General features: G+C 46.4%; 1 protein-coding gene, 1 non-coding gene and 1 pseudogene across 2 annotated transcripts; 2 read left to right on the forward strand and 1 right to left on the reverse strand.

Moving 5' to 3' along the window:
* The first annotated feature begins 20,829 nt into the window (after positions 1-20,829).
* On the forward strand, positions 20,830-58,080 carry LOC8025846 (disintegrin and metalloproteinase domain-containing protein 10). Its single transcript, XM_042291733.1, has 7 exons — positions 20,830-20,854; positions 21,784-22,058; positions 25,226-25,579; positions 27,391-27,583; positions 32,847-33,037; positions 39,916-40,144; positions 58,034-58,080. Exons 1-7 carry the CDS (start codon positions 20,830-20,832, stop codon positions 58,078-58,080), a joined length of 1,314 nt encoding a protein of 437 aa, XP_042147667.1.
* Trnag-gcc lies at positions 39,108-39,178 on the reverse strand. The gene has a single exon. It is a non-coding gene; the product is annotated as a tRNA-Gly (tRNA).
* Positions 58,081-58,802: 722 nt separating the features above from the next.
* LOC121836707 lies at positions 58,803-59,736 on the forward strand (annotated as a pseudogene).
* The last annotated feature ends 1,212 nt before the right edge of the window (positions 59,737-60,948 follow it).

The raw sequence follows: 60,948 nt of genomic DNA on the forward strand, positions 1-60,948 counted from the left end.
GGCCGGGTCGCTACTCAACGCGGTTACTCCCTGCAGATGAGTCTTGGAACGTGTAATTTTTGGCTTCTGCCCTGCCTGTCGCACAAGTGTTTGAGTTTGTTGTGCTGAAGCGTGTGTGGCTGTGTGGTGCGTGGTGTCGACCTCATCAAGCCTCTAATTGGACCGCTGGACTTCGAGACGCCGTTCTTCGGCCGACAACTCCAGACTACGGACTGCTCTGGACTCGGCACCTACCGGAAAGCTAAGCCTGGTTTTCTAGGACTTGTCTACAGCATTCTCTGGCTCTGAAGTACGAATTGTTGAATGTTGGGAAGATTTTTACACAGTGCTACTTTCTGTCGCGACTGCTTTGGGGGATTATCCCATGTGTGTAGCGGTAACGTTCGAGCTCCATCTCGATTTGCTCTCGTTGTTAGTGTAGGGTTTTCGTCACTGTTTTGTTGGCTTACTCCGGTTTTATGAGCGTCGAGTCTTTTTAGTATTAGTTTCTGGCTCGCAGGGCTCCATAGCTTTGAGCTGGAGTGTGGTTTGTGTTGAGTGCTCTATTGCCGTGTACAGCTTAGTTTTTCACTTTATTAAATCTAATCTTTTGTTTGCTTATCCTCCCTGTGTCATCATCTTTCTCTACTGATTATACACCAGGCGTGGACCTAGCGCTAGTCAATGGTCGAACTTAGCTCTCTTGTTCTTTTCCCGTAATTTCTCGTTTATTCTCAGAGTGGATCATTGAATTATTTTTATTAATTTGAACCCCACTCCGTGACACCGAAACAGATGGGAAAGCACCACAACGTATTAAACTCGTCGAACATTAAATGTTCTTGAATTATACCTCACCCATGCTTGCTATGTGATGAAGCCCAAAGGTTAGTTCAATGCCAATCAATATTAAATGTCTTTAGATGGGCACCTGCTGCCCGATCATGGCCTTTATTGCAAAGCACTGTTCACAGATTTGCGAGTCCTGCAGTGCCTTGTGGTACGGTGGGCGATACTTGCCGTTCCGCAAGGCACAGCAAGACAGATCAGGCTCAACTTTTGAATGTCGACGTGCTTACGGAATGCTGCAGCAAACCAATCATTCGCCGAGAAAAAAGAAAGGAAGCTGCATGCCTCCGTGTGCTCATTGCCAGTGTTTTCTGCTCTGCTATGTACCCTGCTTGTGTGCTGTGATTTGCAAGCCAGCGCGGGATATATTTCCTTGATTTGTTTGTCTGTTCAGCTGTGCGAGGTTGTGATTGAAACAACCAAGAAGTATAGACCGCCATTCTTTTCATCAAGCTAAGGCTTCGCTCATCCGAACCGGGGACGATGACTGCTGTTGTTTACACGATTTTCGACAGCTATGTGGAGTGGCTTTGTGTTTAAAATTGCAATCCTAAGTGCAAAAAGAAGTTACCGCAGACTATATTGTTAAAGGTTGATTTCAACTGGCAGGCTCTGGCTACAACCACCTTAATATTCATTCAACATTGTTTGCATTTCTACTTACCCGTGATCGCTTCATTTGCCAAACACGTTAGTGGCCGGTCACCTTACCAATGAAACTAATGTGCTGGTGTCTCCGGCGAAGAATTCCCTCAGGGCTACATGCAATGCACAACCCAGTTTGTAGCCCGTTGTGACTGAAAGCTTTCACACTGGGGAAACGTTGTTGTCACAAACGCAGTCAAAGAATGCGATAGGATTGAGTGAACAGGGGGATTGTCCAAGTTGACTGACTGCATGAGCATATGTTTCTATCGCCACCGTGTTCCCTCCACGCAGGCGACGGAGCAAACCTCGCGCTTGCCAATGCCAAGTTTCTCTAAAACGTCGAAATACGAGACACCCAGCAGCGAAGTGTCGATATTGCCGGAGAGAGCGGCGGGACAACGATCAGCGCAGGATCGCGGCTTCGCCACTCTTATGCGACGGTGTCTTCGGTTTCCGCTCTCTGCAGCTTCCACCGGGACGCTAGCCGTGCCTAATTGTGCTAGCTTTGAGCACCACAGTTCATAGGGTTCACAGCGCCCGAGCGAAAGCTCGCGCAAAAGAACCGGCGAGCAGTCGAGTCGTTTCCAATCGACGGGTGGCTAAACGCCGGTTGTGTGAATCGGGCTTAACGCCTGAGCCGGCTTGCTCAAAGCAAATCTAACGTTCTTGAATGTCATGTAATAAAAATCTGAGACGTGCTACATTCTATACAAACTTGATAAAAAAAATCAAACACTCACCTTCGGCTGCTACGTCCGCCGTACCGCTTCAAGGCAGAAGCAACATGGCGCTCGACGTTTTGGGTTTTGGGGTTTTGGGCTGGGGTGTTTTCAGTGTTGCTTACACGCCTAGTCGTGTAAACCGAAACCGAAACACCAATTTTTACTACCCTAAGTAATTTTTTGACGATTTATCACTAGCAGAGCGTGTAAAAATATGCTAACGAGTGAAAATGGGGTGTAAACAGGCGAAATATTACATTTTCGCTAACAGTGCATGATAAGACGCAGTTCGCGTGTTGTTTATAAGTAAGGTGGGAACTGGACGTACGGGACGTACAGTCAGAGGAGTGCAACTTCCTATACCGCCCATGGAACGCAAATTGGGAAACCCTGGGAGGCCGCAGCGCCATTTGAATCCCCTGGTATCTGGTGGCTGTACTAAAATCAACATGGCGGCACAGCGAAACCAAAACCGAAACTGCACGGCAGCGCCATTGTGTTTGGATGGATGGGTGGTAGCTTGCGCCACCTAGTGTTAAAAGTATATATATTGTAGCTTTTTTTTTTTTTTTTTTTTTTGCCCCGTTTGCGCGTTGCTTTGCTAGGCTTCTGCTGCTTTGCGGCTGGTTTTCGCATTTCAATGCTGGTTAATGTGCGTTGAAACGCACACAAGCCAGCACTGAAAAGCGAGACCAGCAGCAAAGCAGCAGAAACCTAGCAAAGCAACGAAAGTGACACATACACAAAAAATATGCAATGCTTGTCCTTTTGCGTTCATTTTTATTCAACAGACAGTAGAAAATACAGACGAAATTTCTCACTGTTTTGCACACGAGAAACAAAGAAATGAACAACAAAACAGGATAAAACGTTAAGGTTATGTGCGACGAAGGTGATGATATGCGTCCTTGCAAATTTTATTATATAAGTAAGCATATAAGTAAAGACCGACGACGGTGTCTTAATTGCAATTAAAGGAAACTAAGCAATGAGTACCAAGAAAAACAGCTCAGCTCTTTGGTATTGAGTCTTCATCGAGAACCTGGCCATTCGTTTTTAATATTATCACTTAAATTTAGGAGTGAGTCACTGCTAAACGAAACGGGAAACCAGAGCGGATCGCTCTATCGCTCATCCTCAGTTAATCGAAAAATATTTAGGCTCATATTTTCACTCCTCGCGAACAGACGCGTGAATCGCTGACAACAGTGCCAAATAAACAGCTCACAGCAAAAAGTTTGCCATCTTTTAAAGCGAGCATATGTGCTCGATCTTGATATGAAAACGTCTACACAGAAGTCTCCAGTAATTTGACAATGACATATTTCTCGCGGCGAGTGAAGAGCAATCCTGAACAATAATAGGATTTGGTTTTGTGATTGGAAACCATTGTAGCTATTGCCAAAATCAAACAATTAATACTCACTACCACTGCGACAGTTAGGTTTTGTTGCAAACATCCAATCAGAAACTTAAGCAAGAGAAGACCAAAAGAGCGTACCGCACGTCCATTCGAACTCGAAACCATTGATATCCCGGCTTTCGGCAGTCATTGTTTCCCCACTTGGCACATCAGGTGGTGTGTTGATGACGAAAATCCATGCTTGACCACATTACACCAACAACAAGTTCCCACGAAAAAGAAAAGATAGCCGCGCGCGCACGAACGCGGGACGAATCTCGCGCCGCGACGCATTCCCAGAAGCGAAACAACTCGCCGGCTCGCGTCCCTCGCGCGTTCTAACGGTCCACCGACTTCCCGGCGCCAGCGGCCAGCGCATCTCGAGGCGAGAAGCGCGGGTTCGGAGAGAGAGAAAGCGCGCCCAGACACGTTGAAAGAGTGAAAGAGAAAGTTACAATAACAAGCTTCAAAGCCATTCACACCTTCAAAACAACTTCACCTTTATTTCGCTTCATTAAATATATGAATCAATTTTATTTAAAATGAAATAACAAGTGCCAACAGCCGCTGGGAGCGCGGCAATCGGAAGCAGTTCGCCGGACCGGACAAACGTCATAAGTATACGCGGCGGGACGGAAGTAGCCGAGAGCTTCACCCCACTGGTACAGTCGGCAGGGCAAAAGTTTGTGGGGCACGGGAGTGCCAGCCGAAAACACTGACTGCGCTTTCTCACGCGTCGCGCTGCCACTCTCAAGACTCGCGCTTTGCGCATGCGCTTCCTTCCTTTTTCCTGGTCATGTTTTTTCGCTCGCTTCCGTTAAGCGTGTTTCACATGCAGCGATTTTGGCCCTAAAGCGGCGCGATTTCTGCCGTCGCGGCGCTCGTGCCGCTCAACCGCTAGTGCTGGCCAGAGCGGCGCGAAATCGCGCCGCTCTAGGGCCAAAACCGCTGCATGTGAACCAGGCTGAAAGCGGCGCGATTTCTGCCGTCGCGGCGCTCGTGCCGCTCAACCGCTGGTGCTGGCCAGAGCGGCGCGAAATCGCGCCGCTCTAGGGCCAAAACCGCTGCATGTGAACCAGGCTGAAAGCGGCGCGATTTCTGCCGTCGCGGCGCTCGTGCCGCTCAACCGCTAATGCTGGCCAGAGCGGCGCGAAATCGCGCCGCTCTAGGGCCAAAACCGCTGCATGTGAACCAGGCTGAAAGCGGCGCGATTTCTGCCGTCGCGGCGCTCGTGCCGCTCAACCGCTGGTGCTGGCCAGAGCGGCGCGAAATCGCGCCGCTCTAGGGCCAAAACCGCTGCATGTGAACCAGGCTGAAAGCGGCGCGATTTCTGCCGTCGCGGCGCTCGTGCCGCTCAACCGCTGGTGCTGGCCAGAGCGGCGCGAAATCTAGGGCCAAAACCGCTGCATGTGAACCAGGCTGAAAGCGGCGCGATTTCTGCCGTCGCGGCGCTCGTGCCGCTCAACCGCTGGTGCTGGCCAGAGCGGCGCGAAATCGCGCCGCTCTAGGGCCAAAACCGCTGCATGTGAACCAGGCTGAAAGCGGCGCGATTTCTGCCGTCGCGGCGCTCGTGCCGCTCAACCGCTGGTGCTGGCCAGAGCGCCATGACGGCAGAAATCGCGCCGCTCTAGGGCCAAAACCGCTGCATATGAACTAGGCTTTAGACGCTTACGAGATAACAGGGACTGGTGCAAGGGGCCGCCAAATGTTATCTGTAGCATGCGCGAGCTCCGTCACTCATCACGAAGGCTGAGGCACACGCGCGGCATGATGGCTGATAAAGGTGCATCTTCGCCGGTCCCGGTTATCTCGCGCACGTCGGGCAAAAGCGAGTCAAAAAGACATGACTGCTACAATGATTTTTTAACACAAAATGTCTTTAGGGGCTAAATTTTTATATGAAAATAGCGTAACAAAAAGGCGTTACACGCAGGTCAAGATAACACAAATGTTGCATAGCTCATATATATCAAGCAGTACACAAGCAAGCACATAGAGGAACACTTTCTCATAGTTAGTTATACTTATTCATTATTAACCAGATTCGAAGAGCTTTAGGAAAACAAGGGGTTCTTTTTTTCATTTTTCCTTCGATATAAAAAGCGAAAAGAACACCGAAACGTAATTTATTTTAAGTATTAACGTGCCCACGAGGCAAACTCTTCCGCCTACGGTAAAATTCAGGTTAATCACTACTCCCAAAACGATAAATAAACATATCGCACGTCAGTCGGTCAACAGCGCAGGTGAATGATCAAACACAATATACAATCTTATGTTTGTTAGTTCATAAAAGGGAAAAAAAATATTAGCAGTCCCATGTTAATCCAGAGTCACAGCCATAGCCGTGGCTAGTAACGGCGAAAGTGTTGGGCATCGTCGTCGTGTTCACGCACCGTGGGGAGCGTGAACAAAATCGTTCGGAACGAAATAGGCATGTCATCATTTAGTTCCAAACACTTTTTTTTTTCTTCTGTTGTTTCGGAGCGCGTGAAAGCGCGTCTCCCGGCACGAGCTCTTGACATTGACAGTACTACAACGATGTTTTGTTATTCGCTATTCTTTTTCCTAGAAAGCATGCACGTGCAGTGGTTCTCGGGTACTACAAAAAACCCAACTACAGTACATATCATTTGAATATTTACAACTCCTCAGCCCAGCGTGCGATCTCCTCAGGCTAGCACGCGCATGTTCGTCGCTTCGGAATGGGAGCGAATCGCGCGCCATACGCACGAACGCGCTGAAAACGAAACCGGCCAGGAGCCATTTTTTCAGAGCCGTAGAGAGTTTGGTCCATTCATAGGGAAGTATAGGAGACAAATGAGGAGGCCCCATTGACCGAAAGCGGGTTGGGCGTGTCCAAGGGTGTTTTAACAAAATCTAATGTGGTCAACCAGGAGCCGGAAATACAGTGAAACCCGTTTAGAACGAAACCAAGTACAACGAATTATTGTCGATATCGAACTCATGAAAAATTTAAATAAAAAGGCATGTAAAAAGTATTTTTTTATAACGAACAACATATTGGCTATATCGAACTTTTTCCTGCCGGGAAGGCTTCCAAAAACGCGCAAACAAACGTCTTCTTCACGATAAGGAAAGAGGTATCGTGAATTAATAACCAACACGCTCAACCATCTACAAACGTCTTCTAGCCTGTCCTTCCCCTCCCTCCCCCCTCCCCCCCCCCCTCCCAAAAAAAAAAGTAGGAAAGAAAAATTCCAAAAGCTCAAGCCGCGAACCAAATTGAGTGAAGATAAGAAGTTTAGAAGGGGAGAAAGCTTTAAAAAAAAATGGACGCATCTGCACGTGGTGAATGATGTTGAATGGGGCGAAGCTCTGGTGGGGTGCTGATGATACTGATTTTATTGTTCATAGGTAGTGCTGATAGCGCTGATTTTCGTTTTTATTGCTCATAGGTAGTGCTGAGTTCCGGGTTGCGTTTCGACTTCATTATTACTTACTGCTTTATGGTCGGTGAAACGCAGAGGCAGTGGTTCTTCTAGCGGATCAGCTTGGATCCGCTAGAAGCCGTGGAACGCGTCTCCACCACTTAAGTCAACGGTTCATGTCAGAAAGAGAATGTGTGGTATGGATCGGGGTTATATACGCAGTTGAGCATTTGACCGCAGCGCCCTCTCGTCTACGAAACGTTGAGCCAATGCTTGCAAAGTTTAACGCAATTATATACGCATTTGACCGCAGCGCCCTCTCCTGTATAGACGTAGAGAGGGCTACATGCAACGTTGGAGTGTAGCGTAGTGGTTTGGATATGTGCTGCTTGAGGGGGTAAGGATATGGCATATGTAAACTGTAAAACTAAACTAGTCATTAATAAAACAGTTAGTGCGGGGATTAACGTCTGCTCTTCAGTGCGGCAGGGATGTCCTTATCATCCTTGCGTTTAGCAATCTACCTAGAGCCCCTTTGCCGCTGTGTCATTCAATCTCAAAATATTAGGGGTTTTACACTACAGGAATGTGACATTAAAATATGGGCATACGCAGACGATGTTGCCATTTTTTGTTCGGACCCTCAAAGTGTGTTAGAAGCTGTTGAATTGACCAAAAGGTTTTGTGAGGTCACTGCCTGCGCGGTGAGTTGGTCAAGGTGCATAGGGTTATGGCATGGTGAGTGGACGACTGCTCCAGTTGTTTTTTGGGAATGTTCAATGGTCACAAACGCCATCAAAGTACCTAGGTGTTCCTCTGCAACATTACCGTGAGCCCACAGATTACTGGCGAGAAGAAATAGCGAAACTTAAGGCCACTGCTGAGGGGTACGTAGGTACGGAGAGATTGTCCCATTTTCGCGAGAGCGACTCTGTGCATTGTGTTTCTTCTGTCCAAATTGTGGTATGTCCTCCAAATGCTTCAGTGTTCGAGAATCAACGTTCAGCGGATTCACCGTGTATTTGCAGTGTTTATTTGAACCTCCAAATGAGAGCGAACTCGCCGTACCAACCTTTTTTTTAAGCCCAAAGCAGGGGGTGTCGGACTGTGCCACGTATTTGTTCAACAACTCGTCTCACGCTTTATGTTTATCCGTGACCAGCGTTATCCCTTTCTTCAAACCGTTATTCAGACAAGGCTGTGTGACGTTTTACCGGGATTTGTTGTTTCGTCCTGCCGGGCACGGTGCGGACCGCTGTCGGGTTTTTTGCGTAAAGTTGTATCTGCCTGCCGTTTCCTCTTCGTTCGTTTTTCCAGGAACTATTTGTCTGGTGTATCACGTAAAAATTTGACGTGTGACCTAGTGGCTATGTGTTTGCCCATACCAACGCATAGGTCCATAGGCCCCCGGGAGATGATGTGTTACAGCGAGTCAAGAACGCCATGGTACCAGTGGCGGTTAAAACTTTCTTTTTTTTTAAATTACACAGCAAAACGTTGCCAGTAAAGACTTTTCTGGGGGCAAAAGGCATGAACCTCTACTGGTCGGTGAATTGTATTTTGTGCAAACGACCGGAGAGCATTGAGCGTGTCTTTTTGGGCTGCTGGGATGCTCTTCTTTTATGGGGCGTGGTTCAGCGCACCATAAAGAAAGAGCTCCCGCTGTCACCTCAAGGAATCCGGTTCTTAACAATAGAGCGGGAACCTGCGCCCCACGACATGATCACGCTCCTGGGGCTCCACGGCATATGGAAGAGCAGAATGTCGGTGCGGCATGCTGATGTTGACGCACGCAACCCCCGAGAGTGCTTCATTGAAACTATAAAATGGTTACCAGTTCTGGATGAGTTGGCCGCGCTCAAAACCTTTTAAATTAACCATCGCAACGACTTTCAGCCAAGCCTGGCTGATAGGCTTTTAACCCCTCGATGTTAAGCAATTTCTGAAAGTTGCAGATTTCGGGCACCTTATATTTATCAATATGTGTATCACATGTAACCTGACAATAAAAAAATAAAAAAAGAGTGTAGCGTAGTGGTTAAGACGTCTGCCTCGGAAGCAAGCAATCCTAAATTCAAACTTTCTTTTTTTTTTTTTTTTTTTTTTTAAGTGGGCCGATTTTGGAGGCAGTGCAATCGATGTGAGCACGGACGCCGGACAAGACCCCAAGGAGCTTCGCCCCTAAAAACACTCTGCACGCATGCACAGAAAACGAAATTCCTCTCAAAGCGGTAGCCCACGAAGAGAAGCTATTCAAAAGAGGAGATAACCTAAAAAACAAACTGCGCGCACGCAAAAAAAAAAAATCATAAAAAGAATTTTGCGCGGGGTTACAAGGCACAAGCGAAGAGATGGAAAAAAAAGAGAAGCTCTCACCTTACAACGAACGAATCGTGAAAGTTCGTTGTAATGGTTTTTGCTATATCGAACAATTTGCTATATCGAACTGATCGTGGCGTTTCCTGTTATTCGTTATAAATGGGTTCGACTGTAATACCCTGGCGGTGGTGGCGAAAAACAAACTTAATAAGTGCGTCGGAGTAACTCTTGGTGACTGAAAAGATGATGCACGTGATGTTTCAATCACGGTCATCCAAAATCATGGTGGAAGGGTGCGACTAGCGGAACGATCGACATAATCCGTACGCCAGGCGCCGAGGGCGGGAATTTGCCGTCCAAGCGGTGTTAAGAATGGAACCTTCGGCGACCTTCTTCCGAGTTTCAACGCTGCGGAAACGAGTCAAGACGAGTCCGGGACCGTCGCCCGCTTGTCGGGGCCTGCGCGAAACGAGTCCCGACGAGTCCGGGACCGTCGCCTGCGTGACGGGGCCTGCGGCAACAAGTCTCAACGCGCCCGTGACGTTGGCGGGACGTGTGTGTGTGCGTGGTGGTTGGTGCGCTCGGGAAAGGGAGAGAGGCATGGCCTAACTGCGGAGAACTTTGGCTACGTCGCACTGGACGGCGGACTTTGTTGCATCGCACTTGACGGCGGGTTGCTGCATCGCACCTGCTGCCCTGGCGGGGAGTGAGGGAGAAACGGACCCTATATAAGGCGGAGCGCGAGGCTGCTCCGTTGTTCTCTCGGATTTGACGACTGTATCGCTACCATGTAATTAAACCGTTCGTTACGTTACCAAGTCTCCCACCTCCACTGAACCCCTGGGTTCTTCACTTCGGGGAATGGACGTCGTCTCGAGACAGGAAGCCTCCGGACGTGCGGCTCAAACCCCGCCTCGAACAGCGGTCACACCCTGTCCGAGCAAAACAGAGTTCGAGCGAAATATTCGTTTCTTAGATCTTTCTGCGTGATCACGATCACAACATTACGTGCACCCTATTTTCAGCCATGAAGGGTTACGACAGTCAACTCTTAGGCGCTTCTTAAAACAATTAAAACTGTTTCTCGCTACCATCGCTAGGGGATTCTTTTCGTCTTCTAGTCGGCCAAGAGAGCATGTCAAGCCCTCTTTCTGGGTCTGGTGCACGCCCTGGCTCTGCCCGTGCCATTGACCAAAGTCTCTCTATACATGGCTCTCCCTTTTTTTTCTTTTTAAAAGTCTATGCGGTTAGAGAGTGAGAGAGAGGAGGAGACGAGGGCGTGCGGGGACGTCAGAACGCCGAGCTCTGGTTGGAACGATTAGTAACACTCGTTGAATGCGTTAGAACACGGAATGCCAGCGTTTGTCTTTCGCGTTCGAACGCGTTCGACGGGTGCAGTGGAAACAGAAGCAGCTACCTTTAGGTCTACCCACTAATCGTTCCAACCAAAGCTCCGCGGGCGGCAGGCGATCTTTTTCGAGGATTTGGCAACATCGACGACAGACGCCAACTGTAACACCAACTGCAACATCGACGACGACGACAACTTACTACAACGATAACATCAACAACGGGTGTCTAGTAATGGGAACAGCCCTGATCTCTGTAAAAGAAATGGTGCGGTAATGGAGCGAGGGAGAAAATAAGAGGAAACGCTAGCGCTTGTTGTTGTCTGCCACCTCTATCCGGCATCCGACTGTTTGCATTGCCCTAGGAGCATACACCGAATGAGCCTTGTTCTGCTGTTCAGTATGCATTGTGCGGCATCACTCTGAAAAAAAGTCTGTGCGTATACTTTCCCGCACAGCACTCGAAGAGCCAATCACCGCAACTTACGGAGGCAGCTCAGCGAATGACGATGCCAAAACATATGTTTAGACCTGGGGTGGCCAAGCTGCGGCTTTTCGCTTGTTAGAGTGCGGCTCGCGGCTCCCTCCCCTACGGTCCCCCCCCCCCCCCCCTTTCCACACACACACACACACACTCCCCAGCCTCCCTCTCGGTCGCACGAGCACTTCCCACAAGAAAAAAATGGAACGCGTTTTAAATCAAAAGACAGGTTGCGGTTTGGTAGTCTTATGCCACTGCTACCTTACGTACGTACAGTTTGACTGCTTTTGACTCGGATAGATTGAAAGTAGTTCGAGTTTCGTTTATTGCTCTGGACAAAACATTGCGGCTCTTGGAAGTTTCGTGGTTTTGTTTGCGGCTCTTAGGTCGGGTCAGCCTGGTAGTGATGCAAAACTATCGATAAATTGACTATCGATACTATCGATAGTTTTTCCAAAACTATCGATAGTGTCTCAGAACTATCGATAGTCGACTATCGATAGTACTATCGATAGTTTTTCGATAGTCGACTATCGATAGTACTATCGATAGTTTTTCGATAGTCGATTATCGATAGTTTTTACTATACTGGCGGCTAACGATACTATCGATAGTGCTATCGATAGTCTTGCACCACTATAGTCCGTTACAACTCAAGAAGGTAGGGCGAGGGTAAGACGGGCCGGGGAGGAGGAAGCAGACGGAACGCTAAAGAGAGAAGGAGGTTTCCCCATCTCTTCTCCAGCGTTCCGTCTGCTTCCTTCTCCCCGGCCCGCCTTACCCTCGCCCTACCGCTCGCCTCCCCCTTCTCCTCTCCTCGCCCAAACTCCCGTCTTCGTCATCACTGAAAGCTGAACGAAAGTTGGGATGGTAAGTGGCTGGCCTAATTGGTGTTCCATTTGAAAAAAAAAAAAAAAAGATAAATAAATAAAGCGATAAAAAGAGAAGAGGGAGCGACGCAAACTACTAGTGTCGCAAAACTATCGATAGTAAATCGTCGACAGTACCATCGATAGGTTTACGATAGTCGACTATCGATAGTTTTTTGATATTTGATTAACGATAGTTTTTCGACAGTCGACTATCGATAGTACTATCGATAGTTTTTCGATAGTCGACTATCGATAGTACTATCGATAGTTTTTTTCACTATCTATAGTCAGATTTCTGGCGACTATCGATACTATCGATAGTACTATCGATAGTTTTGCACCACTACAGCCTGGCCACCCCTGGTTTAGACCAAAAAACGCACTCTCAGTTGTGACATTAAGCAATGCAAGCGTGACCCACGGCGGCCATGACATATGACGCTTTCAGCACGTTTTCGAAATGCGATCGTGGCGTGTTCAAGCTTGCTAAAATTATGTGTTATATATCATCTTGTAGTGTACAACATTATCTTTTATCTGATGTAGGATTTGTTTTCCTAGTGCAAAAAGCTAAGTCAGAGGGCACCAGCGAACATTGACCTTTTCGGCAAAACATGGTTTCGTAGTACAGTGGTACAGGGTGCACTATTGGAGCAATTTCTTTCTAATTTTAGAATGTTATAGAAGAAGAGTGCGTTCATTGTCAACGGAGGCCCTTTTTTCGTTTTTTATTTTATTTTGACAGATATTTACTTTAGAAAAATTGACTTTGCGGAAGCACTTCAGTCGCGAAGTTTTGGGCGCCTACTCGGTCATTTTATTTGAAACTTTTTACATCAGTTTGTAATTATGGTCGAAAGAGTTACGCTAAATTTCATTGTAATATGGCTTAAACTTTTTTCGGAATGCTCACGTGAAAAGTGACAAAAACCGTTAATTTTGGCAAACTTCATTTGGTAGTACAGTGGTACAGCGCTTAGGGATTGGCACACATGAATAAAATTGTAGGCCCGCAAAGAAAAACATATTCCGCTTTGCAAAGCGAGGCCCTTTTTCTAAATTTCACTTTTGATTTTCCATAAAAAAAGTTTGAATATAGGTGAAATCACGTATTTGTTGATAGTCAAAAACGAGTATTTTGACCCCTTTTGGCAGACATTTAGGCCGATATTTTTAGTATTAAATGGAGATTACTGTTCCAGGTCCTGATTATTAGCGCACATTTTCACTAATCGAGCCTATTTATTAAAAAGAATCATAAAACACACAGAAAACACAAATTGGATGTCTGGTTGCGCCCTCTATGTGGCGGTGGCTGAAATGTGACTACGCGAGGTTCAGGAAACTGCCGAGGATGGCGCTGATTCCAGCTGTGGTTGCCAGCTTCGGAAACTGGTTGTACACTTGGCTTCTTCCGTTTCTTGCAAAATAACGTGCTGGAAAACTTGGTCGAAACTCGTGAGGTCCTTTATAACACGGTACTTTCTGCTAATATAGCTTTTAGGAAGAATTTCAGTCGCTTTCATATTGTTAAACGATTTTTTTTTTATGCGAGGCTCCACCGGTTCAGTTTGCTGAATAAATTGTTCACGGAATCGATATCGAAGTTTCAAATTACCGAAATGCCAAAATCGCCAGTTCTGCGTAGATACGCAGCGTGACGCACGTGCTTCTGGTGCGTGTGCACGTACGTGTTTGCTGCGCAGTTCTTCGGTTGCTGCGAGTTTTCGCGTATTTATTGTGCACTGCTTACCTCCGTCTGCGCACGCATCTCATCCTTGTAACTACCCCTGCTCTGTTTGCCTAGAGTGAAGTTTGTGTCTGTCTTTTCGTTCGCTGACTAAGCTCGTGTCGGTGTCCTTCCTACTGGCTGCTGTTCGTGTTTGCGTACCGTGTGTGTCGCTTTGATTACTAGGTCCCCTGCTTATGGGGTGGAGCAAGCGGTGGGCGTCGCGCCAGGGGTGGGTCGTGATTGGGGAAACAGCTTAGCAGCCGACGCCGACTTCGGCGCGTTTCTTCTGCGCACGCGCGTACTGTCATTGATATCGCTACTTCGCGCCGTGACGATGCGCTGATCTACAGGCCGGTCGGCGCTCGCGTGATATTGTTGAAAATTCCCGAGCGTGTATTTACGTTTCGAAAGCCATAATAGAATTAAAGTGGACATTTGGCCGGCAGCCGGCATACCGTGGTTCTGAAAACAGATTGCTAGGAGTGCCCTCTCATTCGCTGGTTCCACGCTGGGTGCGCGCAGTCCGTGCTTCTGGCCTCCCCGGCCGCCCAAATGCGTTTTTCTGATGCTTGTTTTGTTTTCAGTAAACAGACAATAGATTCCTGCTGATATTCTCCTTTATAATCTTCACTCTTGACAACTCTTTAGTGTTGGAAGGAACTCCGTCAAATTTGACGATAATGCATGTGTAAGTACAACTGGAACCTCATAGTTGCAAGAATACTTTTCCTGGATTGTCCGCATTAGAGTGCCTCCATGTGCGCTTCGCGCACATGAAGGCTCCCTAGTCTGCACCTTTCTGATAATATGATCGGTCTCCATAGATTGCACTTCCCCGCTTCGGGAGCACGGCCAGCGGTGGTTCTCTGTCGGTCATCGAACCTCACACACGTGAAGCGTTGTCAAAGCTGTGATATACAGGGAGTTTTATTATTCTGTTTTGTTTTGTTTTGTTTTGTTTTTTTGCTGAAAGAAATTATACTTTTGGTATTCCCGGGGATAACATTATCGGCTGCGGCGGACGTAAAGGAACGAGCGTAAATTGACAGTTAGTGGCCTAATAAACTAATATTTGCCATTTGCGAACGCTGGAGAGGGGGCGACCTCCTCTCCCCCGTTCGCTCCGCTGAAGTGGAACAGGGTGGGAGGAGCTCCCACTTCGTTCTTGACCTGTCACCGACTACAGTTGCGAATTCCACTTGTCATTTTGGAGCGATGACGAGATAGAGCTGAGTCATGTATTGCGTTCTCTGAGATGAAGAACGCAATGCGCGCGGAGTTGCTCCACGTATGCACCAGTCACCAGTAAAAACGACCTGTCCTCCGAGGAGGTCGAGCGAGACGCCGGCTGACATGGGGGTCGGTCACCTCACCGTCACCACCGTCTACCGTGCCTTCAAAAACACGGGGCGCAATGTGTTTCTGCAGTATAACAAAAAAATTGAACAAACAAGGTGCAAACTTTCATTTTTTTCCCAAGTGTGGTTTGCAGGGCTGAACCGAATTACGCCGTGCTGGGATGACGTCGACTACAATGGTACACGATCATAACAAGAGCACAAATCCTGCCACGTTATTTTGCTACAGTGATAAGAGCATATATATCTTTGTCTGCGATGCGGCAACAGAGACATTATTTCCAAATTAGAGTTCGAAGTTAGCCTTCGATGCTAGCACTGACCAACTCGCTTCACTCACAGGGTGAAAACGTGAAACTTTGTATCATTCGGACAGAGATCGAAAAATAACACGCACCGCTTCAACTTGGACACCTCAAAATAATTAACTGTAGTGGATCGCACGCAAAAGCTTCGCGTACGCAATAAAATTGCCGGTCAGAAGTACGGTTCCGCAAACAAAATCAACATATGAGTCATCAAATTATGAAGAAAAACCAGGTGTGAGCGTGCCAAAAATATTCGACAATTATTGTTGTCAATATTTGTTTTTCTATCCACGTGCTTATGTCGCAGTGGAAAGCCGTGAAACTCCCTATAAAATTATTTTGGGCAGTGTTTCCGACGGTGCTCGTTCGATCGTAAAATGTCGCTTTGTTGCTACTTTGGCGAATCAAACAAGGAAGCCACGTTCACCTACAATGCCCTGTCCACAAGAAAGGAAATCGAAATTTTCGCTTCGTTTTCTTTTTTTTTTATATTCTTCTCTTCTGCACGATATAGGGTATGAATTATTATCCTTCCCTGTACTCTCGCTGCGACGAACAGTCCGATAAACGAGTCACCCTATGGCAAAGATGGGGGTCCCGAAAATCTCCTAAAATCATGTTTGTTCTCAGAGACACATCCGTGTGTAAGAAAAACCGCGGCCCTCTCCACGAAGTACGGACATATTTGATAAATAGCGTTGACTTGAGGTTGAACTTTTCATTTGCTTTGTAAACACAAGCGTGACGTCACGTGCGCATCCCACGCGACCCGACTGAAGTCTGAACTGGTGTACTATGTGTAGACAATAGGGCATTATTTTGACTTCCCGGCCGCGACGACCTTGGCGAGGGAGGACAGATGGGGGTCCCGAAAATCCTAGAATCGTGGTTTGTTCGCAGGGACACACACATCCGTGTGTAACAAAAAACGCGGCCCTCTCCACGAAGCTTACACAGGCATTGTTGTGTGACTACTGAAGATGCCTCCCGCAAGGGAGGCGAAACTGGTCAGAACTTCAGCTTGGGCGAGTTGGTTATTCATGATTCATGGAGGCGTTTATTCATGGAGGCGTTTATTCATGGAGGCGAAACGTCTAGTGAAATTGTTTTTTCCTGTTCTGTGAAGTCGGTGCTTTTATTTTAATTATGTTACCAGTCGGCCTGTGTGACCAGTGCTCATTTGAAGAATCGCCTTTGTCTTTTTTGAACCCTAACAAAAACACCCTCATAACATTTTTTTTTACTGTTCGGCTACGTTGGCATAGCCTATAATCGACATAATTTTTGCGAAAGCCTACTTTTATTTTATAATTATCTGTAACCATTTCTAATTGAAGAAGTGACAAGTATAATAGTTATATTATGATTTCATATCAAAATTCGACGAACCGGGAGATGCGAAATTCGGTGAAACAGCTTTTCAAAAAAAATATCCGGTGCCCGAAACTTGCTTATATTAAAATGTCTAACATGTGTATGTGTTCTAATACAGAAGATGAGTGCAATATGGAAACTGAATGGCCTCACAAACAATTGTCAACGAGTTAGAATTTTTGATGAATTACCCTTTGTCGAGTCATCCTACTACCGATTGGCCTCTTCAATCAATTGCCCGTCGACAAATATTGTTGTTGGTTTATTTGCCATCTGCTGTAAGGGGAGAGTGTGGGGCTCGTCAAGCCGACATCTGCCAGCATTTTCATCACGCCTCCAGCGCCTGTACCGACTGACGCCGACGAGTTGGCCTAGAAATAAATACCCACGGGCTATACTATAGCCGCTAAATATCTCTACGCGAACATGATTTGTTTTCAAAGGGGCACCCGCCTGTCGGTGCTTCTTTGAATTATACATACGTCACGGTCAAAACGTTCCGCAGCTAATGAGTGAAGGCCGACCAACCTATTTTGTCCAAATGTCCGTGTATGGGAGATGAGAATGCCACTGCGTCAAAGGCAAGACGTGTGCGAGCGTCGCTAAAAATAGAGACCACTACCGATGTTTTAGTAGGGATGAGGACGATTCGTCACATGCGCACTCGTCGCAGGACGATTTGTCATAGGACGATTCGTCACATAGGAACATTCGTCACAGGATGACTCGTAATGCGGGCAACTGGTCACATCGATCGGGCAGGGGACGATAGAAAATTGTAAATTTGAACAACTGCCCACATTCTCCGATGAGGAGTTTCACGACTTCCCAATGTGACATAAACTAGTGGTTAGAAAAACTAATCTTACAATACTCATCCGCTTTTCCTTTCATAATATTGCGACTTTTCAGCAGGCTGATCTAAGTTGCTGGCACGAGCAATAATCCGACTGGCAGCCAAATCAGTTTTTACTTTGCCTTGCATACACCTCTTCGAGAAAACCAGTAAGTATCGGAATTCTTTCTGCTGCATATGTACGAGCACCCCTTGTGCACCTGCATGGCTCCACCTCTCTCTTTTGCGATCACCTCCATCCTTTTGAATGTAGTCCGAGTTCAAAAATAGTCGCTCTTATATGACCTCCGCATTCACCGTTCGGGACGGACCCAGAAGCTAAACGTCTGCTACAAATTCTTTGACCTTGAGAAGTGAAAGACATATGCTAAGATAAGAGGTGACCCACTTTGTCAGGCCAAACCAACATTCAATGTTCGGGACCGAACCAGAAGATAAAACGTTTGTTACAAATTCTTTGCCTTTCAGAAGCCACAGACATACTAAAATATGAGGTGAGCCACTTCGTCCGCTGGAACCAAATTGAACGACACATTTTGGGGGGACGAACTATTGTAGGACCGGTTGGCCGCGTGACGAGTCATCCTATGACGAATGTTCCTGTGTGACGAATCGTCCTGTGACCAATCGTCCTGTGACGAGTGCGCATGTGACGAATGGACCGTATCCCGTTTTAGTATACATGGTTTCATTCTTAGTCAGAGCGCAAACAGAGGTTAGATGTCACAAAAACACATACACAAAGACAAAAAGCACTTTATCACGGCGCATTGTATGAGTTGTTACATTAGTGGGTGGAATCACCCAAACAAAGATAGTGAACGCCGTGGCGTTTAGGTGTTGAGCTGTTGGTGATGCTTGATCGGCGCAATGTGTCAGTCGAGCTCCAACTGAGGGTGATATGAGGCGGGGCAGCTCTGTGGTTTTACTTGTTGTGTTGCATAGTTAGTTTCGGCCGTCAGCAAATAGTGAAAAATATCTATCTATCTATCTCTCTCTCTCTCTCTCTCTATATATATATATATATATATATACAAAGGCAAAAATGCGTACTGTCAGAGTTACTAATTCGAACTTTACTACGACGTTTCGAGCGGGGACGACTCTTCATCACCTAATGAAGAACGGTCCCCGCTCGAAACGTCGGAATGAACTTCGAATTAATAACTCCGACAGTACGCATTTGTGACTTTTTATATATATATATATATATATATATATATATATATATATATATATATATATATATATATATATATATATATATATATATATATATATATATATATATATACATTTTACTAATACAATGTCTGGACATTTACACTTACCAAGTAACCATTTTCAGCTGTGATTTGAGACTGTTGCGCTTATCCCGCTCTTATTTATTTATTTTTTGTTTCTCTTGTTTCTGGCCTTTTTAGTATAGGCTTCCACCAGCTCGCTTGCGCGTGTACTCTAATTTCAAGTGAAACAAGTTTGTAAATTAGGGCGACACTATATAGGTTTGAAATCCTATACCAATTTTATTGCCATTTGGTGAGCCACGTACGAATTTTGAAATATATCTTTTCATCCAAATAATCGATTAGGAAATCGAATAGCGATTCGGACGAATTTACTACGGCGGGAAGAACGAATTTGCAAATCTCATGGCAATTAGGAAATTTCAGCCATCCTTGGTTTCCGATTGGTCGCGCTCAGTAGCGGCTCCCTCCGCACAGAGTAGCCTCGAGTCAGAATTCGCGGAGTCTCTACTGACCGGCCAAAAAAGTGCGGCGCTTCAACTGCTCCCGCCCAGACGACTTGATGTATTTGTATACGCCCATGACATCGGCCGCGATCGGCGATTGAGGTTCCGCTAGCCGACGCAAGCGTCAGCGGACGTCTCATATTTCCATACTCTCACTACAGAAACAAAAACAACAACAAAAAAATCATCCAGTTCATGCTCACTATGTTCACCACTGACAAGATAGTTGGTAGTTTACGAGTTTCCGTGCAAAGCCGATCAAAACGAGGCACCAGATCAACTTTTACGGCTGCCATCAGGAAAGATCTGGCTTGTCGCGTGCCCTCAACGTCACTCCGAATATTTTTTGTGCCCCACGCACCATCCTCTTGTAGCAATATTTTTATTGTCCCCATGTGATTTCTTTTTTATGTTCTTACTGGTGTTTGATCATAATTCGGTCATTGATATAGTTTTTGCTGCCGACCCTACCATTATTTTGACCCTCTGGCAGCAAAGGAATATTATGCCGGCATTACACACGAAATAAGAATGTAGACACTCCGTCCCATATCTCAAATTACATCACAACGTGTTTACACAACTGTAGTGCAGAGGTACGATGAGCAGGGTCTGAGAAAATATTAGTTTCAGTATTTTCAAAAGAGCGACGAAACAAAATAAAGAAAGGACCGCCAATCGGCAGCGCGTGCAAGCAGAGGCAGTAGTGACAGGAAGCGCGAGGTGTGTCTTTCGTACGGCCGGCATCAACTCACGCACTGTCCGAAGATGTACTCTGTTTTACTCGTAGGATTGCAACGCTGCGGAATGCAGGCGTGTGATTTCAGAAAGCGCGTCCTACCATTTCTACGCGCGAGTGCTCCTGCAACCCAAGCATTGTATACAGTTACGTCCTCGCGCCCGTGCCTTGGCCAGCCCCGTACACAACTAATGCAGTATCGAAAAGGCATAGTTCAAAATTGACGGTCCCACTTTTCCATACCGCTTCAAAACCCCATCTCGCTCAAATCACTTGGCAGCCGGACAATTTTGGCAGGGGGCCTCAAGTTGGGGATTATCCGGTACATTGTCCTCCCAACAATGAACGTGGGCGCGACGCGCCAAAGGGTGAACACGTGAAAGGAGGGGCGTAAGAGTGGAGAAGGAAACTCAAGGTCGCAAGCGGCGGGAAAAAGGGTTTCGAAATTGGCGCGCAGGTTTTGCAGCATTTGCTCATACGGACAGCCAACGCCGCCCTGGTGGTTCAACTAATGTTTTGTTCAAGATGGCCGCCGTGGTACCGCAGCCTTAATGTTACAACTCAGACTGTGATTTTCGGTCTAAACATATGTTTCGGCATTGTCAGTAGCTGAGCTGCCTCCGTGAGTTGCGGTGATTGGCTCTCCGAAGTGCTGTGCGTGAAAGTATACGCACAGACTTTTTCATAGTGTGCAGTATGGCTATAAATATCGAACAAAACTGTATTAAAATGAAGTTTCGAAAACACTGAAGCACAGTGATAACTTCGTGATGCGTGCTATCTGTTCGTGTTTTGTACGCATGCATGTGAAGAAGCAATCGTTTTTATGTTATCTGTATCGCATATTTCATGGTTAATGCAATAACACGCATTAATAGTAAACAAAAGCCACGGAACTTGAACGTTAAGCACCCGAGCTTCCGCTACTGCACCACCATATGTACATACTTTTGCTAAATACAACTTCATAATTGACGAACGGTGGCTGCAAGTTAACCGTTCCAGTAATATCATAATACAGCGTTTAGTATGACGAGTGTATTGCTCATGCCAGATGCGTACTCAAAAATCAGCTAAATTGGCAAAGTTCTCGTAGAAAAAATACAAGCACATACGATAACAGTTCTACCGCAAAAGCTGGCAAAAAGAAAACACGCACAAAAACTGGTTGAAATATGTCTGTATCTTTCAAAAGATTGCTGGATTACGCTTGTGTATGTTTACAAAATTTCCAGAAAACAGTTTTTTTTTTTTTTTTTGATTGACTTTCCGAATTTCCGGAAATTTTGTATTCCTAGCAATTCGTAACCAGACGCCTTTACTCAGTGCTGCGAAGATGAGGCGTACTGGAGCGCGAGCAGCTAGGCCAAGTGTGACTCAAGGGAGCCTGCAGGGTAGCAGGTGACTGTCGATGCGCGCAGCTGGCTTCCGAATGACCAAGCGTAGTTCCCCACGTGTGATCTCATGACGTCACGGGTCCTGAATAAATTTAAATGTGCCTAGGTAATTCTGATGAGCCGGTCGAGTACACGAGTCCCATCCGTGCATGCATCCGAACTCATCCCTAATCATTACGTAACCGAGCGTACCAAATCATAATCCAGGCCTAATGAATGCATTCTGTGAGACAAGTATTTTTTTTCTCATCAGGCGAATCTGGAAGCCAGGTGTACGGAGCCCTGCGCCGGGGAGTCTTCGAAGGAAGCATCCACACCGCCGGGGACGATTTCTACGTGGAACGAGCGAGCAACTTCTTCAACGGAAGCGCACCGTTTCACTCGGTCCTCTACTCGGCCAGGGACGTCCAGTTCCCGCTCGAAGGAACCGGCGGAAGCCAACGACGCCGCCAATGGTGCGGCCTCTACGGGCACCGGGAGCGTTGGATGAACCGGGTCCTCGACTCGTTCGGCAAGAGAAAAGTCAAGGTAAGCTGCACGAGCCGAGTATTATAACTTATATCGATGTCCCTTTGTGAGACATGTTTGGTACACATTCTAGAAAAGCGCTGCGACAATTTTTCGTTTGTTTTGTTTTTACTTTGAGTATATATTATTTAGAATTATTCCTCGACATTCATGATCTATAAAACACGCGTTCGTTGCTTGTTCGCTTTTCTGCACAAAATGGCGGTCGCAGAAAAAAAATTCAAGATTAAACGAGTAACGTTCACCTCCTCAACACGCAACGAGAAAAGGCGGATACATTATCTGGAGCCGATAATATGTCGTCAATAGTCACGCGTTGCGGTTGGCAAAGCACAGAGCACGCACTGAGTTCCATGGCATTGTTAAGGTTCGGCTGGTCCCCGTCACTGCAGCGATTCAGCGCCTGCATCCACTACCCGAGTGCAAGTCGAGACATTTGTTGTCACGAGCCCAAATCGAATGCTCACGCGGTGCTCGTGCCAACTGTACGAGTCACTTTTGAGTATGGCCATCGCGGCTGTCGTAAAACTTGATGACAAAATTCTGGGGGTCGCGTTGTTGGCGCTGTCAACAATCCCCACAATTTTGCCATCAAGTTTCGCGAGGGTGAGATTGAGAGACCGTCGCTTTGATCCCTCAAATTTACGCAGACACCGAGAATCTTCTCGGTCAGTCGCGTCGCGTGCGAGTGTGCTTGGTTCCGCTAGAGCCAGATAAGCTTCTGTAAAAAGTGATAAACATTCCAGTCCAATATTGTTGCATGGCCCTTAAAAAAACGTTGGGCATAGCTGGTCCCGGGCACCTTAATTATTATCATTACACAGCCAGTGAGATTGTGACATTGAGCGAAGAGCGATTCACGCAGCAAGAAGAGGAAATAGGATGATATTGAAGAAAGAATGAACATGTAGGACAAAGACGACACAACCACATCTGACCATAACGGATCCTAAAGTTGAAGATGCGCCTTTCGCACTTAAACTCGACCCAGATCGAACCCTCGGGTACAGAAGTCCAGGCACGATGTGTCGCGTAAACGATGCACTGAACGACCGAGAAAGAGCCCCGTTTTCGTGTGTCGATTGTGGAAGGCTGATCGCACTCACACGCCTCGGCGACGCTAGGAACGAAAGCTCACGTTGCATGCTGAAAGTGTTCATGAAACGATTTTTCAACCTCTTCCTCCTCGACCTTAATTCTCAACTCAAACGCGAAAGGAGAAACCACGTGGTCGTGACGTGCTGGGGCACCGGAGGCGTTGACTCCAAGCTTCCATCGTCCTTTTTGAGTGCACCATGGGACTTGTCCTTCGCAAGCGACGATAAGTGCCGTCACGGCACTCACGAAATAAAGTTCAAATATTCGTCAACGGATTGCTTGTTGACGAACGCATACGTCCGAGTGATGCGGTGCTCGTGTCTAATGCGTGAGCTGGGGTATGCTGACGTGTTTTGGGCACCGCGCGAATGTAACACAGTGAAAAGGCATAAAGCTTTCGAAGGAAAGGAGCTACAAAATAGTCTGCTCTATTTTCGAATTTTCGTACCGAAAAGCAGGCTTTTGATTTTCTAGCCTCTTGTTTTAGGCCCACTAAACAATACGCAATTACTGAGACCTCAGTATAAAATTATTTAATCCCAGCTCAAAATTAATTTCACGACCCCTTTAAATAGCGCGAATTTAGGTCTCCCTTTTAAGGGTTTTTATTTAAACATGCGTTGCCTTGGCGTGCAAAAACGTTAAACGCCCCAGGTGCAGTCAGGTTGCATGAGTCACTAAGTATGCAACAAAGATATAATTTGCCGTATTGCGAAGCCGACTACGTTCCCGCTGTATAAGTATTCGTGCTCGTATAGCGTTTAGCCTGTTTCAAACATATACACGCGGAACCGAGTTTTCTAACTTGCCAGAGTAGATGGACGAAATCCTATGAAGTTGATTGAATAAATGCTTAGCTCGCATAAAAATAAAACACATCGTCAGTGTGGCCGCGAGCTTAAACAAACGTCCTTTCTTGAGGCTTATAGTCCTTTTAGGGGGTGACTTATAAGGAAACTTTTTCTGCTTCGTGATTCGTTCCTTGGCGCCGCTATCGGCCAGTGTCATAATCTTATTGGTTCCTGAGCGATAATAAGTCAGCGACTGTGCACCTGCAAAATAAATAAATAAATATATATATATATATATATATATATATATATATATATATATATATATATATATATATATATATATATATATATATATATATATATATATATATAGGGTTATTCAAGGAGACGCCAGGCTTTTTAAATCGACCGCATGATTCGGTTTCTTAACCTATCGCGCTACGACTTTGTGCAGTGTTACCCACAGATGGTGCAGGTGTTTTTGTTTGTTTTTTTGTGTGAAATTTGGAAAGAGCGAATTTACCTGAGGAAAAAGTAAAGAACGAAAAAGGCTTAGCTCCTATGAAAACGCAGCGACGCCACCGGTCTTCAAACAACACGGCACCGTTTCGCACGGGAGACAAGAGATGGCGCAAGCGGTCGCGACGCCAATTACATTTTGGTATGGACTAACAAAGAACCGAGACGACCAAGACGCGCAGCACTAGCTAGAGAATTTTTTTATTGTTGCAGCTCGCACCAGTTACGAAAATCTGGATGACCCGCGCATCTAGAATGTTGCAGGCAAAAATATAGATGGAAATCAGGCTGGAAAGCATTACAAGTTGTCACAGGCACTTATTTAGCCAGTCTGCCTGTGAACGTTGATTTCGTCACTATTCTTGCCCTGGACTAGCACCGTAATCACAAAGTCACTAAACGCTTGTGCTTGATTGAGAGACACTGCATTCGGTGCAGAACGTAGTTTTCTTCCTGCTCTGGACACGTCTTAGGATGAGCAAAATGAGTCGTGAGAAAACATTTGAGGGATGTATTTCCGGCCACAAAATTGCATTTAATTACAATTGTATTTGAAATACCCACGTTTTAGTTTTTAAATACACACGTCAAATACATTACACAATTTGTAATTAAATACAAATTCAAAATACACAAAGTATTTGAAATACTGCCCATTCCTGCCCTGTATATATATATATATATATATATATATATATATATATATATATATATATTTTATATATATATATATATATATATATTTTTTTTTTTTAGGAAGCCGACACGAAACATCGATACATAGGCCGCCGACTCCACGGGACTTTGCCTGAAGCCGAGGAAGAGGAAGACACCACCGACGCCGATCAATCCGACTCCTCCCCGGAGCGGGGTGCCGTCAACGAGACCAAACGCCGGTCGCTGGACATATCGAGGCGCGTGTGCAACCTCCAAGTGAACATAGACCACACGCTCTTTCAGAAGTTCTACGATCACGACGAAGATCCAACTTTAACCAGGGAACGGTTGGCGGATCTGATTGTGGCGCACGTGAGACGCGCCAACATCATCTACGGAGCCACGAACTTTGGGGGCATCGAGGACATCAGCTTCGTCGTTCAGAGCATCAAGGTATGACGCCTCGCTGAATTCTATCCGAGGAAGCTGATTAGACATCTCTCGTGCTTTCTTGGCATTATTGCAGTGTGCATTTAGTATTTCTAGTACGGTGTGTTCCAGAAAAAAAAAAAAAAAAAAAGATATAGGGTTCTTTTTCCCTGAAAAGATGCAGGACGCTTCGCCGAACTACTATAGCCTATACGTCCAAATGCAGCGCCGAAGTTTTGAAGGAAATATTAAAATTTTAATTGATATGCTTCGTATAATACCCAAAAAGTTACAGTTCTTGAGGAGCACATTACAATCTTTTGTTAAAAAAAAAAAAAAGAATAACAGAAATTGATAATTTTGTAAATGCGGCCTACAGGATTCAACGCAAAAAAAAAAAAAAAAACTCTAGAGCCGTGTTATATATCATCATCATCATTTATTGGGTGCTTAATCTGTGCTCTAATTAAAGTGATTTTCTCTCTCTCTCTCTCATTTATTATTCCTTGAAGGCCCAGGGGGCATTACACAAGGGAGTGAACACTTAAAAAACAAACAAGTAACAAAATTATTTATCTACGAAAACACGCTGTAATCTAGTTATGGGTTAGAAAAAATAAGCTAATGGCTGCAGAAAATTTTTTAGTATCAGATAAGGTAACAATTACGTCAGGCAGTGAGTTCCAGTCGTCAATGGCCAATGGTAAAGTAGACATTCGGTGAGTGACGGTTGACGATGAAATCGGACGGAGTTTACAAGAATGGTCGAGACGAGGGAAAATGCGGTAAGGAGGAGATAACAAACTTTGTCTGAGATGACTGTTGTAATAAAAGATCCGATGAAGAAGAGAAAGACGAGACACCCTGCGGCGGTGAGAAAGAGTGTCAAGGTTAGCTGATTGGCGAAGTCCTGATATGCTTGCGTATGGGGAATAGTCGGAATAAATAAAACGGAGGGCCCTGCTTTGAACGGATTCCAGGTTGTTAGTTAGGTATGCCTGCCACGGTGACCATATGGAAGAAGCGAATTCTAGTTTAGTTCTGACCAAGGTAGTATAAGCTAGTTGTTTTACCGGGGATGTAGCTTGTCTGAGGTTACGGCGAAGAAATCCGAGACTGCGGTTAGCATCGGCGATGACAGTTGTTATATGAGTGGTCCACGACAGGTCAGATGTCAGATGAATTCCTAGATATTTATACGATGAACAAGCAGTTACTGGGATGCCAGAAAAGTGGTAAGAGGAGGATAGAACATGTGAACTGCGGGAAAAAGATAGCGATTTACATTTATGATAGTTTAAAGCCATTTGCCATTTATGACACCACTGAATTATAAGTTGGAGATCGTTTTGCAAGGTTAGCTGATCGTGGCGTGAATGAATGGGTCTATATATGACACAGTCATCGGCGAACAAACGTACTTCAGAAGTGATGCCATGGTGGAGATCATTAATGTAGATTAAAAAAAGAAGGGGGCCAAGAACGCTTCCCTGAGGGACGCCAGACGTTACTGCGCTTGTGGTAGATTTTATATTGTTAATATATAAAAATATATATTTTTAAATATATATATATAAATATAAATATATATAAAAAAAGAAATATACGCGTTCAACATTTTATTTGCTGCTTGTTGATATTCCATCACTGCCATCGAAAATATTTCCGGTGAACATTGCGATGTTTGTTCGATGATCACTTGTTGCTGGACATCTGCAAGGCGTTTATGCCCCAAAAAGATGGGGATGAGGGCATACTCCGGCTCCCCCAACAATGTTATCGCATTTAACAAAGAAAGAAAGACAACGTGATTTGGCTTTGTCTGTTGTCCACAGATGAACGACACCTCGCACTGCCTCGGACTGTCGAGGATCTCGAATCCCTTCTGCGTCTCTGGCATGGACTCGGCACACATGCTCCACGTCGCCTCGCTGGCCAACCACGACGACTTCTGCTTGTCCTACACCTGGACGTACAGGGACTTCTCCGACGGAGTCCTGGGACTTGCCTGGATCGCCAAGAGAGAAGGTCAGCCAAGCTCTTCCGATCGAGATGGGATCGTCGCTCGAAGAGGCCAATGCAATCGATTAGAAGCAGATATCGCTTTCTTCGCCGCGAATTTGTAATATGTTTGCTTTCTTCCTGACTGAGTATGCCGAGATAATTTCAGAACCCCCGTTCAGACACAGATCTTGGGCGTCGGAAAGGCTCATTCAAAAAGGTTTCGCGAGGAGTAGACCACGCTTGTTATAGGGACTCCGTCGTAGCAAGCCGATCTCGACGTTTGCGAATACTTAATCTCCAATCGGCATAAAGTTTTAATGGGAGATATATGATGACACGAGGAGGACTTCATAGTAACGTTTGTGCAGTAGTGTGTGCGAATTTATTGCGTTTTCTTAAAATTTCATGCACCAACATTGGGCTGAACTGAGAATATCCTGAGTATGCGGCTTGTTTTTTGCTCAATGAAGTAACTCAAACTGAGTGGTGTTCTTAGTTTTGGGTGGTGCTTAGGGCAGAATGACCCTTAGTATTTCAGTGCCTGGGTGGGTGCTGCTCTTAGTTAAGGTGGTGCCTAAGTCAGGGTCTTGTATGGTAACAACAGATTGTATGGTAACAACTCACGCGCGCTTCCCTTTAGCACCACCCGGATACAAGCTTTTACGCTGAATTTTTTTACTCACCAAACGAGGGGAGCGCGCATTCCTACCTTTTCCAGTCTCTCCTCGTTCCGCGCATTCTTTCTACACCACCTGTTTCTGCTCCCCTTTTTAGAGCGCAGCTCTTAGGTGCCTGTTTGCGGCTTGAGCGGCGTCGCCGTCAGCGCCAACATCGGCGTCGGTGTCGCCGTCGGCATAACCGCGCGTTGCATCATGGGACGTTTCCCATATTGACGTCACACGTGACATCACGAGTGACGTCACGAGAATCACGAGGAAGGAGGTGGAGAAGGAAATTTTTTTTGCAAAATCTAGCGGAAAAAGAATTCCAAATTTGTCTGAAAGTTTTTTTTTTTTACTAAATTTAGCGGAAAATATTCCCCGCTAAATTCTGCGGGCAAAAATTCCCCGCTAAGTTTAGCGGGAAAATTTCCCGCTGGATTTAGCAAAAAAAATTCCCCGCTAAATTCAGCGGAAAACGTTCTCTGCTACATCTGGTGGGAAGATTTCCCCGCTAAAACTAGCGGAAAAATTGTCGCGCTAAATTTAGCGGAAAAAAATTCCCTGCTAAATTTATCGGGAAAATTTCCCGCTAAATTTAGCAAAAAATAAACATAGTCCCCACTAAATTTAGTAAAAAAAAAATGTCGCCCTAAATTTAGCGGAAAAAATTCTCCGCTAAATTTAGTGGAAAAAGTTTCCGCTATATTTAGCGGAAATATTTCCCCACCTAATTTAGCCGAAAGAAATTTCCGCTAAATTTAGCGGAAAAAGATTTGGCGCAAAATTTAGCGTACAAATTTTCCTACTAAATTTAGTCGGGTATTTTTGCCACTAAGTTTAGTGGGGATTTTTCTCGCTAATTTTTGCGAAAAAATTTTTCGATAAATTTACCGGGGATCTTTCTTTCGCTAAATTGAACGAAAAAATTTTCCTGAAAAATTTAGCGGAGAATTTTTCTGTTAAATTCAGCGGGAAAAATTGTACGCTAAATTTAGCGGAGAATTCCCCCTGTTAAATTTAGAAGAAAATTTTTCGCTAAATTTATCGGAAAAAAATTTCTCGCAAAATTTACCGAGAAAATTTCTCTGGTAACTTCAGCGGAAGAAATACCCCGCTAAATTTAACGGGAAAATTCCCTTTTTAAATTTCGGGGAAACTTTTTCCCGCTAAATATAGCACGTAATGTTTTTCCGATGAATTTCGCGGAAAATGTAGCGACAATTTCCCGCTAAATGGTAGGGGGCAAGAGACGAGGAGGGAAGGGGGAGGAGGGGCATACTCTCCCCTCCGTACACTCCCCTACTCCTCCTCAAGAGCTGCGCGCTAATTCGGCGTTACAGGGGATTGTAAACATCTTTCATTTTGTTCCTTTGCACCCCTTAAGCGCGATCCAAACCAACGCTTCTTTTTGCGCCTGTAGGTCGTGCGGCTGCGGATGTGACGCATTTCGTGGCGTTTTTGCTGTTTCCGGGCGCGCTTTCTGAGTCAGAACCGTGCGCTTTGGTTTGGACGGGCGAAACTTCGGCACGAGCGCAAAAGCAAAGTACAACTGCGACAGACTGTCCGGTCAGACGGCGAGAGAAAGAGAGAGAGAGAGATCGCATTGTCATGTTGGAAGAGAATAAAAGGGGGGGAGGAGAGGGCAGCCAGACGGCGAGAAACGCGGAGCCGGAACTAGCTTGCCCTCCACCGATTGGCCGGGACACAGGAGCGCCCTACTACGTCACCGCGCGTTTTTGTGCGCGTTGAGAAGAAGTTGAAATCAACCAACTTTCTTGTGCGCGCCCGGAAGGAGCGAAGAAGCGGCGCGACGTCACGAAAATACGTCACATCCGCAGCCGCACGACCTACAGGCGCAAAAAGAAGCGTTGGTTTGGATCGCGCTTTACCGCTCCGCGTGGTTTCTCACACCACCTACGCATGCTCCTCCCGTTCCTGCGTCCTGAATTCGTACATCAGTCAGCAGCGCACTTGGCTTCCACGCCAGTGACCGGGGTATATGCTTATCCCCAGTTGCCGGTTATTTCTATTTCTTTTTATGGTCTAGTAGGGAAACAGACTGGGCTGAAGCCTACACATTCCATGCTTGCACGGCTCCTGAGGTTGGTTCACCCTATTAAGCTATCGCTTTAAAAGCAGGACAGGTGCTGGATTTATCGTAGTAAAGACATGAATCTAAAACGCAGTTTTTAGTTACCCAATCAAAAGGGAACAAAGGCTGCAGCGGACAGTGCAAACACAACACTGTTAGCTCAAATATGACACCGAAACTTTTTTTAAAGCGCAGCTCTGAGGCGTCCGTTCCCGCACGTAGCGGCGTTTGCGTCGGTGTAACCGCGCGCGTTGCATTATCGGACGCCATGGACCTACACATCAATTCAATTCCCCGCTAAATTTAGTGGAGAAACGGAATCGGTGTGTAGGTTTGTTACATTCCATAAAGCAACACTGCACTGCGCATTCCGGTTTTCCGCTAAATTTAGCGGGAAAATTGACGTCATACGACCTCAAGACCAATTCAGCTTTCCCGCTGTATTTAGCGGACAATTGAAGTGCTGTATATCGCCGTCGCCGACGTCACTTCCCGCGCTAAATTTTGCGGGGAAACTGAATTGGTGCTAGGTCACTTGCCGTTCATTTTGCCGCTAAATCTATCGGAAAAACTGTGACCTCATGTGACGTCACAGGCCACGGCTTTACAAAACGCGTCTCCGCGAAATCCGAGGACCAAGCCAAAGAACGTTTCACGTTAAAACAAACACTGTGCGCGTTGCATTCTGGGGCTCCCACCGTACCTTCCTCGTTTCCGCTGGCCTACCATCAAAGAAAAACGAAAGCAAATCAAAATATAAATGTATATATATTAATATTGATGATATAGTGATAAGAGCAAAACATTGTTTGTTTGTTGTTGTTCTTGTTGTTGTTTTTGTTTCGTTTCTGCTTGATGGTAGGTTAGAGAGGACGAGAAGGCTACGGCAATTGTGTGCGGTATTTTTTTTTTTTGTCGTTTTCTTTTTAACGTGAAGCGTTTTTTTGGTTAATTGCTCGGGATTTCGCAAAGCCGCATTTTGTGAAGCCGTGACCTCGGTTTATTGCAAAATCAGAGCACCTCAAGAGCGGCGCTCTATAATTTCGGATTACAAAAAAGCGTAAACGTCCGTATATATATATTTTTCTTTTTTACATTGCTTTTTTTTTTTCTCTGGCGCTTTTGTCCAGCTAAATCTTGGGCCCGTGATTGGTGGGTGATAACCGTCACGGAAGTGACGTCCAGGTTCTGCGAAGCGCCTAAAGATTGCAAATGTGTGTGTGTGTTTTTTTTTTTTTGTTTTTGTTTTTTTTTCCTGCATTTGGCCGTTGAGATAGGCGCGATCTTCTTTGTCTTATCTAGGGGTTCGTTGTCAGAGAGACTCACGTGGATTTGCGAATTATTACTAAAAGTTGGTTCACATATTTGCATCTGCCTGATACCGACTGCACTATAACCGTTTGAGACAGATTGCGGCGAGTGAACGTACCGGCACCCTCGAACACCTCCGATCTAAGTACATTTTAAGGCCCGTCACACTCTTGCGACCTCTTAAAACTGGGTGCCTTGAAACCTCTTACAACGAGGGGACATACAGACACCATTTATTGGGTAGCAGTGTAAACTTGGCCCGTTCCGGCATATTTTCTATTTCTCTCGCGCATTACCCTTTCTTTCTTGGCTCGAAAAACTTTTGTCAACGTCATAAACGAGCCTTTCTTATAGGTATTAGGCACATTTCACCTCGCAAATCCCGCAAAACCTTCGCTCTTGTAAAATGCAGTTCCACAGTCACCGCATAGATGGCGCCATCGTGCCAGTGTGTTTAAAGCCCCTGTATACGGAAAAGTAGCGACATCCTTTGAAGAATGCCGCCTGCTATCTTGGAGCGATCCAGGCGGCGCTACCGTCAACGCGCGAGCTCGAAAGAGCAAAATATAACAATAAGATTGTGCATGAGGGACAAGGAGGGAGTAGGAATGCCTATGCTGTCGGAGTACAGTGCAAGCTACGAGCTCATGTTGCCAATCAAATAACGCCTACTGTGCTACGTCACGGCTTTCACCGTGTTTCTTTGAGCACATTCTTCGAGGCTGGTAGACCGTGACAGTGCGTTTTTGAGCCTGTGTGTATGTATTTTGCGTGTCTTTCAGCCTTTGACTGTGCTCTAACTCAAGTATAGGAAGGCCGTCTGATCTCTTGGAGCGATCCAGGCGGCGCTACATTCGACGCGTGGGTGTAAAAGAGCAAAACACAAAAATAAAAGGTGTGCGCGTCAGAGGAGGAGGGAGAAGATGTCGCTACCTTTTTTATTCAGGGACATTAAGTCTGTTCTCTCGACCTAAAAACTTTTTAAGAGGTTTCAACAAGTCTCGTCTCTCTCCGTCGTACTCGGTTGCAAGAGTGCAAACTCTTGCACTGTGGTCTGTGGGGCTTGACATAATATCTGACAATGCCATAAGCGACCATTTCTCAAAAATGGCGAGATTGCAAGGCAATGGATCACTGTCAAATGCAAATGTGTGAACCGGCCTTGACAGCTTTCAGAATACCAGATAAACAGCGTTTGTGTACTTTTTTGTTTTGTTTCAAGCTGGTTCCGGGGGAATTTGCGAGAAGTACCGAATGTCCGTGGAGCTGGCCCCCGATACCAATAAATACAAAGAGTTCCAGATGAGCCTCAACACGGGAATCGTCACGTTTCAAAACTACCACAACTTCGTGCCCCAGTACATCTCGACGATAACCTTCAGCCACGAGATCGGCCACAACTTCGGTTCTCCGGTAAGTTGTGTGCGGTTTCCTTATCGAATGCTCCTTCCTGTCAGAACATCGCCGCTCCTGCCGTGTAATGCATGTGGCGACCAGGATAATTTTTTTTTTTTTTGTACGTGCGTATTTAGATGGCAGGAGGACAAGAGGTACTTCTAGATGCGAAAACAAATTACCGTCAGACAATGTCGGCGTTCTGATTTATTGATTTATTTCATTACCCTCAGGGCCCATCGGGCGTTACAGAGGGGGGTGGGTACAATGGGTTTAGAAAGTAAAAATGATCAATTCACGGTACAAAAAATAGACAACAACAACAAAACAAAAGAAAAAGTATAAATCAACAAATCAACAAATTGCAGAGTTATAAAAGTAACCATTTATGGCTGCCTTGGAAGCCGAAACAATTTCATTCGCAGCGATGTGTGGGGGAAGGTGGTTCCATTCTGAGCAAGTTTTTGGCAAGAACGAATCAAACAATACGTTAGTGCTGCAATGAGGTATGGCAACTTTGTGCTGGTGATCAACCCGGGATGAAAGGTAGGAAGGCTGTAAAAAGAGTTCCTGTTTGAGCACTGGGTTGTGAAAAAATATTTTATGAAAAAAAGAAAGACGCGCAATTTTTCTTCGAAATATTAGTTCAGGAATACCAGCATTAGGCTTGATTAGTAACACGCTAGAAAGGCGGTTATAATTAGAGTTAACAAAACGGGCTGACAGATTTTGAACAGATTCAATGGCAACAATAAGAATAACGTTACGCTGGATCCCATATTGCAGAAGCATATTCGAGCTTCGGGTGGATGAGTGTACGGTGGAGAAGGAGCTTAAAGGAGCTGTGCAACGATTTTAACGTTGAAAGAATTGGCATCTTCTCCTTTTGATATTGTTCACCCACGGCCGGACTGGAAGCGCGCGCTCTCTTTCTCTTCTTACGGCCTTTGCAATCGCCCGGGAGTCAATGGCATTTTTTCTCCGTATGTAGTTCACTTGCTTGCCGCCAGGGGCGCAACCACCTCACCCCACTCGGAGAGTCCCTTCGAGCTGCTTTGCGCTGGTGTTTGAGCTTCGTAGGTTGTTGTTTTGGCAACGGTTTATTGAACTTCGCTCCAATTTAAGTCACCCTACCGCGTACAAATGTGCATGAAGTTCTGTAACTACTCATTGCACCCCATCTTGAAGATGCGCCAATCCTAAGTTTCTCAGAGGGCATTGACAACAGTCTCTCAAAGCGCTTGGCTGGTTTAATTTGCAACAAGTTCCGCGGTATACTTCTGATTATCCGTGCAAAGATTATCACGGACAGACGCGAAAAATCAGCTGGATATCTGCACAAGCCCTCGAGGAAGCACTTTAGGCTGTAATATGCACTGTGCGAAAATTGTACAGACTACTATACCCTCGTCTAGAGCAGTTGGCCGACTTCATGTGCGGCTTATGAAATGATGATGCAGACCACGGCAATGCATATATTGGGCTTGCTTACATTTCACGAGAATGTACAAATTATTTATCATTTAATTAAAGTTCTTCCACGTAGAAGGGGTCCGTCTCCTCCTGTTCTTGAGTTGCAACAGAAGTCCTGGAGGTAAAGGCGAGTATAGTTTTTCCGCAATCGCATTCGCTGTCTCTACTTACTACTTTTTATTGCCGAATGTCTCGGAGATGTGCGTCAGATATTCACCGTTTTGGTCTCATCAGAAGCGCATTAGATAGTGGCTGAGGGTCTAAACGTAAGGATCAGGTGTCAAAGGCTATAAAAATCTCGGCCGCAAGTTGCGCACGTGACCCGGAAGACGACGTACGAGTTGAGAGGCGGCAAAAACCTGGATCTTTTTCATTTTTTAAAAATAAAAACTAGGGTATCCAGGCAAAGTCTGTTTTCTGTAGTTCACTTCAAAAGTGTCAGGCATCAACTTCCACAATTATTTAAGCAAAGCCCTGAAATTGTTGCACTGCCTCTTTAAGAGAAAAAAGGACTTGAGCAAATTTTCGACGTAAGTAGCCGGGGATGCGGTTAGAATTATGAAAAGTCATTAGTTATGTGAACTCCAAGGTATTTGTAAGAAATGACGTGCTCAAGGGAAATATCGTTAATCTTGTAATCACATGAGAGACAAAGGTTAGGGCGGCGTGAGAATGTCATGCTTTTACATTTGTTAATGTTAAGAGTCACCAGCCATTAATTACACCAGGTAGAAATGTGGTGTTGTTGTTGTTGAAAAACTTTATTGAGTTGAAAGATTTAGGAAAGGGAAGGGGAGAAAGGGGAAGAAAAAGGAGAGAGTGGTTGTGTGCCCCTATTCCGGGGCTCCAAGTGCGGAGTGAACTCGGAGTGCTCGGGCCACGAGCAGCCTCTGCTCGCTAGCCGTCGCGTACTTGAGTCCCGCTTCCCACTCCTCGAGTTTGGGCTCCTCGACTGGAGCCAGTCCTGGGAGGTTCTTGCATGCCCAGACAACGTGATAAACGCCCACCCAGGGCTCACCACAGAAGGGACAGTCCGCCGTGGCGTACCGCTCTGGGTACCACAGATGTAGCTGGATCGGTGTGACGAACGTGTCCGTCTGAAGTCGTCTCCACGTGAACTCTTCTTCTTTCCTGAGACCTTTGGCCGGCCCAGGATATTCTGCCCTATGTGTTTGTAGAACCTTTAAGGCCTCACTGTAAGTGAGCGCACTGTCCAGATCACTCTGGGGCAGAACCGAGTCCCGGTATAACGCACCTCGGGCCGCATGTGGTCGAGATCACATTGGAGAATAGATTGATTGGATAGGTCAGTTATTTGGCGGTAAAAAACGCAGTCGCCAGCGAATAAGTTCATAGAGGACTGAATGCCGTTAGGAAGGTCATTAATATATATTAGGAAGAGCAAAGGGCCTAAAACGGAACCTTGAGAAACACCGGATTTTACCGAAGAAGAAGATAAAGTACAATCATTCACTATTACAAATTGCGTGCGGTTAGTAAAAAAATATTCAATCCATTTTAAGATATTAGGGTCAATATTTAAGGTTGCAATTTTGAGGAGGAGCAAGTGGTGTGAAACTTTGTCTCAACGATTTTGTTTTGGAAAAAAGAAAGAGGAACCAGGGGGGGGGGGGGGGGTAGTTGCGTTAGCCGAGAATCGAACACGGGCCACCCGTGTGGCAGGCAAGATCCTATGGGCGCCAGTTATGTGGGGTTCCTACCTTCCAGGACTCCCCTGCCCCGAATGACACAATACTGCTTCCAAACGTATTTAATTACTCACATTGGCGGGTCTGGGGGCCGGTCATCTCTCTCGGGTATCCTGTGTGTCACGTCCCACTATAAGTCCGCACAGCACCACATTCTACCACTAAAGCTTTTTTCCTTTTTTTTTTTTTTTAGGATACTATTCTTCTATTTTCTCTTGTGCACCGGGGGGTCCACCCATGTTGAATCGCCCTCCGAGGAAGGGGGGTCGACTTTGTTGGGGGGGGGGGGGGGGGTAGTTGCGTTAGCCGAGAATCGAACACGGGCCACCCGTGTGGCAGGCAAGATCCTATGGGCGCCAGTTATGTGGGGTTCCTACCTTCCAGGACTCCCCTGCCCCGAATGACACAATACTGCTTCCAAACGTATTTAATTACTCACATTGGCGGGTCTGGGGGCCGGTAATCTCTCTCGGGTATCCTGTGTGTCACGTCCCATTATAAGTCCGCACAGCACCACATTCTACCACTAAAGCTTTTTTCCTTTTTTTTTTTTTTAGGATACTATTCTTCTATTTTCTCTTGTGCACCGGGGGGTCCACCCATGTTGAATCGCCCTCCGAGGAAGGGGGGTCGACTTTGTTGGGGGGGGGGGGGGGGGTAGTTGCGTTAGCCGAGAATCGAACACGGGCCACCCGTGTGGCAGGCAAGATCCTATGGGCGCCAGTTATGTGGGGTTCCTACCTTCCAGGACTCCCCTGCCCCGAATGACACAATACTGCTTCCAAACGTATTTAATTACTCACATTGGCGGGTCTGGGGGCCGGTCATCTCTCTCGGGTATCCTGTGTGTCACGTCCCACTATAAGTCCGCACAGCACCACATTCTACCACTAAAGCTTTTTTCCTTTTTTTTAGGATACTATTCTTCTATTTTCTCTTGTGCACCGGGGGGTCCACCCATGTTGAATCGCCCTCCGAGGAAGGGGGGTCGACTTTGTTGGGGGGGGGGGGTAGTTGCGTTAGCCGAGAATCGAACACGGGCCACCCGTGTGGCAGGCAAGATCCTATGGGCGCCAGTTATGTGGGGTTCCTACCTTCCAGGACTCCCCTGCCCCGAATGACACAATACTGCTTCCAAACGTATTTAATTACTCACATTGGCGGGTCTGGGGGCCGGTCATCTCTCTCGGGTATCCTGTGTGTCACGTCCCACTATAAGTCCGCAGAGCACCACATTCTACCACTAAAGCTTTTTTCCTTTTTTTTTTTTAGGATACTATTCTTCTATTTTCTCTTGTGCACCGGGGGGTCCACCCATGTTGAATCGCCCTCCGAGGAAGGGGGGTCGACTTTGTTGGGGGGGGGGGGGGGTAGTTGCGTTAGCCGAGAATCGAACACGGGCCACCCGTGTGGCAGGCAAGATCCTATGGGCGCCAGTTATGTGGGGTTCCTACCTTCCAGGACTCCCCTGCCCCGAATGACACAATACTGCTTCCAAACGTATTTAATTACTCACATTGGCGGGTCTGGGGGCCGGTCATCTCTCTCGGGTATCCTGTGTGTCACGTCCCACTATAAGTCCACACAGCACCACATTCTACCACTAAAGCTTTTTTCCTTTTTTTTTTAGGATACTATTCTTCTATTTTCTCTTGTGCACCGGGGGGTCCACCCATGTTGAATCGCCCTCCGAGGAAGGGGGGTCGACTTTGTTGGGGGGGGGGGGGGGGGTAGTTGCGTTAGCCGAGAATCGAACACGGGCCACCCGTGTGGCAGGCAAGATCCTATGGGCGCCAGTTATGTGGGGTTCCTACCTTCCAGGACTCCCCTGCCCCGAATGACACAATACTGCTTCCAAACGTATTTAATTACTCACATTGGCGGGTCTGGGGGCCGGTCATCTCTCTCGGGTATCCTGTGTGTCACGTCCCACTATAAGTCCGCAGAGCACCACATTCTACCACTAAGCTTTTTTCCTTTTTTTTTAGGATACTATTCTTCTATTTTCTCTTGTGCACCGGGGGGTCCACCCATGTTGAATCGCCCTCCGAGGAAGGGGGGTCGACTTTGTTGGGGGGGGGGGGGGGCGAAGGCGGCCACCCCCGTCAACCCCCCACCCCTGGATTCGCCCCTGATGTCTGGACGCAATCGTCCTTCTCGAGTCAGAATGAGCGGCACACCTTGCACCAAATTGCCCTAAATTGCTTCCTCATGAGCCCTACTTTCTTGCAACGTAGGCAAATTTGTGGTTGTCCTCTTGGCACGGAGACCAGCATCGAATTCCCGACGATGTTCATCTGATGTGGAATGGTGTCGACGGTGATGCCTTCACTGAGGGTAGTTTCAGCGATATCTTCAAAGCATGGTCTGCGCCATTTGTCGCGCGTGAAGGCCTTCACTCTCCCGCGGCCTTCGAACGTTTTCTTCACCTCCTCGTTGAACGACATTTTTTTCCCCTAGACCTTCAGCTATTCCATTCGGGCGACCTTTTCCTTTGCCGCGGCGTTGTGCAGGGTCGGCATCCACACATGGAACGCGCTAAAACCAGCGATGACCTTCGTGTCAACCACGCCCCCCAGGGCTCCGCCAAAATCGTCGATGCGGTATGGCCTCGTCGACGGGTCTCCATCAAGGAAAACAGAATTAAAATAGTATCATACCTGAAAGTAGTGTTGGCAAATTAATCCTGTAGTTTTACGACGATGCATAAGAATTAGAAACCGAAGAAACACGGCTAGGGCTAGCCGTAGAAGCAGTTCCGTCGGAGCTCATGGTTTGCACGTCTGCTACCAACGAGTGCAAAAAAAAAAAAAATAAAAAAAAATAAATCAATCTTTTTACCACTGATCTAGCGAATAATTTTTATAATTTTAATAAAAACGAGGAAATAAAAAAAAAACATTAGTTGCGTCGGCCGGGAATCGAACCCGGGCCACCCGCGTGGCAGGCGAGTATTCTACCACTGAACCACCGACGCCGCGTATAAGCGCGCCGCGTCGGCATGCGGCGAACCTATTTTCATAGTGATTTCAATCTAAAATAGACGAGAACAATAATCTTTTTGGCGTCCTATTTCTTATCTTTATATTCAAAATTTCTATTGAGAAAACAACAAGTGAAAGGTTGTGCCAAGGCAATCGTTCAAAGTTTCCCGCGCTTTCTAGTCATGTGACGTCACATGCCAACAGCCTGTTTACAAACAAGCGCGTGTTTGCCCAAACCAGGTGTGGGCACTGCGCCTGCGCAGAAACCGATTTCGCATGAAGTGAAGCGTCTGCGCATGCACAGTGCCGCCGACAGCGCCACCGCAGCTGCCTGACGTCAGGGCCGCGTGTTGGTCTATAATCAAGCAGAGCAGGCAGCCTGAAAAACTTGATTTTGCGCATTTCTTTTTTTTTTCCGTTTTGCTGGCGGGAGCTTAACTACCATGCATTTCATACTATCAAACTTCATGTAACATATTGTAGGAGAAACACAAAATTCTAAGAAGTTTCATGTAACATGTCGGGAACAAGCTGTTATGCCCCCATATTGACCATATTATACAACACCTGACGTCACGTTTTCAGCGTCGCCAGTAGAGCATCTGAGCCTCTCAGACCAAATTTAAAACTTCAGTAACTTCGCGAAAAAAAAAAATAGTGTGACTTGCAAGTTGGGAATGTGTTGAGCCAATTTTGAGGCAGATCCGTGACTATCCGAATTTCGCTGAAGCTCCCCTGTAATGTCCTTACCATCGCCGCTGATTTCTTGCCACCGCAGCACGACGACGGTGGAGCCTGCGTACCTGGTGGCTTCGCCGGGAACTACATCATGTACGCGTCAGCGACCAAAGGAACGCTGCGGAACAACGACAAATTCTCGCCGTGCAGCATCAGGAACATCAGCGACGTTCTGGTTCCTTTCTTCAGCGGTGAAACCAACAGGGAGAACTGCTTCCAAAGTAAGCAGATCTTGGCATCCATCTATCCATCTATCATGGATGGATGGATGTGAACGGCCATGGGCGGTAGCATGCGCCACCTAGCTTAGGATATGCCATCCCAGTGGCGTCACTAGGAAGGGCCCGGGGGGGGGGGGGGGGGGGGGGGGGGGGAGGGTCGGATTGTCCTGCGTGCAGCGCTCAGGAGGGTGCACCGCTTGGCAGTGAAAAAAAAAAGGGGGGGGGGGGGGTTCGTAGGCGCAGCGGCCAACTGCACTGGGTGCCGCTAATCATAATGACGCCAATGTGCCATTTTTTAGTATCTAACCATTTTCTGACATAATATTTTCTCTCTCTAACTCTCGCTCTCTTTTTTCCTCTGAATGAAACACGCAACTGGCCTCCAGCTCGAGCTCTTCTAGTTGTTTCTTTCTTTGTGCTTTCTTCTTGTGCGATTGCATGCTTTCGGCATCGCCACCTCCCTAAAAAAGATGGCCTTGAGACACTTTGGCTATAATTAAATTTCAGTCATTTTTAGCGAAGTGAACGCTCACGCGTCTGTGCATCTTAAAATAATTAAAAGGAAAAACGGCACGGTGCCCAAACCTGGTGTAGACAAGCCGACGTCACGCCGGTGCCGTGGCACTGCTGTCTGCACGGCGGACGCGCAGATGCTTTACCTCCAACAAATCTGGTTTCTACACACGCGTAGTGCCCTCACCTGACGTGGACTAACGCAGGCTTGTTCGTAGACAGCGCATATGGACCCTTTTCTTTGCAAACGCCTGGTGGCGTTTGCAAAGAAAATGCCACCGCAGGGGGCGGTTTGCTCATCTCGCGGCCGCGGCCGCGGCTGCGGCTAAGAGGGATTTTTATGTCAGGTGACCTGCTTCATGGGGACAAGGAAGTACCTAGCGTTCCTGCCTAATGGCGGAGAAGTCCGTGCCGCTTCCAGTACAAAAAAAAAAAAAAAAAAAATTTCGCTCGCAGAAACTGACTGCAGGGGCTTTCAACTGTAGTCCAATTAACCGCCCCTTTGTACTTTAGGAGCGGCAGGTAAAGTTACGGCCAGGAAAGGTAAATATGAACTAAGAGAAAGAAAAAATCGCGCGAGATGAAAGCGGTGGCAGTATAATTATATACTCGTGCCATCCCCGCAGACTTGATTCTATGCTGTAGTCGAGAGGAAAATAAAGAAAAATACGCAAGTAGTCAAGAGGGAGGAGCGTCCGGACTTGTCGTCGCGACGTGAAAGTTCCGGGTTCGCATCGTGCCAGGAATTTCCTTCTGTATGTGCGCTTATTTTGTGGAAGTTTTTTTTTTCTCTTTAATTGACACAGTTGCAGAGTGTATTAGTACTAAATAGGCGCCTCCTGTTATTGAAAAGAGTTGTAGCAAGAACGTTGTATAGTTAAAAACAAAGTGTACTGGGTGTCCCAAGTAGCGGCCAGGCTCTTTAAATCGACCGCGAAATTCGGTTTCTTAACTCATCGCGTTACGATTTTGCGCAGCGTTGCCCACATATGGTGCTTTTTTTTTATATATTTTTAAAGAGCTGATTTACTTGAGGAAAAAGTAAAGAAAGAAAATGGCTTAGCTCCAACGGAAACTCAGCGAAGCCACCGGTCTTCAAACAATACGGCGCCGATTCGCACGGGAGACAAGAAATGACGCAAGCGGTCGCGACGCCAACTGCCGCCAACGAACGAGCATACAACACCGAGAGCCGGCGTCTTTAGCAGACGATCTTTTCGACTGAAAAGCGGCGCGAGCTTCTTTCATATCAGTTGCCAGTGCCTTATTTTATCATCCTAACTAAAAAAAACACATTGAATGGACACATAATCGAGTAAAAAATAATTTGCCGGCTTTTTTTAGCTGTTTTTTTTTTTTTTTTTCGTGGTATTTATGTCGTCTGTTTTGCAGTTCCTTGTTACCGCGCCTATTTTTTTTTTTTTTCGACTTTTGCCGTCTGCGGAACGCGCGCCGCTTTTGAGTCGAGAAGATCGTCTGCTAAAGACGCCGGCTCTCGGCGCCGTATGCTCATTCGTTGGCGGCAGTTGGCGTTGCGACCGCTTGCGCCATCTCTTGTCTCCCGTGCGAAACGGTGCCATATTGTTTGAAGACCGGTGGCTTCACTGCGTTTCCGTAGGAGCTAGGACTTTTTCTTTCTTTACTTTTTCCTCAGGTAAGTTCGCTATTCGCAAATTTTAGAACACAAATGCACCATCTTGGGGCAACGCTGAGCTATCAGCTCGCGCGACTGCTGATAGCGAGCCATGCGACACCATCAAGATTGCCCGGCCGTCTTGAGCTCGCGTGACACCATCGAGATTGCCCGATCTTGAGCTCGCGCGACACCATCGAGATTGCCGGTCAGAGCAGCCTATTAATGTGAGCTCGTTCTGAGCATGACCACTGAAGTAGGCGATGGAGCAGACGATGTCGCAGACGATCGTGCTCATCCGGGCTACCTAGGGGGCGTTGGGGGGGTCTACTAGTGATGACGTTTAGAGGACGAAACGCACAGGCCTTGTGTTCTAGGTGGCATTGGGAGAACGCGAGGAGGCACGAGCTGTCTCGTGAACCGGTGTCTGCCTCCTATGAACAACAGTTTGGCGGCGTTACGCATGCGTGGAACGCTTAGTGAGAACGGTCTATTCAACAGGCGAACGCCAAAAAACCAAGAAGTGCGAGATCTGTCCAAATTCTCCAAATGTTCTGGTAAACCAACTTGCCTCCTTTAAGACGTTAAATCGTAAAGTCGGAGGCCTTCGCTAAATCTCCAACTTTTTTGTCGGTGTAGCATTTATGCTCTCTAGCACTGGTGACATAAGCAAGATCCACAGGCTTGCAAAGACGGTGCGATCGGAAGTCGCTTAGGACGCAACCAGCGGTTCATGTTTGTAAATAGACCCTTCCAAAAGAAGGACTCCTGGCGGGTTTCATTTTCAATATTCGTGCGTATAGCGCGTGATTTGCTCGCTTTCCGAAGCGACGAACTTGCGCGCGCTGGGCTGAGGATTTGGAAATATTGAAATGGTATATAAATCTAGGAGGTGCCAATTTCTCTGCACATTGTTGCTTGCAGCACACTGCACGAGCTTGCGCGTAAGGGGCACTAGTGATTTCCCAACACACCACCTAAGGGGGGAGGGGGTGCCCTTGCTTTTCAGAAGGCGCCCCCTTCATTCGCGACGCCTCCTCCATTCTCAATGCCTCCCCCTAACTCCCCCTCCCCCTAAAAATTTAAACACCCCCCTAATTTTAATTCCTGGGGAAACCCCTGAGGGGCACCAAGCAGTCGGAGCAATGCTTGTAATATACAAGCGCGCCTTGGTGTCTCCGTGGCAGAGAACAGCGGACCTATCTGCGGCAACGAGATACGGGAAGGTGACGAAGAGTGCGACTGCGGCGTGGACGAGTCCGAGTGCCACGACAAGTGTTGTCACCCGCGGCGCAGCGCCCCCGGGCATAAGGGATGCACACTCAAGGACCCCGCCGTATGCAGGTGAGACTGTGGGAGACACTGAGGTCAACTAAAAGTTTGTTTCCGACGGGATTTTGTGCGTAAAGGACATGAATTTATATGGCTAAGTCAAAATCTAAGGTCATTGGAGCCCCTTATGCCAGGGAGCTACTTCTGTACGGAAAATCTGCGACCAAATTACCCGCAAAAGTGAGCGGCGGCGCACGAATCCAGATGAAATTATACTCCACGCACTCGCTGGGTTACTCGGGCCTTCCTGGTTGCATTTCCATATCACTGCTATACCACGAAAGATATTCACATCAGTATTAGTTTACTGGGTCGCTATACTAACCGCATGGTAAGCCAATCTATGTGATTAGCGTGTCATGTAGTTACAATTCTTCATGAAAGGTTAGACGTAAGGTGACCTCGAGTTGTTTGCACACAGAAACCGACGCAACGAGCGCAGTGTGTGTGACGCTCTCATTGCTTTACATTTAGTACTGTTAGTACAAGGAGTCTCATGCAAGAAACAGTATTCACATCATCTTCGTTTGAATCAGTCATCGGCTATCTCTCGGTAAACAACTCAACCCAGCAGTCATAACTTGCGTTGTTATTAAATTACCAAATTATAAGAAAAACTAGAATTTTTTTTTTTTTTTTTTTTTTAGCAGTTTGGTTAGAACACGCGTGTCAAGAAATACGTTTTACGCGAAAAAAAAATTTAGAGCAATATTGGCGGCGAGAGATTCACTTGAAATTCTGCGTTTGAAGTCCATGACGTCACGGATCATTCCGGAATGACCATCTCGGCCGTGAAGGCGAAGCCGATCCACCTCTCTGTCACGATCCTTCTGGAATCTAGAACGTGGACGAAGCCGAAGCACCCGCCGAGAAGAGACAACAAGCAGCCTGGTTGTGAGGGTGGACGATGACTGGCCGGGGCCGCCGGGGCGGCGTGCGCTCCACGGCGTTCATTCGGCGCGGTGATTAATGTTGCCCGCCGAGCCTGGCGGCCACAAACGGGCGGACTGGAGGGGGGCGTTACATACTTGTCACAGTTACTCTAGTCACACTCCACTCCACGCGCCCGAAATGCTGAGAGAGAAAACAAATGGGGAGGAGGTGACTGCCGACTAAATCGCGTCTCACGCCGTCAATATTTCTCTAAAAATATTTTTTGTTCGCGTAAATTTATTTTTGACACACGTGTCCCAACCAGAAAAAATCTTTTTAAAGGCCTTTGAAGGTGAGGTAGTTGGATAAGAATGTATCAGCTGAGACTGGTTGAAAGAAAGCACTGCCAAAGCCAGCGCACGCTCTGAGCAGGACTTCTGCCGCGTTTGAAGATGCTCGCGCGCCCTAGCCTTTGCAGAGCTTTCTTTGACCCAGTCTCAACTAAGACGATGCTCTGGCAAGCCGGCCTGGTGTGGGCAAACGTGTACTTGTTTAAAAAAAAAACAAAAAAACAGTTTGCTGATCTGTACCCGAGGACAAAACACTGCAGCTGTTGCAGTAATCGTTTCCGCAGTGCTCTCCATTGTTTTAAAGAAGAAAAAAAAACTGAGAAATGTTCGTAGAAGAAATGTCCCTGGCGATTGCTCTCCCGTGCAGCCCGACGGCGGGACAGTGCTGCACCAAAGACTGCCAGATTGCTCGAAAGGGACTTCTCTGCAAAAAGGAGTCCATGTGCACCGGCGAATCATACTGCGAATATCCTTTCTCGTCTGGTCGTCAACATCGATATGTTCACTACTGTAAAATAAGTTCACTCGGGATCGACGATGGTCCAGGTAACAAATAAGCCATGTCTAGGCGCTGGGATAGTTCATTACCGCATTTTGCGGACTATATATGTCAGCTGATTACACATATTCAAAATTTTGAAATTTTACGCGATGCGTACTATCTACAGCTGCGGACTAGAAAAGAATTTCTCTATTCTAGATCGTTCATTATAACGAAAGTGACAAATTTTGTGAATGACAAAGCATATTAGTGACGATTTATGTATGACACGAGCTTCTTTATGGGCTAGTAAGGCAGTAATTCGTGAAAGTGTGTGAAAAGTTTTACGTGCGGATTTTGCACTAAGTGCAGACTGCTCACCGGGTGTGGACTGTCTAAGGAAAAAGACTTTCTTTTCAACCGAAGGTTTTGTGCGGACTATTGCCCGGAAAGTGTGATAGTTTTCAGTAGGACTTTTATGACTCCTTTTGTCTCTATTAGTTTGTTGCGTTTTAGTATTTACTATGGTCAGACGGGTCAGACTATCTTCTTAAACTACCGCAAACCCAAGTTTTTAACTTAAACGGGATTTTCCCCCAGCAATGGCGTAGCTGGGCTATCCGACACCCGGGGTCCTTATATGTTTCGCAGCCCCACCCCCACCATTTCCCCATGATCGCAACCAACCAGTAAAGCGGGGGAAGGGACGAGCGTGGGGTTTGCCAAAGGTGCCCCCCCCCCCCCCGCCCCTCCCCCGTTACTGCGCCACTGCCCCCCTCCGGAGCATGGGCTCGGCAGCAATGCGTGAAAAAAAGCAGTCACAGAGCCCCTGGTCATATTTTGATAAAGGTAAACACAAAGGCATGTATGCCAAATTTGTCGTATTATTCGAAGTTCTCATTTATTTATTTATTTATTTATTTATTTATTTATTTATATCGTTAGTCTCAGTGCCAAAGGCGTTAGAGAGCGGAGAGGGTTACATAAGCTTAACACAGAAAAAACAGCAGACCATATTTTAAGACTAGAGTTTAGTTAGGGCTCTTTACAACAGTGGTAACTACTATAATACAAATTTTAAAACGGAAGAAGCTTGGCATGTACAAAGTGGGACGAGCCGAACTAATGACTGACCGTCTATCTCTTTCTTTCTCAGACATTGAAAAACAAATCTGGATTAATTTCTCTATAGTCGGAAGCAAGGCGGAACTTCTTATCGTACTAAAATTTCCAAACCCGGCACTGTGAAGGTTAAACCAGTTTTGACAGGTCTCACAATACTCTAGTGCAGTGGTTCTCAACCACCGATGTTTCGCGGACCCCTTGCGGATCGACGGAAATGATGGAGGACCCCGTCTGTGGTGAGGGGAGGTGAAAGGTATAGGTTAAATACAATAATGATTAAATAAATGGATATGACTAAGGGCTAGTGTGAAGTAGATTTCTCTTATTGACATACCCACGAGAAAACTCGCCTGAAAACTGAAACAATCCTTCTCGATCTGAAAACAGAAAACTTTTATCGCCGGGCTTTACTGATGAGGCGGGGCTTCGCGGAGCCCTAGAATGCCTTTGCGGACCCCAAAGGGTTCGCGGACTCTCATTTTGAGAATCACTGCTCTAGTGGAACCGATTTCTTCTCAGCCTCGCTGTCGGAGACACTGACATCTGCATATCTCAGTGTGAGGAACCATGTAAACCTTTTTTACATTTCTCACGCGTGCAGAATGAAGTGAATTAGCAGGAGAAGACGCCGATTTCCGTTCTACCCGCCCCTAGTTCGATTTCGCGGTGTGCTCGCGCGGAACCACGCCTCTGGAGCTAGCCTTGACCCGTGCTCACCGGGATCGAGTGGAGCTGCCCCAACGCGACCCGGAAAGCCAACATGACGGCGTGCAACAGGAACACGCAAGTCTGCCTGGCCGGGGAGTGCACCGGCTCCATTTGCAACAAGTACGGCATGGCCGAGTGCATGCTCAGCGGAAACGACCTCACGCCGGATAAGCTCTGCGTGTTGAGCTGTCAGGAACGCCGTGAGTACATGCGCCTTCTATACACGCCACTTGAGTGCCTGTCTGGAGAGACACGGAGGCATGCCATCCTTTCAGAATCTCATGTGTGTACACCGCACCGCAATACTATGAAAGCACCAAGCATTAGACTCGCTTTAATCATTTCATCCAATGAGAAGGGCGATGGGTATCACCGTGCATTGATGGCTTTGTGGTCTCGGTCTCAAAGGAGGCGGTTCCCGCTTGTTTCTTCGTGATTCATAGTTCGAAGTTTTTTTTGTGTGTGTTTTTTTGTTTTTTTTATTGGATGCTTCCGTAATCTCTTCGACTGGGGAGCGATCAAGATGCTCTCGCGACGCCCTGCGTTTATTGAGCAGTCCCATGACGATGGAGGCGCGATGTCCTTGGCTCCTCTCAGAAACAAACTTCCCTGTGTTTGGCTGCACAGGTACGAGCACCTGAAGCACATGAAGATAGTGGTGTCAGTTAAAGGCCGGCCCGCAAGCAGAGAGAAGGAACCCGACCCTCACTTTCCTTCTCGCCACTGTGAAAGGAGGAAATCGCCTCTCGTTTCCTCCTTGCTATTTTCTGATTCTTTTTTTTTTTTTTTGCCAGCTGCCTGTTTTTTTTTTTTTTTTTTTTTTTTTTTTTTTACAAGTTTGGGGTGGAGGAAATGAAAGCTTCGAGGATTTGAAAAGATTATCCAGAAGCCAGCCGGCACACCTGCGACAAGGAGCTGAACCAACCGAGTAGCTGTTTTGAGCGAGCTTGGCACTTGCGCTTCCCAACGAGTTGCATTGGCTCTTTTTTAGCATTGGTTTGGAAGACGATTCTTTGCTGTTGTGAGAGCACAAATGCCTTGTTCTGCTCAAAGAAGTAGTCATTGAGGTATCAATTTTAATACAAATATCTGATTTGGCATCTTTCGTTGTTTAGGCGGATTCATGGCGACAACGGGAAGTACGAGCGGCGTTTTCTGTATTTGAGGGATGGCGCTCCATAGACCAGTGGTTCTGAATCATCATGGTTCGTAAACCGGCAGAGGTGACGGAGGATCCCATCCGCAGTGGGTCTAGCACTTTTCGGTGTAGAGCGTTTTGCTGTAGGGCATTTCGGTGCGGACTTTTTGGTGCACAGAAATTTCTGTGTACGGACTTTTTGCTGCAAAGACTTTTCGGTGTGGGACTTTTCGGTGAGCGGATATTTCGGTGCACGGACATTTTGATGCATGGACATTCGACGCTATGGTGTGCTCGCCAGTATCTCTTTTCCAACGTACGCAGACACGCTTCACATCGTGTTTGCGCGTTAAGTTGATAGAAATAGTCTCCTCTATAAGGTGTTGACTTTATTATTGGTCCTGCGTGTAGGAAACGACCCAAACAGCAAAACGTTTGAAGTTGTTTGTGTATTCAGAACAATTTTGAATATCTTCAAATGCGCCTCCTCCGCGTAATCGCATAGCTCCGATTGTTAATAATAAATTGTGATGACCTCGCACGACAAAAAAAAATACAAAAAACAATGTAATTATTACTTGTAACTCATTAGGGAATAAAGTAGGCCTGTGCGGGTACAAAATAAGTGTAATCAAAGCAAATATCGATTTGAATCAAGTAAACAAGCCGAATTTGGTGAATGCTAAATCTATTTTATTTGGTATCAAATGTTTGCTCATTATCGTACGAAAAAAAACAAAAAAACAGTGACCACAGATCATACACAGAGTATGATCTGTGGTCAACGTCTCCTTCCATGCCGTAATGATGTCGCCGGACGTAAAGAACTGCCTTACAATCGTGCTTATACAGGGCGATTTTTTTTAACGACTAGACATATTTCTAAAAAAGACGTCAGAGTTACGCAATTGCGGTTTTTGCCTTATCTATAGTCATCAAAAACACCAAATCATTCATTTTTAAAGAGATGTAGTGGACGTGAAGTGGCTCACGGCGTCCTAAAAAGCCTAATTTGGACGCGAATCGTGTTACTGCAATCTTTTCGGCCACCGCACTCCTCGCCCCTTCTACAGTGGCGTTGTCACAGCGATGCGCATGATTTGTCGCTTTAGCTTCATGGCGTTAGGCTGTGCCACGCGGAGATGGAGCCCACATAAAATCAGAACTATATTTTCGCGCCCAAATTGGGAGGACACCGTATAATAGTGTACGCGCGTTACATCTTTTTAAGAATGGACGGTTTGGTGGCTTGCGATTATGGCCAACAACTTTCTAAATACAAGATGCCGTTTTCTTTTCTAATTAAAAGGTTAATTAGCGAATTTTAGGCAATCGGTCGGTTTTAGTTGCGTTCGTTATTGAACCTAATCCTCGCCTGGCCGCATAGCTCACCTACACAAACCGCAATGGCGCTAATTTTCACTGGATAATTTGGTGGCTTTCGATTACGCCCAACAACTTTTTAAATCAACTATCCCGTTTTCTTTTATAATCAAAAAGTTTATTAAGAAACGTTAGGTAATCAGTCGGTTTTTGTTGCGTTCTTTCTTGAACCCAATCTTCGCCTGGCCGTTTAGCTCACATCCACAAAACGTTAATTTCCACCTTTTTTCTAATATCTAGTAGGTGAAAAAAAAAAAAAAAATAAACGTTGTATATAAAATAGAGGGCAGTTCTTTTCTGATATAAACAAAGCGTGGGGCACGCGTCTTGCATGCATCTCTCTTTTTTTTTCCGGCCTATGAAAACAAATCCCGGGACATTCGAAATTGAGTTTATGATGGGGCGGGCGCTTTATCACGGGGTATTTTGTCATGTTTCATAAGCTTTATTACCAGTCAGAAGGAAGCCACGCGAGCCGCATCACGTTGCAAACAGCTAATTCGGGTGTTTCTCGAGCAGCTCTAGAACTTTCCAAATGACATTTTGGTACTTAATACATCTAAAAAAGTTTGGTACTTAGTCCTAAACATTTAATTTATTAGGCATAATTAAAAATACTGCAACTCTCGCAAGACGTCTACCCAAAACATAAAGTTGGCTTAATTCATTGGCGTAAAGTGGCTGCGTCTTTCATTTTTATGCTTTGTCTTTAAAGATTCGTGAAAAGCATTCGCGACCTTATCTGTCAAGGCGCGTACGCGGACAGCGCGGCCTCCTCGGCAAGTTGTTCCCTTATCGAAGACGACAATGAATAAAAGGTGCGATAAAAATCTTAATGCCTGAAAAAAGCGCAAGTTTAAAATAATTCTAAGGCTGTCAGTTGATTTTATTTCTACTATATTCAAATTTCAACAGTCGTCGCGGGCAGCATGAAAGGAAGCACTGCACTCTTGGCGCAAACCAGTGCCCAGTCAACGGTTCTACACTCAAACACGCATCACCACCCGACCTGTTTAAAAAATAAATAATTTTCAGTACTTTTGGTAGAAAAGGCGAATTTTCTACTGAGCGTGATATTTTGTGGACCCAAAAGTCCTGTAGCCGGGATCGGTAGTTCATAGCTTCAGGAAGACGAAGAACGACGGATGCATTATTTCCCGCGGAAGTACTGTTTTGAATTTGAATTCCACATAAAATTGTATATGCACAAATTGTGGCACGATACCGAACTTGCTTGATTACTTTTCTTTTAAAGACAACATAACCAGGCATAATCTACAGATATTGCAGAATTCATTTTAATTGGCGTACAGCGCGAAAGACAAGTATGGACATAAAGAACACAATAGAGCTCTGCATCTCTACTGCATTTCTTTCCGTACTTGTGGACAGTTAGTCCGCATGACTATATTCAAAAACTGCCAAATCGTTTAAGCCTACCCCTTTTTATAATTTGTTTTCGTAGATTAATTGTGGCGAATCCCGGCTGGGTTCGGGTAAAGATCTCGCACGTGTTCAAGGACACATTTCGGCATGATTTCCCGCTTGGTGACGACGTTGAGCTGACCGCTGTTCCACTCCTTTTCTAAGTAGGCGGGGAACGCCAGACGCCTAAATTATCCAAGCAGCCCCAAAACATGCGGTAGTACACCTTCCGAACTCCTGGGTTTTTTTTGGAGATGGCCTTCGCCCACCCTTACAAAGCCCCAAACAATTATGTAAGGGCTGCAGAGGCTATCTGGGCATTCCGTTTCTTCATCAGCGAACAAATGCGAACAGAAGAGAATGAAAACTTCGTAATACCTGCTGTCTTTTAATAAATGGCATAATATTGCTAGTGGCATAATATTGCTAGTTGCACTATTTTACGCGAAGAAAATTGTGATTTTGCGGTTCTATCTCCGTGTTTCCCGTTCTCTTTGCTGATACGCAAGATATTTGTCGGGTGTCAAGTTTTCAGTTACATTTGTCGACAGAAACTAAATGCACGTTTGGCCACGAAGAAATCTTTTTCAAAGGCTGAAAATAGATGAAACATACCATAAACCGTTTAAGTTTTTATGGAAGTGTTTTTACTCTTCTTAGTAGCTTCAACGAGGCGGCCGTCACTCTAGAAAACACCTGTAGTACGAACCTATATATTATGCCCCAGAAATGGTCAGACTGGGTCCCTCTGACTGCAATATCTTTGACTTGTAATTACTCATGATTATTACTTTGTACAAAAAAAAAAAAAAAAACACAATAGTGATATAATCACTCTTCAGTGTGCCGTTTTTAGAACGATAAATTTTCAACTCTCTGGGTAGAGCTCAAAGTTCGGATAAAAATACCCATCTTTTTTCCTTCTGCTGTGATGTTCAAGTTCCGTTCACTCGAGATAAATATGCGGTGGTGTAGCGTGTGTGGCCGCATGCGAAAGTATCTGAATGTAAAATAACTTGTTGTTGGGCTAGTTGGTGTTGACTATCTGAGTGTGTTTTAGAACTGCAGAAAAAGAGCAAAAAAAGAAAAAAAAAGAAGAAAAGCGAGCCAGCCCGAACCCTTCCGAGCTCATATCCAGCCTGCCTAACTAATCCCTGGTTTTTGGGATTGAAGCAGAGAACCTTGAAGGGTTACAGAGATTTTGTCGGGGGGCCGGTAAGCCTATTAGCACTCGTGCGAGAAGGCCGTAAAAAGCGAGGAGGAAAATGGAGGAGGAAAGGGGAGAAGGAAAAAAGAAAAGAGGGGGAATCTTCTGCCACGCTGAAGAAAATTTTGAGCCCCCGCCTTTAAGACAGGGTGAAAGAAAGCACTGCCAAAGCTAGCGCACGAGTAAAGTGGTGTCAGTCGAGTTTCAAGGCCTCAAGCGCTCGCGCGCCCCAGGCTTGGCAGGCTTTCTTTCACCCAGTCTCAGCTAAGACGCTCTTTCTATAGACGCTTTTCGTTTTCTTTCATTCTCAATCACGTGGGTTTCGTACCTGGTATGCGGGACAAAAAAAAAATAAAGAAAGATTTCAACCTTTAATATGCGAAAAAAATAGAGGCGAGGCAAAACAAGAAATAGAGGCGAGGAAAAATAAAGAAAGATTTCAACCTTGAATATGCGAAAAAAATAGAGGCGAGGCAAAACAAGAATGTGTGACAATCACGCATTTTTTGTGTAAACCTTTCATCGGCGTGGAGAGATCAAAACGATGTTTTAACTAGGGGTGTTGCGAACTTTCGGGTTTCGACTCGTTCGAACCAGTTCGACGAACCTTCCAACTTTTAGCCAGATTCGACCGGTTCGACTTTGTGGACAGTGTGGCCAGACCTTGATACAAGCTTGACCGAATGCCTGCGAAACCGTAACACCGTTCGGCATCCAAAGCTGTGGCGCCTGACAACTGCACGCAGCGGCGCGAGCCCTTAGCAAGCGCCGGCGGTTCAACGTCGCGGCTTGTATATGCGCCTTCGGCATGCAATCATGATCAGTCTCCTCGGCGGTTGTCAGTTGCTGACATCTTGACTCGAGCTTCAGCTGACATCTTGACTCGAGAAATAAAATTATCGAAGGAACTACGAGTTTCAAGATGACTGCCTGGGTGACAGCACATCTCTGCACTTGAAAAAGGGTGTGTGCAACTGACAACCGCTTAGCAAATAGATTAAGAAGGCATGCCATAAACGCATACAAGCCGCGACGTTGGGCAGCCGGCGCTTGCGAAAAGCTCCCGCCGCTGCGCGCAGTTTGTCAGGCACCGCACGTTGGATAGGACAAACGGTGTTACGGCTTCGCAGGCAATCGGACAAAGGATTCGCGGCAACACATGTCTGCACTTGAAAAAGGGCGTTGGCAACTGACAACCGCTCAGAAGATAGATTACGAATCCATGTTATAGGCGCATTCAAGCCGCGACATTGAGCCGTCGGTGTTTGCGAAGGGATCGCGCCTGAGCGCGCAGTTGTCAGGCGCCGCAGCGTTGCATATGACTCAGCTTCGCAAACATTCGAACAAATGGTTCGCGGCGACAAAGCGCCGTGCTGTATGTTGGTTAAGTAAGCGGCACTCGAAGGCACACGCTACAGTGCGAGTCAACGGAGCGAGCGCGGGCGGCCAAATCACAGCGCGTGCACTGGGCTCTCGCGTCGCGATTGTTGATTCAGAGCTCTGCCTAACCCTATGACATCTGCGCGGGTGTTCATAAACAGCTCCTTTCGACTGCAAGCGGGTCAAATGAACCAAAATGAACAGCTAACAGCACGATAGGAATGGTAGCAACGATAGTACTCACCCGGGGAACGACGCGCGAAGCGGCGTGTTGTCCGTCGGCACTTCCGTCGAAAAAGGCGAAATAAAGACACAAATACTATATAGATACAACAAATATCGCGCGCAGAAGAGAATAGAAACACTTAGAAGCAATAAAAAATACACTGGAATAAATAAAAATAGGTAATGAATCGAAAAACAGAGGATCAAGATGAGACAAGCGACAAGGCAATGCGATCTCAAGGCAGAGCGGCCAGGCGAGGGACAGTCCCTCCCACAATTCCTCGCGCGTGGGTCGGAGCGCTTGGGGGATTTCGCAAAAGGTAGTATTGAAAGAAACTAATTCTAATCGCTGAACAAGTTAATAACTTATTTTTTCTTTTGTTGTATTAACTGAAATAACCAATCAGTGCTGCCCTTAATTCACCCCCAGCCATCACAATCCGCAGCCAACTGGCCAACCTGTCGCGCATGCGCATAGCAGTCGAGCCTGAGTCGAACCTGTGTCGAACCTGTGTCGAACTTTTCACAATAAGTTCGAAAAAGTCGAACCTGGTCGACCGCGAACCTTCACCGGTTCGCGACACCCCTAGTTTTAACGCATACCATAAGTGACAACATTCAAGATGGCTGCGCCTCCGTGGAAAAGGTGTATATGAGACTCGAAGCCTTGCCTTCAGCGTGAGCTGGCTGGCTTCCGCACTGCTTAATTTGCTTGCGCGTGCCAGTGCGTTCACACTTGTGTTAGCAAGGGCAGAAAGCTCGCGCTGAAGGAGCTTCTAGTCTCAGCTTATGGGTGAACGGACCCGGTTTCTGCGCACGCGCAATGCCCACAGCTTGTGTGGGCCAACTCTAACTTGTTTGTGAACAACATGTTGGTCTATGCATACATACGGGGTGCGCAGCCGGCGACGTGTGCAAGAGCGCCTGCGCCATCCCTCGGATGCGGAACCACTGCGGCCTCCGGATGCAGCCGGGCTCCGCGTGCGACGCCATGCGGGGCTACTGCGACGTGTTCCAGGTGTGCCGCTCCATCGACCCGGACGGGCCCCTCACCCGACTCCAGCGCTTCTTCTTCGGCGGCCAAGCCATCAGCACCACCATCGACTACATCGCGGTACGCCCGACATCCACTTCGACATGGAGACATTTTAGTTTGTTTATTTTCGTTCGTTTTCAACTTTATTAGGGGGTTACAAAGGTTCCAAGATCATACGTTAGCTTGTGGTGCCGTTTAAGAACAAACAGTAAGGGAGCAACTCACAAAATTATAGAGAACATAATATGCGATATGCTAAATCTAGAGCGCCATCGAGTAGCGCGCCAAGAACTACATCCGCCATCTTGATACCCGCGAGAAAACTAAACCAGTGATCCGTACGGCAAAGAACCGATGTAAACAAGCGACCGCGCTTCGTGCGAGAGGTGCGATGCCAACGCGTTGCTGCGTTTTGTTGCGGATGCAGCGATAAACCTTCGATTCGTGCGTGACGTGAACGCAAACAATTTTTTTTTATGTGTTACTTTACACGCAGCTTTTCAAAAAAGAAAAAAAAAATCAGTGACAACGCGAAAAAAAACAAAAAAAAACATGCGGGTGTTATCGCACGCGTGAACCTCTCCCTACAATAGACTGGGCCACTAGGGCCAGAAGGCTGGCGGGCGGAGCGCTACCTCGGAAAAGTTTGCATCCGCATTGCAAAAGAGTGCGCGAGAGAAATTCCGATACGCAGAGTACAAACAGCGCTGATCTTACACATATGGTTCTCTGTTGTGATAGCATGCTACTAGATATTGGTGAAGTAAGAGTACATGGTGTTTAGTTTCATAAACATTCATGGCGACATTTCGTAAACATGTTAACTGTTTGAAGAAGGTGGAGGGCGCGCAGGCAACACTTACATAAAGTCGTTTCGACAGTGATCCGAAACATCTCCATTTCTTATAACTCGGCGTCAACTTTTCTTGGCAATACAGTGGAGAGGAGGAGAGCCCGCGCACAGCTTTATTCAGCGCTCCAAGGGGACGCGTGCCTGTACCCTCCACCGCATTGCCAAGAAAAGTTGTCGCGAGTATAGTACCCACTGGTTCTAATCCCGGGTTCTCTTCGCCATATCACTTCCGCACGGTATTTAATTCCTTCATTAGTCTTTAGTAGTAGCAAGCAGACGGTGCCGCCGCGAGGGCTCGACAAGCAGACGAAAAACCCGTCTCCGCATGACGCGTCTTGGCGCACTGATACGGACAGTGGAGCAAATATACCCAATGGTTTCTAACAGGCTCGTGATTGGACCTGGCGGCCTGTACCATTGGGCTTCACTCCGTCGTAGGGTGAGACGGAGTATATTGAAAAGGGCCCTAAGCTCTTCACAAAGTTTTACTAATCTTGTTTCTAATTTTTTTTTTCTGGTGCACGTTAGTGTTGGCCTAAGTTTTTCTTTACGCGAAAAAACCTCAATGTACGCGAACGAGATCAAGGTTGTGCAGCGAGGCAAAAACCTAACCGTTTTAATAATCTACGCCACAAACCATGATTGAAGATGCGTATGGTTAACAGTGAACAATAAAAGCAAAAAACACCACAAAGTAAACATTTAAATGTCATATATTTAAAAAAAATACTGTGGACAGCCAGAAAACAATATCATTGCTTAGCAGCGATTTCTTTAACTAAACAGGAGAATTCGTTGATAAAATATTCTTGGATATTTAAAGCGCGGTTATGTTTAATAGAAAACACGACAGACACGGACGACGTTTCTGTTTCTCAACTCTCACAGAGACGGAATTTTGCTGTATCTTCTGTCGGACGCCATGTTCTATTATATCACTTACTTAGGTTCATCGCAGTGACAAAAACTTCGATGTCGGCAGCGGCAAAAAGTTACGCTACGTACGTCAACTTCATTTCATGGCCCCGTCCTTCTTATTTTTTTATTATTTTTTTTTTGTTGTATGGTCGCAGCCGGTGTTAAAATTTCTAATGCAGAGGAACTCGTGGAGAGGGGAAGAGGAAAGGGGGGAGGAGTAGTTTTTGGGAAAATCACTGCAGTTACCTGGCAGGGTTGATCAAATCTTCATCAACTAGCGCGACAAACGTCAACTGTGCTTGAGGTGGATGCTACCTAAATCAATTTAAGCTTTTTGCAATACCTGCATTTTTTTTTCCCCAGGACTCAGTTTCCTTTACAAGAACTCAGAAATTTCCACCAAATAAATCTTTCGCCAGTAACAATTAAAAAAAAAAAAAAAAAAAAAAAAACCTGGAGTTGCATGTATCGGCGTGAAGCAGTCTACCGTTAAACCGCACGACTTCATGTGTCTTCGCAACAAAAAAAGAATTGAAAAGTGTCCTCAGAGATGAAAGCCATAGTTCAGACTAGAAGCTCCGCCTTCAGCGTGAGCTCGCTGGCTTCCGCAGTGCTTTGGTTGCGGGTTACTGTGCGTTCACACTTGTGTTAGCAAGGGCAGAAAGCTCGCGCTGAAGGCGGAGCTCCTAGTCTGGTGAACAGAGTATAGTGCTTTGTCAACGTTGGGGTGATCGTAGATAAGAAAACAATAAAGTTGCTGAATCACAATCAGTGACAAAGCGTCCCTTCCCTGGAAATGCTGAGAAACTGACACTCAAGGAACTCGACGCTACCAAGATGGCCGCGCCCACAGTGTTGTCAGGCCACCAAGCAGTTTCGCATATCGTCTATTGGACTGCGCAGATGAATATACATACATAAAACAAAATGCAACATAATACAAGGTATCCAAATTTAACATAAACAATAAAAATACAATGGGCAGTTTTGTAAGTTGAGTTCATTCATTTATACATATACGCTTATTTTGACATGTCCTAATATCTTCGCACATTTTTTTTTTGCGTTTATTTTTTGCGTTTATAGTGCGCGTGGACAGACCGCGTCCATCTGCAGACCGGTCGGAACGACTCTGAGGGCCGAATCTGGCCCGCGTGCCGGGTTTGGAGAAGCCTTCCCGATCCAATCAAGCGTCTAGTGAGGCAGGCACGCTGCACTTGTTTGCCTGCCACTGGCTCTACAAAAAATAACCTCCGCGGCGTTACAAAGTCGGTGTAAAAGAATTGTAGTACACATTTTACGATTTCAGATATTAAAGAACAATTTGGCAACTGCTGCACTTTTGGTCAAGAGTAACGAATTGCAATGACAGACGCTTTCGTCAGACAGTGAATTCTAGTTAACTTATTCAAATATAATTTGCACTTTAATTTCCGTCGAAGTACAATGCGCGAAGGCGATTAAAAAAATATACGCGTAAACATTTCAGTTCACATCTCGGACAAACTTTCTGTAACCCAAGTGCGTCACGGAATACTGCGTAGACAGGGCCTTGACTGATATGAAAATGATTTGCCACGTCATCCACTGTCACTCGTGTGTCTGGCAGCGTCAGTTCACGGGCACGCTCAATGCTGCAGCATCAATCGTGGACGGGCGTCCAGCTCCTTCATGGCTGACACTTGTGCGTCCTTCCTTGAACCAGTCAAATACACTTATTCGCGACAAAACACTTTCCTCACATTGGATACAATATATCGACACCAAACACACCCGCAGACCACAAAACAAAACAAAAAGAAAACATCAATCACGGCACGCTGTTTTTCTTACGAGCAAATCACAATCACAAGTAGTACAGCCGTTGTTTGTAACGCTCCGATTGAACTGACGTAGCAGGTTCAAACCTGCACATCAGTGACAGCTGATGTCCAGGTTTGATGTGCAGCTGGTGTGCAGGTGGCAAACAAAGGTTTTTAACCGGAGTGCAATTAATTTCTTAATCACCATTCTCGCGCATAAACCAGCGTTTAGAAGATGGCATTGAGACAATGTTTTAAGGCGGACATGAGCAGTACATGCCACAAAGTGTGCTTTCTCTGGCAGGACCATCCGTTCTGGTCGGCATTTGCGCTGCTGGGATCCGCATGGTTCATGGTGCTCGTCTTCCGTTGTTTCGCCGTGCACACTCCGAGCAGCAATCCTCACAAAAAGCCCCCTTATAAACTCAAAGATACCATCAAACATCCGCTGAATGTCTTCGTAAGTATACCGTCCATGCGTAATGTCACGTATTGCAATCTACAATATTATTTCTTTTTCTCTCCCTTTCAGAAAGACTGAATTTGGAGAACACCAGCATGCTCTTCCTTAGGTTTCAGTAGACTTTAAGAAATCGAGAGCGTGGGCTTTCCCAAAAAGCACTTGGGATAACCAATATGTCGAAGCCTCGAAAAGCAGTCTGCGCTATACGGCACTGAGCACTGTAAAACGCGTCGTGCTCAGTGTGTGTCGCAGACTGTCTTTCTGGCCCTAACATATTCTCAGACTCGTCATCCTCCGAGACTGCCCTCCCTAGATTGTAGCGGTTGGTTTCCCAGGTGCTTTGCGGAAAAGCCCACGCTCAAGCTTTCTTAGAGTGTACTGCATAGGACAATAAAGTTGTAAGGACAACATATATATCAGTAGCAAATAAATCGAAGGCCGCCTGATGATGGCCACCAAAACCATGTTTTATAGTTATAGTCATACAAGATGGGCGCCGTTCTTACTTCGCCTGCGACATGGACTTGAAATTTTCTCCCGAAATAAAATTACCATATTCCAGGACGAACCTATCTTCTTTCCCAAGTCAGTCTACCTTACACTACATTGTAGAACAAACTGCAGACCGTTATATGAAGGGCTACCTACTTTCAAATAAATCCGAAGAAATTGATTACCACATGCGGGTAAAACGCATGGTAGTTCTTGTCATGCATGTGACCTGCAGGTAAGCATTTCAGGTTGTAATTCCTTAAAGGGGCAGTGCAACGATTTTCAGACTTTGGCCAATTAACTGCGGAAATTAATCTGCGTCACCCATGGAACGAAAAACCGAAAGCCGCATTTTCTTGCGAGCGCTAGTTGTTATTTAAAAAAAAAAAATAAAACCAATCGAAGGTCGAGGTGCCTCTCAACTCTCCACGCCGACTTTCGAGTGACGTACTCTGGGGGTTCCTGGGGTTTCCCCTTGGGCCCTCTCTTCAGAGACCCCAGCCGCATCCTCCGCGATTATCGACTTTCAAAGGATTAGCCCCGTCGAAGGTCGCGGCGAGCGATGAACAGAAGGGACGGTTCGCCACGGGGCTGACGGCGAGTGTAGCAGCGGAGGGGGAAAGGTTTTGTTGACTTCCGCGCATCCCCCAGAGACGCCGTCATTTTAGTTCCCGTAGCCGCCACAGGCGGCTGCAGATCGGCGAATAATTCGTTTTTTTGCCTTGCGATTACGCAGCAGAATAGCCGTTTTTTGGAAAGGTGACGCGTTTTTGGTCACTTGGGCCTGTATAAACAATATAAAAAGTGCAAACTGGCAATTCTTTCAACATTAAAACCGTTGCACTGCCAAGCAGCTAAAAGCAAAAACAAAACAAAACTCGCCCCTTTGCCGTACCAGCGTGGTAAAGGCATACGATGTGGTAGTGTGAAAAAACTGTGTACACATGGGGAGACTGCCCGGAGAGAAGCGGCTTGGTCGCGCAAGGTAAGCGCGTGAGAACTCGGGGGATGTCGTACTTGTGGGTGCAATCTTCGGTGGTTCCGGTGTAAATGCGACTTTCTCATGGCATGGTGGAGTCAGTATCAAAGGCTCTGGGTGGAGTGTAAGGTGCACTAGACGGAGCGTAAGGAAAACAGAACAATTAGAACGCGTCAGTCCCAAGAAGAACCTTTGCGCCAGCTGGTGGCAAAGGATAACTAGACTCCGGAACTATACACGAACTCATCTCTGTTACGTCATGGCGCGGTGGTGGCGCGTCGGATGCACTTCCGCTCCGGGCTGTGGGCGGAAGTGCCCATGTGAGACGAGTATTCCTGCGTTGTTTTGAAGGGAACCAGACAAAAACCTGCCTTCTCGTCAAAATGCTGTGACTAGGGTTGTCCCAGAAGAGTCGAGAAAGGTTTGAAGGTCAGTTTTCATGCGCTCGGTTTGCCCGAGAACGTGGATATGTGCCGTGAAAAGGGAAA

The sequence above is a fragment of the Ixodes scapularis genome, unplaced genomic scaffold (genome assembly GCF_016920785.2).
Source record: "Ixodes scapularis isolate PalLabHiFi unplaced genomic scaffold, ASM1692078v2 PGA_scaffold0__279_contigs__length_252992795, whole genome shotgun sequence".
Lineage (NCBI taxonomy): Eukaryota > Metazoa > Arthropoda > Arachnida > Ixodida > Ixodidae > Ixodes > Ixodes scapularis.

Bases quoted from the DNA above. Each gene is read 5' to 3' on its own strand.
- LOC8025846 (XM_042291733.1), top strand. From the start codon at position 20,830: ATGGCTATAAATATCGAACAAAACT. The intron at 20,855-21,783 runs GTATTAAAATGA...TTTTCTCATCAG, and splicing joins TATAAATATCGAACAAAACT to GCGAATCTGGAAGCCAGGTG. The intron at 22,059-25,225 runs GTAAGCTGCACG...TTTTTTTTTTAG, and splicing joins TCGGCAAGAGAAAAGTCAAG to GAAGCCGACACGAAACATCG.